The sequence below is a fragment of the Schistocerca piceifrons genome, chromosome 3 (genome assembly GCF_021461385.2).
Source record: "Schistocerca piceifrons isolate TAMUIC-IGC-003096 chromosome 3, iqSchPice1.1, whole genome shotgun sequence".
Lineage (NCBI taxonomy): Eukaryota > Metazoa > Arthropoda > Insecta > Orthoptera > Acrididae > Schistocerca > Schistocerca piceifrons.
This window is the reverse complement of record NC_060140.1, coordinates 385,880,852-385,952,940: the sequence shown is the minus strand read 5'-3', so window position 1 is coordinate 385,952,940 and position 72,089 is coordinate 385,880,852.

The following is a 72,089-nucleotide window of genomic DNA, read 5'->3' as shown; positions in this document are numbered from 1 at the left end:
CCTTCTATCTTTATAGTCTTTTCGAGAAATATACATCGGAGGGAGAAATATGTTGGTTGACATTTCTAGGAACGCTTGCCACCAGTGTCTAGAGTATTCCATGTCGCGTTCGTAGCCATTCTCATCACAACGAAAAGAAGTGCTGCACGTTACGGGGTCGTGTATGTATAAAAGTCGATCGAGAAGTTTCCGTTTGAGGGAGCTGCTGCAGCGTATATGCAACGTAGCGCGACTTCGATGCGGTTGTATTAGGAGCAACACGTAGACAAGGGATTAGTGTGGCATTCGTGTGTTTCAGACGTGCGTACGGTAGATGCGGATACGACAACTATGGCGATGTTGTTACCGAATGCTTCCTAACGGGACCAACGTGCTGTTATTTCCTGGGGTGCTGAAGAAAAAACACCGGTAGACATCATCCATCAGAATGAAGAATGTGTATGTGCAACATGTCTGTCGAAAACAGATGGGTGCTGCGGCTTCATGATAACGCACTCCCCTATATCGCAAATGTCGTAACGCACAAGTTACGCCAATTGAAGTGGAGGCACTCAAGTATCCACCCTATTGTCCTTACCACTCCCCTAGTATTTATCACGATTTCGGTCCTTTAGAAAAGGATTTTAAAGGGTTGACGATTCCTGTATGACAAGGGTGTGCAGCAGGCACTTACCGACTTCTTCATGCGGCAGGACATGGTGTTTTGCCAAACGGTTATCTTAAATCTGGTGCGTCGGTGCGATGAATGCCTCAGTGTCCACGGCAGTTTCGTCTGATTGGCATACCGATTCTGGACTGTACGGCCTTCGAGCGGAAACTTTTTGATCGCCCCTTATAGTTAAATGCCCCACACATGTATACTAATTATTTCTGTCTTGAAACTTGCGGGTAAACCAATGCCTTCGATACATTCTGCTGACATTGAGCAAGATACACTCAGGCTCATATATTAAGAATAACTCCAGAATATGGTGCCACTACACAAAACCGGCGCTAATAGCATAGGCACATAGGGAACACACACGACACAGATCTGTAAGTCCACGGTATTGGTGATAAGTTGAGAGAATCGTCCCGAAACACATGGCTACTAAACGGCACTTTTTCCTGTGCATGTACCCCGACATCAATATGGGATATGATCACCATGCACACGTACTCAGACCGCAGAACGGGTTGGCATACTCTGGATGAGGTGGTCGGGCAGCTGCTGGCGTATAGCCTCCCATTCTTGCACCAGTGCCTGTCGGAGCTCCTGAAGTGTCGTAGGGGTTTGAAGACGTACAGCGATAGGTGAACCGAGAGCATCCCAGACGTGCTCGGTGGGGTTTAGGTCTGGAGAACAGGCAGGGCACTCCATTCGCCTGATATCTTCTGTTTCAAGGTACTTCTCCACGATGGCAGCTCGGTGGGGTCGTGCGTTATCATCTATCAGTAGGAAGGTGGGACCCACTGTACCCTTGAAAAGGCGGACATACTGGCGCAAAATGACGTCCCGACACACCTGACCTGTTACTATTACTCTGTCAAAGACCTGCAGGGGTGTACGTGCACCAATCATAATCCCACCCCACTCCATCAAACCACGACCTCCGTACAGGTCCCTTTCAAAGACATTAAGGAGTTGGTATCTGATTCCTGGTTCACGCCAGATGAAAACCCGGCGAGAGTCACTGTTCAGACTATACCTGGACTCGTCCGTGAACATAACCTGGGATCACTGTTCCAGTGACCATGTACTGTGTTATTGACACCGGGCTTTACTGGCTCTCCTGTGACCAAGGTTAAGTGGAATGCACCTTGCAGGTCTCCGGGCGAATAAACCATGTCTGTTCAGTCGTCTGTAGACTGTTTGTCTGGAGACAACTGTTCCAGTGGCTGCAGTAAGCTCCCGAGCAAGGCTACGTGCAGTATTCCGTGGCCGTCTGCGGCACTGACGGTGAGATATGTCTTCTTGTGGTGTTGTACATTGTGTCCATCCCGTACTGTAGCACCTAGACACGTTTCCTGTCTACTGGAATCGTTGCCATAATACTGCAATCACACTTTGTGGCTCACGGAGGGCCCGTGCTACGAGCTGCTGTGTTTGATCAGCCTCCAGTCGCCCTAGTATTTTCAACACACAGTCACCATTAGCACGTCTGAAAACGTCTGCACACTTACTCGCTGCACCGTACTCTAACATGCACCAACACATCTCTGCGTATGTGGACTGCTGCCAGCGTTACCGTGCGACGACCGCAGGTCAAATGCACCGCATGGTCATACCCCGAGGTGATTTTAACCCGCAAACCGCTCACGAGGGCGTTGTTTCATCATGTATCAGCATTATCCTTAATTTATGAGCATGAGTGTATTATTGCAAACCCAAAAATACAAAACAGATATGATTTGTAAACGGTCACCATGATTTCACTATCATTCATTCCCATAGCGCTACAGTCACGTTTATTACGGAGCTGCACAACTTCTTAATAGAAGACACTGAACATAACGAGAAAACAGCGCGGAATTGGGGTTTATGGGCGACGATGAATTAAAATCTACAACAAAACAAAACACAAAATAAACACAAACCACGAAACTACTAACGTATAGTGCATGAGGGCTTAATTAAAATGCAATAATTTTAGTAGCTGTGTGTCCGGTTACGAAGTCTCGTAACCGGTTGGCCTGAGTGGTATTAGTGCGCAATCTGACTGCATAAAATAACAATAAAGAATGACAAGAAATTTCCATTAACACAATTGATTAATTAAGTCCCCTGCAACTATAAAAGCTACGAAACAACAAAGCACAAGTGTAACTGTTCTGTGTGTGGTAGTGTGATTCAACGTACATGTATCTGGCACGGTTCTTCCAGAATACGACAAGATATTTTAAACACCATTTACAGTGAACTAATTGAAATACCAGAAATACCATAATTACACAAAGAAACCAGAATTACAAGTCTAATACATGAACACGAGCCAGATGCTTTGCTGACTGAACCTGTGACCAAGAGGCATTGTCATTAAAGAAATGTGAAATAATTTTTTTTACCTCAGTATATATTGACGAAAAATACACTGTGATCATTGCAACATCTTCCATCTATACATTACACCAACCGAACAGCATCTACTCTCTCGCCCAACAGAACAACTACACTCGAAATCCTCAGAACTAGTACTGCTCTCGACATCCTCTCAACAAGTACTACCCACAGTAACATCTGAACTACTACTGCCAGTGGAGGCGGCGGAATAATAATCTTTGGCGCAATCTCTGGCGCTGTGACTCAGTGTAGCCACCTTTCAATAGCCGGCCGGTGTGGCCGAGCAGTTCTAGGCGCTTCAGTCTGGAACCGCGCGACCGCTACGGTCGCAGGTTCGAATCCTGCCTCGGGCATGGGTGTGTGTGATGTCCTTAGGTTAGTTAAGTTTAAGTAGTTGTAAGTTCTAGGGGACTGATGACCTCAGATGTTAAGTCCCATAGTGCTCAGATCCATTTGAACCATTTCACTAATGTATACAAACCAAAACAACCACAAAAACATAATACAAAGGTTGGTGTCAAAGACATAAAAAAAAGAACAGAACTGAAGAAAACGAAACTAGTATCGAAAGCCTCACTTCACTTTGCTGAATTCAAAAGCTCAATACCTATATAAAAAGCGAAAAAAGCAACAACACCGCATCAAAGTCATCACTTGAGCTATGTAGCTCAACTGAGTATCCCAATACCAACGCTTCACATATATAACTCAAGCAATTCAGACAGGAAAAAGTCACGAGCAGTAATTACACGTCATATCTCTCAGACGTGAGGTGGTAGACTCTTAGATGGTCCTGGTGATTATTATAAGCTTTGTTTTATCGTTTTGGAACGTGTTGTTCACCACCAACTCAATAAATTCTGGTAATTACTTTGAATTATTAATATTCGTATCCTTAGACTTTACATGAAAGAATTGTCTACATTTGCGACCAAACTTTCTTGCGTATATCGTAAGCGTCGAAGTATCACATTTTCTTATTTCTGTGATATTAATATTATTCCCCACTGGACAGTAATGATTTCATTAATATGTCAAAAGGAAGATATACTGTAAAAAAATTCCAATTTCACCTAAACTGCGATCATTGTGAGCACTCGTTACTAGATCAAACAAAAATAAAGTCTTAGTTTCAACTGAGTAGGAACTTAAGCTTCTATCTTCATGTAGTTAGCCGGCCGGAGTGGACGAGCGGTTAAAGGCGCTACAGTCTGGAACCGCACGACCGCTACGATCGCAGGTTCGAATCCTGCCTCGGGCATGGATGTGTGTGATGTCCTTAGGTTAGTTAGGTTTAAGTAGTTCTAAGTTCTAGGGGACTTATAACCACAGCAGTTGAGTACCATAGTGCTCAGAGCCATTTTCATGTAGTTAAAGTTGTTTGTTTACCCCTTTGAGTCCGAACAATATGAAAACAAATGTAATTTTAAAATTTTCACAGAAGTATATTCTATTGTCGTAATAAGCAACGAACACTAGAAAAAATTGGCAAAAAGTAAACAACCAATTGTCTTACGGAGCTGATTCCATGAACTCATAATGCCTAAAATGTACCGTAGTTCTAAATAACAAGTAAACATGGGCCTAAAATTAAATAAATTTTGCATCAAAATTACATACTGACTGCCCCAGTGGTCTCATTCCGAAACCACTCACAAAAGCAGCAGTGCAAACTGAAATGTACGTTACAATAACTTTAGATATTCTTACTTTCATTGTGAATCATCTCCTCAATATGGCCACTATAAAAACCACCACTTGTCACAAACTCCTCCAATCACATAGCACAATCTCCGCGCCGAGTGTTGGTTTGAATACCGTGACTCCTATAAACTCCACGTTCGTAGAAATACATGAGTGTACCACCAGATGTTTCTGTCTCGCAAGGCGATCGGTGGCTTTATGCTAAAGGCATGGTACTTGAAAAAGTTAATAACAGAAGTTCTGGAGAAGAGCATAGACATATTTGTTGTGAAAAGCTCCAGTTTTAGACGGGAAGTGGAATTTCTTGGGAACATAGTTTGCAGAACTCTAATGGCCAGCGAGTGACAAAACTGCTGTTTGTTGGTGTTGGGATCTTCAGTCTGAAGACTGGTCTGATGTAGCTCACCATATTACTCAATCCTGTGCAAGTCTCTGCATCTCTTAATAATTACTGAAGCCCACATCCATTTCATCGTCCTTACTATACTTGTCTTTTGGCCTCCCTCCGCAATTTTTTACCCACAAACATCCCCCGGTACTAAACTGACGACTCGTTAATGTCTCAGAATATGCATTACCAAACGGTCCCTTCTTTTCGTCGAGTTATGCGAAAAATTTATTTCTCCCAAATTCTGTTAAGTACCCCTCATTAGTTGCGCGATCGGCCCGTCTATTATCTTGCATTCTTTAGTAGCGCCACATTTCGATACATTCTGTCCTTTTCTTGCCGGAAATTCTAATCGACCACGTCTCACTCCCTTTCAAGGCTAAACTCCAGTCATATTTCTTCACAAAAGAATTCCTAAAATTTAAATTTACGTTTGATCTTCACGAATTTCTCTTTTTCAGAAGTCTACATGTCATATCCTCTCTACTTTGGCCATCATCAGCTATTTTACTGCCAAAAAAATAAATAAATAAATAAATAAATAAAACTCATCTACTACTTTGTCTCGTTTCCTAATCTGATTCCTCACCATCACCTGATTTGATTCGACTACACTTGGTTTGCTTTTGTTGATGTTCATCTTACATCCTCCTTTCAAGTCACTGTCCATTCCGTTCAACTGTTCTTCCAAGTCCTTTGCCGTCACTGACAGAATTACAAAGTCATCGGCAAACCTGAAAGCTTTTATTTCTTCTCCCTGAACTTTAATTCCTACTCCAGATATTTCTTTTATTTTCTTTACTGCTTGCTGAATGTACAGGTTGATTAACATCGGGGATAGGCTACAACACTGTCTCACTCCCTTCTAAATCACTGCTTCCCTTTCATGCACCTGGACTCACGTAACTGCCGTATGTTTTCTGTACAAATTGTAAACAGCCTTTGACTCTATGTATTTTAGCGCTGTTACCTTCATAATTTCGAAGAGAGTATTCCGGTCAACAGTGTCAAAGGCTTTTCCTAAGTCCACAAAAAATATAAACGTAGGTTTGTCTTTCTTTAACCTGTCTTCTAAGAAAAGTCGTGGGATGGGAATTGCCTTTCGTATTCCAAAATTTTTCTGGAACCGAACTAATCTTCCACGAGATCGGCTTCTAGCGGTCTTTCCGTTCTTCTGTAAATAATTCGTGTCAGTAATTTGCAAATATGACTTATTGAACTAATATTTCGTTAATATTTACGCCTGTCAGCATCTGCTTTCTTTGGAATTGGAATTATTATATTATTCTTGAAGCCTGGCGATATTTACCCTTTCTGATATATCTTGCACTCCAGGTGGAATAGTTCTGTTACGACTGGCACTCCCAAGGATATTAGTAGTTCTGAGACAATGCCGTCTACTCCAGGAACCTTTTCTCGGCTTAGATCTTTCAGTGGTCTGCCAAATTATTCTCGCAGTATCATATCTCTCGCTTCATCTTCATCTACTTCCTCTTTCTTTTCCGTAATATTGACTTTATTTTCATTTCCATTGAATAACCCCGATCGTATGTTCCTTCCATCTTTCAGCCTTTTAGTTGTTATATATCAAAAAGGGCGAAGACCGAAGCAAACTCCGCATACACACTGAAGCGCCAAAGCAACTGATACAGGCATGCATAATCAAATGCAGAAATATCTATACAGGCAGAATACGGCGCTGCGGTCGACAACGCCCGTATAGGACAACAAGTGTCTGGCGCAGTTGTTAGGTCGGTTATAGGTTCTACAATGACAGATTAACAAGATTTAAGTGAGTTGAACGTGGTGTCATAGTCAGCGCACGAGCGATGGAACACAGCAATTCCGAAGTAGCGATGAAGTGGGGATTTTCCTGTACGACCATTTCACGAGTGTACCTTGAATATCAGCAATCCGGTAAAACATCAAATCTCCGACATCACTGCACCCGGAAAAAGATCCTGCAAGAACAGGATCAACGGCAACTGAAGAGAATCGTTCAACGTGACAGAAGGGCAACCCTTCCGCAGATTGCTGCAGATTTCAGTGCTCGACCATCAGCAAGTGCCAGCGTGAGAATAATTCAACGAAACATTATCAATATGGGGTTTCGGAGCTGAAGGCCCACTGGTGTACTCTTGATGACTCCACGACACAAAGCTTTACGCCTCTTCTTGGCCTGTCAACAGTGACATTGGGCTGCTGATGACTGGAACCATGTTGCCTAGTCGGACGAGTCTCGTTTCAGAATGTATAGAGCGGTTGGACGCGTACGGGTATGGAGACAACCTCGTGAATCCATGAACTCTGCATGTCAAAGGGGACTGTTCAAGCTGATGGAGGCTCTGTGATGGTGTGAGGCGTGTGCAGTTGGAGTGATATGGGACTCCTGATACGTCTACGCACGACTCTGACAGGTGACAAGTACGTAAGTATCATGTCCGATCACTTGCATTCATTCATGTCCATTGTGCATTACAACGGACTTGGGCAATTCCGGCAGGACAACGCGACACCCCACACGTCCTGAATTGCTACAGAGTGGGTCCAGGAACACTCTTCTGAGTTTAAATACTTCCGCTGGCCACCAAACTCCCCAGACATGAACATTATTGAGCACATCTGGGAGGCCTTGCAACGTGCTGTTCAGGAGAGATCTCTTACCCTTCGTGCCCTTACGGATTTATGGACAGCCCTGCAGGATTCATGGTTAGTTACCTCTAGTATTACTTCAGACATTAGTCGAGTCTTAGCCACGTCGTGTTGCGGCACTTCTGCGTGCTCACGGGGATCCTACACCTTATTAGGTAGGTGTACCAGTTCCTTTGGCTTCTCAGTGCATCTCTAGCGTTGCAAAACACACTCCAAGAAAGCTTTGACTGTTCAGTTTATTGTTAGAAGAGTTGACGCTGAGCGGTCGTATATTCGTATTCAACAAATCCTCCATCGTCACGTGTTACTGATCCCTTTGCTGGAAAATCGTAGTTTCATGTGGTCCGGCTGGACTACGGTTATGCAGCGAAAGTCTTTAAACCACACCCAGTCAGTAAGATGAAGACCTCACGTAGAGGGCACTATGATAGTTTTCACTTCGTAACGATCAGTAGTCACAATGGCTATCCAGGCTTAGGCGAATTACACTGCAGTGCTTATAGTAAACGAATCGCGAAAGCTAAGTCTGGATATACATTTAGGGAAGGGTAGGTGTAAGATGACATTCTGCCTCTGCTGATTAGTGAAGGGAAACAATAAGAGAACTTCTGTATGTGTTTTGAGTAATGTCGGAGAAGTAGAAGATAGCAGCTAAATAGGAAAAGATAACTCAGGACTAGAAACGTAGGAAACATATTAGAGATAAGGAGTGGTTCCAAGAAGTGAGCCGCGTTATGCTATGAATGAAACACAACTTTCATCTAAAACTGTAATTAATGAACACAAAGAAAAAACTATTAATGACGACGGAACAAAATAAATTAACCTTCACCTAAAATTCATATCTGTCTTCGGAAATTCTGGAGAGAAAATCGCGCAATATCTATAGATTTTAATACTTAGGCTATGTGGGAGGCAGACACCGGCAAGCTCTAGAACAAAATATGCTGTGATATCTACAGATTGATGTTCTTGGAAAGATTTTGATACACAGGGTGTCCCATTTATCTTGACCACCCTAAATAACTCTTTGTCAAGATGCAAATTACAAAATATTTCAACCAAATGTTCTTTAGCCGTCAGGGGGACATCAGTCAGCATGATTGCCTTCGTTGTTGCTTTGTTTTTCACAAAGATATGAACAGTAGTATGACGTTTTTAAATGGCACCCTGTAATTTTTATTCGGTAATTCATTTCCTCTCCTGAAGACCTATTCCAAAATGTATCACAGTGTACCATTCACTGAACGCAACGTTATTAATTACATAACACAACATTGACTTTGAGCCTGGGATCACAAACTCGTCCACTTGCTGGAGTTGTCAGAGAACAAATGAAAACCAGGTAAAAACATAACACAAAATTGACTTTGACTCTCAGGAGTAGAACATTCAAAGGTGCTCAAAGTGGTGACCCTGGACACCGATACACTGGTGCACCCGTTGAATGAAAGAATTATTTACTGCTTCCAGTGTTGCCTGCTAAAGAGAATTACAAACGAGCACGATACATTCCTGCATGTCGTCTGGAGTTGTTGGAATATCGCAATATACAACGTCTTTAACGCATTCCTAAGGAAGAAAGTCCAGAAGATTTAAATCAGGAAACCTAGCGGGTCAAGTAACTGTACCTCCTCGACCAATGCATCTTGCAAGATACGTTCGGTTCAGAAAACGACGTGCACGCAAGGCATTATGTGCTGGGCATCCATCGTGTTGATACCTCATAAGCATCCAGGTTTAGCGGCACTTCATACAGAAAAGGAGGAAGAATTCGTCTGAGAAAGTTGGCATACGCTGTGCCGTTTAGACTACCATTGATGAAATAAGGGCCAATAATTGTATTAACAAGCATCCCTCACCAGATGTTAACACTCCATTGACGCTGATATTCCACCTGTACAAGCCATCGTGGGTTGTCGCTGGACCAATAATGCATGTTTCTTGTATTTACCTGTCCTTTATTTGAGAGGGAATATTTATCGGTAAATAGAACACTGGAGGAGAAGTTCGAGTTGGCGAGGATTTGCTGCTGTGCCCACTGACAGAACTGTACACGATTCTGGAAATCATTCCCATTCAATTCTCGATGTAGTTGTACATGGTAAGGATGGAACCGGTGACGTGTAAGAATACGATGTACAGTAGTTTTAGGAATCCCAATCTCGTGTGTCAAGCTCTCGTGTGCTCACATGTTGATTCATAGCAACGGAAGCGAGAACAGTAACTTCGACAGCTTCGTCTGTGCGAGTGCTACGGCGATCGCGTTGTCGTGGGCTGAGACTTCGCATTTCCTGAAGCGTCGCAACAAGACGAGAAAGGTGCGTTCTGGCCAGGATATCGCTCTCTGAACAGTTCCACTGCCTGAGTAGCATTTCGCCTACCTTCAACAACAACAATAAAAGAAACGTCATGTCGATGCAGTTTGTAGGAAGGACAGCCTTTGCTGTATGCCTACTCTACACGACAGTATTTAAAAGGCCTAGACTACTGTACTAAATGTACCCGTACATAAGAAAATAGTATTGCAGTTACTGTTCTGCTAACTTACATTCCCCGTAGATGAGTAGCATATCTGCCTTCTTCGCCGTTGGTGTACATTCTACTCACACAACTCTTCAACTGACGATGGTTGAAGGAATGACGGGTGTGATTCAACTTATGTTTACATTTTTCCTCTGTCAACGTCAGCTCGTGGATGTGTTCCATTACCCCTAGTACCTGCACAAAGAGCTGGGAGCGTCAACGTCAATGTTGTGTTATGTAATTAATAACGTTGTGTTTCAGTGAATGGTACACTGTGATACATTTCTGAATAGGTCTGTAGGAGAGGAAATGAATTACCGCATAAAAAATATGGGGTGTCATTTAAAAAAGTCATACTGCTGTTCACATCTTTGTAAAAAAACAAAGCTACAACGAAGGCAGTCATGCTGGTTTATGTCCTCCTGACGGCTAAAGAACATTTCGTTGAAACATTTTGTAATTTGCATCTGGACAAATAGTTATTTAGTGTGGTCAAGATAAATGGGACACCCTGTGTACATGACAATTTTAGATTTTGTTTTGCGAGCTATTGACAACCCGTAATCACGTAATCGTTATCATTTATATTAAGATGGCTACGCAACTATTTCTTAGTCTTAACTTTCGCCATGGAGGCGTACTTATTGTTTTACTGTTAAATGTCGTGAGTGATCATTGCTGCCTTCTGTTTTCATAATAAATAGATGGTAAGGGGCAATAAACTTTAATATATTTAAACGTCCTTTTTGGTGAAATCATGTAGCTACTTTGAGACTGTTTTCATTTTCTTGATATCTATGACGTGTATTGTACGCTTTTCATAGATTAATAATTTATTTTTGTTACTAAATTGATCAAAATGCAATAAAGTTTGGTCCACTTTGACCATTCGTTAAGTTGTATCCACGGTCACAAAACTGGTTCATGTCTTAATGCATGAAGTCAGTTACGACACTAGTTTACACAAGTCTCAAAGTATTTTTCCATGAAAAGTATACAATTCGTTCAAAATTCTTAAACTGATAGTGAGAAGACAATTACATTACAAATTTTTTGTGACAGGAAAATCATTGTGTCGACTTTTTCTATTTTCGACCTTTTTAGACTGTCCACTCAGGACTGTTTATGGTTTTCCGATCGAGCGAGTTCTGAAATGTACAGAAAACTTAAAACTTTAAACATTATTACATTTTAAACGATTGCCATAGACAGGGTAAGTCTAAGAGGGAAAATGTTACACATTTCATTCAATACCCATCAATGAAAGTATAGAAACAATTTCTGTAGGCGAAAGGTTTGATTCTGTACGGAAAAATTCAGAAACGCCACACGACTTGCTGCTGCAAACCTCGAAAAAACAGAGGAACGCACAAGATAATATACATTTTACTGATCATGGCTGATTATGTTAATCTTCTGAACTGACAGCGTTACATTTATTGTTACAATGTGATTCTTCAATCTAGATATACTTTGCAGCAGCAAACCAATGTATATCGATGGGTTGTAGACAAATAGCTACAATGATGTGTTTACTGCCCAGTGGGATCACGATCTGAATTAAAAACATGCATAAACTGTATTAATCATAATGATGTTAAGCAATATACCATTGTTTTCTGAACAATGATTTAAACATTCAGATCTGCTGTTGATTATATTTTAAAAATGAAAAATAGTGTCACATTATAGTTTGATTCAACCATATATTATTTCTAGTTGTACTTTCCACGCATAGTCCTATAAAATGAGAACGGTCAGGCGACTTCCACTACCATAACTGTTCAATTCTGTAAGGCGTGGCATGGCAGTTGATAAAACCAAGGTGGGCTTTAGATGAGTGACAAATTGCTTTCGAAACAAGATACTGGGTATATTATAATTTTTTCTCTCTTTATTTCCTTTTTAAATTTTATGTGTATTCAAAAGAAAGTTTGTACTTGGTATCTGTTTTATGTTTAGTTCTGATGATGGTTCGTAAAAGTCGAAACCGGTAAACTGTTAAGTCCATACCAGGCGATCTAGACAAGTGTGAATGACAAAGTAGTCACTAAAAATAAAGTCGTATGGCGTTGTTGGATAGGAGACGCCGAAGGGCAGTTCCATCCGCCTAACTGGTAAGATTTATCTGTCCTTTCTCGCACAGTGACACCTTTCTTTCGCGAAATGTAAGAGTTGTGTGTTTAAGTGCATCTGATAAGCGTTGGTGATTGTAATGGGGGTGCGTGCGTGTTGTGTATGTCATGTTAGTCTTGGACGATTATGGGAGGAGCTAGAGGGTGAAACGCGGTGCCGGTACATTGTCAGCTCCTCTTGATTAGCACCAAGTAGGCCGTTGAGCTTAACGTGCCCACCCGACGGACGATCATGCAGGAGTGTCACACCCCCTCACTTCGTGAGACACTGCTGTGAGGCTTGGAACGTAATCCAGGATTTTTGGTGCGAAGTCTGGTGATCCTGAACCTTACACCACGGTCTCTCCACCGCACTGCATCAACACAAATGGAAAGCAACCAACAGCACGTGACGTACGCAGGCGGTCACCCATCCTAGCACTTGCCACGTGTGACGTTGCAAAACTTCGCTGATCTGACGACAACCTGTGTATTTAACTGGGCAGGGACGTTGGTCAAAGAAGTTTCTGATGACACATTTATTACTGTCTCCACGTACTCTTCATTATCATATTCCACACCTGTAGCCGAACTACGGCTGCTCCGTTATAAGGAAATATGAAACGTTCGTGCTGACGGTTGTATAAGAAGGCTTGAGAATATCAGCAGCCTCGCTATTTCTAATGAACTGACAACAGATTCCTAATCTGACGACTCCAAAGTTTAGTCTCGGATGAATTTGTTCGGCGACAAGCACTTATGCTTCCCACACAAAGTTCAGGAGGACGTATTGACGAACTGTTACGCTACCGATCTTCCTCAACACCATGAATGAGCCAGCCGCAGGCTTCGGCGCCTGCTCGCTTCCCTACTACGTCCCTGGTTTACCCGCTGCGTCATTCATTAGCCGTAGTGTGTGGCAAGCGCCGACTGACCTCATAGGTCGCATGGACGAGTAATACCAGCTGAGCGGAAGCCGTCAGCTTGTTTACGCCGTATCCCGCAACGGCGCCTTCGGAGAAGTGCTTCTCATAATGGGAAAGTCAGCAAACGACTACTCGTAAGAGAGCTGAGAAACTGCTGTTTTCCTTGTGCAACACTAATGCTGATCACGCCACATTCCTGATCGCTTACTGCAAGTATGTCGTCCCTGTTGATTTCGGTAAGTGTGCGCTGGGCATAAAGCATTCTCACTCAGCAATAACATTCGACACTGCCTTCAAAACTGCGTCTAGTATCTCCATTTTGATAAGCTACTGAAGTTGGGATGAGGAAACGAGAATCTATAACCGTTAGACTCTCTATAATATAACATCATCTCCTACTTAGAAAAGAAAGTCACATTTCAGAAGTGTGCGCTGGGTATAAAGTATTCTCACTCAGCAATAACATTCAACACTGTCTTCAAAACTGCCTCTAGTATCTCCATTTTGATAAACTACTAAAGTTTGGATGAGGAAACGAGAATTTATAACCGTTAGACTCTCAACAATATAAAATCATCTCCTACTTAGAAAAGAAAGTCACATTTCGGCAACTGTGCACTGGGCATAAAGCATTCTCACTTAGCAATAACATTCGACACTGTCTTCAAAACTGCCTCTAGTATCTCCATTTTGATAAACTACTGAAGTTTGGATGAGGAAACGAGAATTTATAACCGTTAGACTCTCAACAATATAACATCATCTCCTACTTAGAAAAGAAAGTCATATTTCGTGAAAAGTTTGTAAGGCTGTTCCAGGAGAGGCTGTGGGGAGAAATAATTTTTAAGAAAAAAAATTGATACGTTGTGCCGGTTTAGAGCAATTCAGCACCGAAGTCAGAGAATCAGGTCACTGCGAGCGCAAATTCGGAACGCCTGCCAAAAGCGTTTGCTTTCCTCAAACCGAACAAACGTAGCTTTTGCTCACCTAGCTTAAATTAATCTTTTCCGAAAAAGGCAAGTTGTAGCTGGTAATGAGAATAACTGAAAGTCGTAACTCAAGCGCCCCATAGACGTCTGTGAGTTACCGCATTCTAACACGTGGAAGAGCTTGAATTTGCGCGCACAATGACCTGATTAGCTAATTTCAATGCTAAATAACTCTGAAACGGCGTAAAATATCGATTTTTTAAAGATAATAGTTTCTCAGCACATCCTCCCATGGAAGATCCTTGAGAGCTTTGCGGTCTGTTTCTCGCCACCTTGTGGAAGTCCTCGGACTACATCAAACCCGAGTTAAAACTCGAACTTTCGAAAATAATCATTGCCGTCAAGAGACGGCCGTCTGGCGGGAGCAAAGTTCGCCTCCTTTATAGTACAGTTGAAGATTGTAATTGGTTGAGTGATGTCGCTAGGTATTCTTTAACTGGCGGAGTGACGTCAACAGAAAGGCGGGATTTGCATGTACAAACGTCCTTTCGCCCACGGGGCCGCGATTGAGGAGCGGACGGAGAACTGAGGTCACCCCTAGCACCACTTATCACCATAAGATTGACATGTTTCTCTTCTTTTTATATCTTTGAAGAAATGCTGATAGCAAATACAGCAGTGTGCGTTGGTTGACAGGCAGCAATGTGAAACGATCCGTCAGCATTTCTTCACATATTGTTATAATCATCAATCTGAGAAATGATCTTTTTATAACTGCACAGTTACTTCCACATTCATCCATATGAACTTCCTTACTGTATTACAGATCTGTTCTCTATCAAAAGTTGATAGAGAACAGATAAACAACTCTGCGTGAAATAACCGCAAAAATCAATGTGGGACATACGACGAACGAATCCCTCAGTGTGGCAAAATTTGGTGTCAATGGGCTATGGCAGCAAACTACTGACGCGAGTGCCTTTGCTAGCAGCACGGTATCTCCTGTGTAGTGACGATAGTGGTTGGACCTGGTAATATGCGTCCCGGTTTCGGTTGGTAAGAGCTGGTGGTAGGGTTCAAATGTGGTGCAGACTCCACGAAGACGTGGACCCAGGTTGCCAACAAGGCACTGTGAAAATTGATGGTGGTTCCATAATGGTGTGGACTGCGTCTACATGGAATGGACTGGTTTCTCTAGTACAACTGAACCGATCAACGATTGGAAATGTTTATGTCCGGCTACGTGTAGACCATTTACAGCCATTCATTGGCTTCATGTTCAAAAACAACGATGTAATTTTTATGGATAACAATGCGCCATGTCACGAGGCCACAATTGTTCACGATTGGATTGAAGAAGACTCTGGACAGTTCATGCAAATGACTTGACCACCCAGATCGCCCGACATGAATCCTTTCGAACATTTATGGTACGTAATTGGGAGGTCAGTTCGTGCACAAAACCCTGCACCGGCAACACTTCCGCAAGTACGGACAGCTATAGAGTCAGCATGGCTAAACATTTCTACGGGGGTCTTCCAACCACTTGTGAGTCTATACCACGTTGAGGTGTTGCACTGCACCGGACAGAAGGAGGTTCAACACAACACCAGGAGGTATCCCATGACTTTCGTCACCTCAGTGAATTTCTCATACATACTCGTATTTCTCCTCTTCAGTGAAATTTTCTTACTGTTGCTAGCCAACTTACTGTATTGTAAAGTTATTTTTATTTTTAATTTTTTTAATTCGGCTTTCATAAGTTCTACATCTACGTAAGTACTCTTTAGTTCGCACTTAAGTGCCTGGGAGAGGGTTTATCGAACTACTTCCAAGCCATTTTTCTACCGTTCCACTGTCGAACAGCGCGGGAAAAACGAACCCTTAAATCTATCCGTGCGAGCTCCGATTTCTCCCTATGTAAATGAGTGTCAAAAAAATATTTTCGCATTCGGAGGAGATCACTGGAGATGGAAATTTCGTGAAAAGATCTCGCCTTAACGAAAAACACCTTTAATCATTACCACCCCGACTCGCGTGCTGTATCCGTGCCGCTCTCTCCCCTATTTAACGATAATACGAAACGAGCTCACCTGCTTTGAACTTTTCGATGTCCGCCGTCAGTCCTATCCAGTCAGGATCCCACGCTGTCCAGCAATACTCTGAGGACGGCCAAGCGTTGTGTCGACAGACTTAACTATTTAGCCAATAATAGGCAGTCTTTGGGTTGTCATCCCCACAACATTATATATGTGACCGTTCCAATTTAAGTTGTTCGTAATTGTAGTCATTATGTGTTTAGTTGGACTGCCACCCTTTAAATTTGTGTGATTTGTCGTGGGACCTAAATTTAACGGATTACCTTAAGTACTCATTTGTGTGACCGTACACTTCCCATTATTTGGATCAATTGCCTCTTTTCGCACCACACAGGCATCTTGTCTAAATCGTTTTGAATAGGTTTAGATCTTCTGATGACTTTGCTAGACGGTTAATGATAGCATCATCTGCAGAAAATCAAAGATGGCTGCTTAGATTGTCTCCTAAATTATTTATATATCTTAAGAACAACTGAGGCCTTATAACACTTCCTTGTAGAACACCAGATATCACTTCTATTTTACTCAATGACTTTCCGTCAATTACTACGAACGGTGACCTTTCTGACACATGACTGAGGCAATACTCCATAGACACGCAATTTGATTAGAAGACGCTTTTGAGGAACTGTGTCAAAAGCTCTTTGGAAATCTAGTAAAATGGAATCAATCTGAGATCACCTGTCAATGGTACTCATTATTTCGCGAGAATAAAGAACTAGATGTGTTTTACAAGAACGATACTTTCTGAATCCATGCTGACTGTGTGTCGAGAGATCGTTTCCTTCGAAGTAGCTGATAATGTTCAAACACCACGTATGTACCAAAATCCTGCTGCAAATCGACGTCAGTGATATAAGTCCAGCCGGCCAGAGTGGCCGAGCGGTTCTAGGCGCTACAGTCTGGAACCGCGCGACCGATACGGTCGCAGGTTCGAATCCTGCCTCGGACATGGCTGTGTGTGGTGTCCTTAGGTTAGTTAGGTTTAAGTAGTTCTAAGTTCTAGGGGACTGATGACCTAAGAAGTTAAGTCCCATAGTGCTCAGAGCCATTTGAACCAATTTTTGATATAAGTCTGCAATTCATCGAGTCACCCCTACTTGCTTTCTTGAACCTAGTGTGGCCTGTGCAATTTTCCACTCGTTAGGTATGGGTCTTTCGTCAAGCCAACGGTGGTAAATGATTGTTAAGTATGGGAATATTGTATCAGCATACTCTGAAAGGAATCTAATTGGTATACAGTCAGAACCGGAGACTTTGACTTTATTAAGTGACAGAAGCGGGTTCGCTACATCTAAATACCTACTTCTAAATTACTCATGTTCGTGGCAGTTCTTGATTAGAATTCTGGAATATTTATTTCGTCTTCTGTGTTGAAAGAATTTCGGAAAACAGTATTTAGTAATTGCGCTTTTGTGACATCGTCATCGGTAAAATTAGATTCCTTATCGCGCGGTGAATGTATTGTTTCTTGCCACTTGTGTGCTTCACATACGACCGGAATCTGTTTGGATTTTCTGCCAGATTTCAAGACAGAATTTCATTGTGGAAACTGTTAAATGCATCTCCCATTAAAATTCTCGTTAAGTTTTGAGATTCCGTAAAACTTCGCCAATATAGGGCATTTTACTTTCTTTTAAATGTGGCATGCTTTTTTTGTTGTTTCTGCAACAGAGTTCTGGCCTGTTTAGTGTGTCAATTCCGTCCCGCATTTGGTATAAATCTCTCCGCTGCTGTCGATACTATTTCTTTGAATGTAAACCACATGCGGTCTATTATTTTGCATGCCCGAATAAGAAAACTCGTGTAGTGCTTTCAGCATTTCATTTCCCATGTCCTTCAACGTCACCTGACTTGATTACGTTACCTTAGCTTACTTTTATTTACGATTATCTTATAACCTGTTTTCAAGATTCTGTCCAGTCCATTCATTCAGTACTCCAAGGACTTTGCCATCTCTAACTGAATTCAAAAGTTATCAGAAGATTTTTATTCTTTTATTATTATTTTTTTATTATTTATTTTTTATTTATTTATTTTTATTATTATTTATTATCATTTTTATTCTTTCCCTCTGAACTTCTGTTCCCTTTCTGAATTTCCCCGTAGTCTTCTTTATTTTTTACTCTACGTAGACAATGAATGACATGGAGAATACGCTACAGATGCGGCTCCTTCCTTAGAATTGCAATCTGGTTTCTGTACAAATTTGTAACTGCTATAAATATGGGTGACTGCCTTTCTTCAACGTATCCCCTAAAATAACTTCGTCAGCAAGTTGTTAGTGGATTGGTAGTGATCCTTCGGCTGTTCCATATCGCAGGAAGCCGAACAGTTCGTCCCGCAGGTCGATTATTCTGTGAATTCTTGTGGGTTCGATTGTCTTCGCCACGACATAGCAGCAACGTTCTCGGTTATGCGACAATATTATGACGGGAAGCAAGTTTCCTTCTACATCATAACATCCATAACGTGGAAAACCAAAGTGAACTGCATGGCAGAGGGTGATTCAGATTATACGTTAGGGTTTCTTCTTGTTACATTCGCCTATGACGATTGGAAAATGACTAAACGCCTCTGTGCTAAATGCCTCTATGTGCGATATAATTTGTTTAATTTTGTCTTGGCGATCCCTGCGGGAGGGGTGCCTGGAGGGTGTACCATACGCCTGATTTCCTCACTTAATAATGATTCTTAAGGCTTTGTAATCAGGTTTCTGCGGCACAGTTACCGCCCCTCTCGAAGCCAACTCAGGTTTGTCAACACGTCCGTGACGGTCTCCCGCGAGTCAGATGAACTTATGACCACTCGTGCTTCCTTTGTTTGGGCACATTCGATATTCCCCTTTACTCTACTGGCCATTAAAATTGCTACACCTAGAAGATGACGTACTACAGACGCGAAATTTAACCGACAGGAAGAAGATGCTGTCATTTGCAAAAGATTAGCTTTTCAGAGCATTCACACAAGGTTGGCGCCGGTGGCAACACCTACAACGTGCTGACATGAGGAAAGTTTCCAGCCGATTTCTCATACACAAACTGCAGTTGACGGACGTTGCCTGGAGATAGGTTGTTGTGATGCCTCGTGTAAGGAGGAGAAATGCCTACCATCACGTTTCCGACTTTGATAAAGGTCGGATTGTAGCCTATCGCGATTGCGGTTTATCGTGTCGCGACATTGCTGCTCGCGTTGGTCGAGATCCAATGACTGTTAGCAGAATATGGAATCGGTGGGTTCTGGAGGGTAATACGGAACGCCGTGCTGGATCCCAACGGCCTCGTATCACTAGCAGTCGACATGACAGGCATCTTACCCGCATGGCTCTAACGGATCGTGCAGCCACGTCTCGGTCCCTGAGTCAACAGATGGGGACGTTTGCAAGACAACAACCATTTACACGAACAGTTCGACGACGTTGCAGCAGCATGGACTATCAGCTCGGAGACCATGGCTGCGATTACCGTTGACGCTGCATCAAAGACAGGAGCGCCTCCGATGGTGTACTCAACGACGAACCTGGGTGCACGAATGGCAAAACGTCATTTTTTCGGATGAATCAAGGTTCTGTTTACAGCATCATGATAGTCGCATCCGTGTTTGGCGACATCGCGGTGAACGCAAATTGGAAGCGTGCATTCGTCATAGCCATACTGGCGTATCACCTGGTGTGATGGTATGGAGTGCCATTGGTTCCACGTCTCGGTCACCTCTTGTTCGCATTGACGGCACTTTCAATAGTGGACGTCACATTTCAGATGTGTTACGACCTGTGGCTCTATCCTTCACTCGATCCCTGCGAAACCCTACATTTCTGCAGGATAATACACGACCGCATGTTGCAGGTCCTGTACGGGTCTTTCTGGACACAATGTTCGACTGCTGCCCTGTCCAGCACATTCTCCAGATCTCTCACCAATTGAAAACGTCTGGTCAATGGTGGCCGAGCAACTGGCTCGTCACAATACGCCAGTCACTACTCTTGATGAACTGTGGTATCGTGTTGAAGCTGCATAGGCAGCTGTACCTGTACACGCCATCGAAGCTCTGTTTGACTGAATGCCCAGGCGTATCAAGGCTGTTACTACAGCACCCAAATTGCGTGTCAGTTCCAGTATAATATATTTGTCCAATGAATACCCGTTTATCATCTGCATTTCTTCTTGGTGTAGCAATTTTAATGGACAGTAGTGTAGTTCAGTATATGTACACATGAACAGTATTCTAGGACTGGTCCACGATTATATTATTAGCAGTTCTTTTTACAGGCTGGTTGGATTCTCCCACGATCATACCGATGAAACAATGTTTGCCACCTGCTTTGCTTGTCATTCCAGTCGACAAATTTTTACACCGAGCTGCAAGGGGTGGACAAAATATGGATCACTTTACAGTAGCTAATACTGTACAGGAAAATCGCTGGCATTCAAAATAGCATGCAGTCGGGTCAAAATGGATAAATACAGGTTTTGTATGATCTTCCAAAGAACCTTACGTCATTCTTCCTGCAAAGTAGTGCCAAGTTCATGTAATGATGATGGAGGTGAATTGCGATCACGCACCCTTCTCTACAAAGTCGGACACTAAGGCTCAGTGATATTTAGATCTGTTGACTTTGATGGTCGGTGGGTATGCGAAAATTCATCCTCGAGCTCACAAAACCAGTCCTGGACCATATGAGCTATGTGTAAAGGGACCCTGTCATCTCGAAACACAGGATTACCATTGGGGAACCAATATTGTCCCATGGGGTGGACCTGACAAGCCAAAATGGTCACAAAATCATTGGCAGTAATGCGAGCTTTCAGAGTAACCAAGGTGCCCATGGAATACTCGACATGGCTGCCAATATCATCACCGAAACCCGCAATGTTTTACTCGTGGAACGTAAACTTTGCCAGAAGTTGGGAACAGTGTGAAACAAGATTCATCCGACCAAATGACTTTCTTCCGATGCTCCACAGTGCAGGTTTTATAGCTTCAGCACCACGTATCCTGTTACAGGCATTTTCATCACTGATGAGCAGTTTTGGAATTCCAGCTTGTCCTCCAATTCCCAGCTTATGGATATCCTTTCGTGTTGGTTGGTGCTGACAGAATAGACCCGTACGACATTCAGATACGCAATGACTTTTACAGTTGTCATCCTCTAATTTTTCGTCACAGTACCCTTCAGTGACCGTCTGTCACAATTACTCAACACATTTTCGTCGGCTTTGTGGTCTAGCGGATGCTGCTGTTCATGACGTTCCAGAGCTTTCGCTGGCTCAGGATTACTGCCAAGACCGTACGGAACTGTAACTGTTCTTGAAAACTGTATAATTAACTCATGTAATTATTTGAAATTTTGCAAAATACTCCACGACCATTAATTAATTTTGAAAAATGAAAATTTTTGTTTCAACATAAATTAAAGAAGCTTTCGCGCTACGTTCATTTATATGTAATGAAGCTGGTTTCTGAGATATCATTTTTGGCAAATAAGCTGCACACAGTGTATTGTCGAAGTATTATCAACATATCTAATTAAAATATCTAAACGTCCATTATTATTCTAATAATTTGATGTACTGAGTTTTGTTTCACATTTGATGTTTTTTGTTTTGTTTTCTAGTTTACCGTTTTACATAGATGTGTTTTAGCTGAAAATAATAAGTAAATTATTATCATGATACAAAATTGCTAGAATAATGATTATCTGTAAATAAATGGTTGAAACATACTTTTTTTACAACATGCGCACAAAACGTATGAGCTTTCTTCATATAACACACACGACGGACAATATAAAAAATCATTCAGCTGGGTTCAACTTCATAGTGGCGCTAGAAGCGCCACTCTTACAGGGTGGCGCACGAAGTGTGTTACCAATTTGTTTTTGAATATAAACTTTATTATCAATACAATCTGAAAGGAACATACACTACAATGAAGAGCCGTCCATGGAGATTTGTTCTAACTCAGCACATGCTCAAAATGTCCACCATTTCGTTTCCTAACTTCCTTCAAACGAACACTGAAGTTAGTGATTACCCTACGGCACATGTCTTCCGCAATTTCACTGCAAGCTTAAAGAATAACTCTTCTGAGCTCCACTAAATCACGTGGATGTTTCGGGAAATTTTTTTCCTTTAGGTTCCCCCAAAGAAAAAAGGCACACGGATTGAGGTCTGGACTATTGGGGGCCCAATTTTATCACTGAAGCGACCTGGAAACCTGAGTGAAATGATTCGCATGTCGAAATGCTCGTGTAAAAACTCCAACACAGTTTTTACAGTATGTGGCTTTGCTCCATCTTGCATGAACCAGTGCGTGTTGAAGGGCAAGGCAGTAGCAAGAAGCTGTGGCATGAAGCTATTGCGAAGCATGCTCAATTAAGGCTCGCTGTTCACAGTTTCTTCAAAGAAAAAGGGTCCAATAAGCTTGTGACTGGAAATTGCTGCCCACGCTGTAATCCTCGGAGCATAATGTTGTCGTTCATGAAGCACTTGTGGGTTTTCAGTGGCCCAAAAGCGTACGTTTTATTTGTTAACCTCACCGTCTAAATGAAAATGCACCTCGTCTGAAAACCAAACCTTGTTGAGAGTTTCTTCCCTATCCTCCGCCCACTGAGCAAACAGTAGTATCTGCTGCTTGTGTTCTTCAGTGAGCTTCTGTGCACAGGTCATCTTGTATGGGTACATATGGAGGTCACTTTTAAGAATGCGTTGAACGGAGCGTCTGGATATTCCCAGTTGCACTGCAGCTTTTCTACACGATTTCCCGGGACTTCTCTGTACAGCAACTCGTAACGCTTCAATATTGTTCTCCGGCGAACAAACAGGCTTAGGACGCGGTCGCTTCGCTTCCAATAAGTGTTCCTTCCTGTGCAAATTTATCGTACAACCTGTGGATGGTCTTCTTGCAATGGACCCATCGTGTGTTAAACTGTTGTCGAACACGCCTCTGAGTCACAACAAGGCTTTTCGTATCATGAAAAAGTAACACAATTGCCGATCGTTGCTGTGTCGTCAGCCTTCCATTGTCAGCTGTTGCTGCTTACTAGTCTCCTAGCCGCACTATCGTGAATTACACGTTATTTCGTAAGTCATTTGTTTTTCCAAGCTCTGCTGGTACTGCTGTAGAGATCCCAGCGGGATATCTAATGTGCGTCGTAAATTGTGAAAGTAACTATTGGTAACACATTTCGTGCGGCACCCTGTATGTGACTGGCGCGAAATTTTAATAGACATCGTCTTCCAGGCGTAGAAACGGACCTACCACCTTTGGTTCATGTCGCGCAACCTCTTGGTGTTGTCATTTTTTTCCGTCGATGTATCTTGGTTTCCAAACTACTCTCTCCAAATCGCCTTTCTGTGTGTGCTTCACCTTGTAATGTCTCTTGCAGCGGTCTCTCCGCGATATTTTCAGAAATATTATAAATTATATAACTCAGTACATATCTCGAAATATCTCTTCTTATCTTACCGATTCCTAAACTTTAATATACGATGATTATCAATGCAAAGTAGTTTCAAGACCTATTATTCCTTGGAGCGTCCATTTACTCCATGGAATAGCTTCTCTGCTATCTATGTTTTCTCTTATGAAAAGAATGAAGGAGATCTTGCCGATTAGCCGTGAGAGAACGAAGATGGATATGTATGTATTGTTGAGCTAGTCGCCATCTTGATGAGATTCTGTATGAGAAGGAATTTAATACATGAACTAAACTAAAGTAAGTGTGTTCGCGTATTATTTGACTGATTATTATTGACAGTGTCTGCTTACTACGCTGTGTTGCACGAGATCAGTGGGGAACGTCTGATTTACACTGGACGAACCTGCCGTTTTGTATGCTCAAGATATCCATTTTATTACTTCCAATAAATAGGCTAACACGGTCTTACCAGCAGATCTCCGGTCTTCCCCATGTGATCACCGAAAGTTAATAATTATTACAAATGTTTTCAGGAGATCGACTGACAATTTTCGTCGCACCGAGACTTCGAAATTGCTTCACTGCCTTATGGAATTTAAGTTAAGCTCAATTTAATCGGGATAGAACAGTACTGAACTGTGTGAATGTGATAAGCCTGCTTTGTGAATTAAAATTCCCTTAATATACGCATGTTTTTTACCATCCTGATCAGTGAAGCTAAATCAGGCCGGTGTGAGAGAGGTTTTTAAATTTTAGATCCCACAAAAATATTAAATTTGTCGACCGTGACAGGACCAATTGCCAGGTATCGCTTCTTAAAGGTGAAACAGGGCAACTCGAAAAGATACGTATAGCTTTATTTTGACTCTTCTTCATACTCGCCAAGTTTCATCAGCATCTGGGAATGATTCCTTGTGAGTCGAGTGCTGGATCTGGAGAAATGGAGCTAGAGGGGAACAATAGTGACGTTCCACTCTTCTAGCGCTTGCGGGAAGGCGGTGCTGGGCTCGGCCTAGGCGGCACGTAGCGGCGTGCGCTGGCCGCGGTGCGTGAGCCACCGGGCACAATGGGCGGGCAGCCGTGGCGCTGCCACCTGGCGACTGGCGTCTGGCGACTGGCGACCCCTTCACCTTGACAAGGACGCCACTTCCGCCGAGCGCTCCAGCTGCGCGCGCGGCCGCGCCGCACCGCATCCACCTTCTCCCGCGCACACCAGCTGCCCAGCTTTTACCTGGACAACACAGCTCTACCCTATGCTCAACAGGCATAGCACACTGAACAGACGGGTGTCGAGGTCCATGTACGTGACACTTATTCGAACCCCGATGACGTATGCAGCCCCTGTCTGGGGATACGCTGCGCCCACACGCCTGCGCCGTCTGCAGATCGTACAAAACAAAGTACTCAAAATCGTAAGCAATGCTCCACGATACACACGCATCGCGGATCTTCACCGGGAATACCGACTTGAGACTCTCACGGTGGTAGCTCACCACAAGACTGTGCAGAAACTCCAGACATTCACAGAACCCGTTCATTCTGAACCTGGGGAACTACGACCACAACCACAGACGGAAACATAACAGACCAAAAAACATACTTGCAAGGACCTAACATCCGTGGCTAAGTACACGCAAACACAACAGTACAGGTTCAAATGGCTCTGAACACTATGGGACTTAACTTCTGAGGTCATCAGTCCCCTAGAACTTAGAACTACTTAAACCTAACTAACCTAAGGACATCACACACACCCATGCTCGGGGCAGGATTCGAACCTGCGACCGAAGCGGTCGCGCGGTTCGAGACTGTAGCGCCTAGAACCCCTCGGCCATACCGGCCGGCCTTATGCTTCTGAAGAAGGGTAGAGTACTCTAGCTGAAACCTGGCTAAAGACCGGTAACTTTTCGCAACTGAGACGGATCTTTAACGTACCACTCCGGCCGGCACGGTACAGGTGAGCCCCTGTTTATCAGCCACCATTACTGCATATCCAGTTGGAATACACTTGCCGAAAAACTGGCACCACGCAGGGAAGCCGTACCATACACTATATGCAGACAAGCGATACACCCCCCCCCCTCCCCCCACACACACAGTGAGATGATCTATGCCCGATCTCCCACTAATATATAACGATCCTGATTATTCCAGGAACGCAGCGGCTGCAGCAAACCGGGATACATCGCCATCGCCTGCCACGGTAATGATGCATGATACCCACACTAACAAACCCAACCTTGCATGAACTATCGCAGCTAGTATGCCACTACCCATCCCACTTTCGCAGAGGTTTTTTTCCCTCGGCACGAGCCTTGCCACTTTTTTCCCTCTGCTCTTCAAATCGCTACACTCATTCGCGTTTCTTCCACAATCCACCACCTGATGGACCGTGTTAATGCGTAGTCTTACCCAGACGCACTAATAACATCACAGCCCAGCATCCTGTGATCCACTTATTAGACAACTAACATGTTGGCGGAGGTGACAGTAAAACTTTTGGTTTGGTCACAACGTTGGTGCGGGCGTGGAGGGGCCCCATCTTTGAAAAAAAAAAAAAAAAAACCGGGTCCACAACTTCCCCAAACCTGCCGTTACCGCGAGTATCCGACCTCTGTAACTGACAGCAGGACTCCAATTTCACGTTGCCAGCACACCAGCAATCCGTATTGCACGAGTGCATCAAGTTAAGTCTGTAAGACAGAAAAACATTAGAATAAGTTTCTTCACAAACGATAAACTGCATCGTTAAGCTGTTCATTGTACAGTGCGCAAAGAACTGGGATTCGGAAGTACTAATACGATATGCTTGACGTTCTCTGATGTTATAGATACAGCAATAAAGAATACCATCGTAGGCACTAGAGTTGAAGAGGAATGGACATCGCTAAACGGTAGAGTCACAGAAGTTGGAAAGAAAAACATTGGTACAAAGAACGCAACTGCGAAGAAATCATGGGTAACAGAAGAAATACTTCAGTTGATTGACAAAAGAAGGAAGTACAAAAATGTTCAGGGAAATTCAGAAATACGGAAATACGAAGCCTGTTCAGAAAGTAAGCTCCGATTGATTGCCAAATTGAAACCACAGTGAACATCAGAAATGTTTTACTTGTAACAATTAGCTACACCTTTCAGCTACTTCTCTACGTAGTCGCCGTTCTGACTTAGACTTTTGTCATAGCGTTGTACCAACTTTTCAATAGCCTCATCATAGAAGGCAGCCGCCAGTGCTTTCCGCCAATTCTCCACGCTGGCCTACACCTCGTTGTCTGTGTCAAAATGTTGTCTTCAAAGACAGCGGTTCATGTGACGAGAGATGAAACTCAGGGGGAGACAATTGCGGACTGTATTGTGGGTAATCTCACATTTCCATTTGAAAACGATGCAGGAGCATCTTCATTGCCCCTGCAGAATGCGGCTGAGAATTGTCTTGAAGAAGAAACAGCACGACAGTTATGCAATGTTAGCTGCATAGCTTCAGGCGAAATTTCTCACCAGGCCCTCATACTTGGCGGCAGACACTATTTTCTAGACATCTTTACGCACTCACTGCGAGCTCAGAAATGAGAAGAGCGACGTGATGCTAACTGGGGTTATACTAGAGACACTACCCAACACATCTTTGCAAAGCTTTATCGGATTTTCATAGTCGTTTCCATTTCGCGACCGATCGGAGCTTACTTTCTGAACGCCCCTCGTACAATTCGCTGAGGAATGAAATAAATAGGAAGTGCAGTGAAACTAAGTCGAAATGGCTGCATGAAAAATGTGAAGAAATCGAAAAAGATATGTTAGAAGGACTGGCTCAGTATATAGCAAAGTCAAAACAACCTTCGGTGAAATTAAAAGGAAGAGTGGTAACATTAAGAGTGCAACGGGAATTGCACTGTTAAATGTAGAGGTGAGAGCGGATAGGTGGAAAGAGCACATTGAAGATTTATCTGATGTGTTAGAAGAAGACACAGGAGTCGATTTAGAAGAGATTGGGGATCCAGTTTTACAATCAGAATCTAAGGAAGCTTTGGAGGATTTAAGAACAAATAAGGCAGAAGGGATTGATAACATTCCATCAGAATTTCTAAAAGCACTGGGGGAGTGGCAACAAAACTACTAATCACGTTGGTGGGTGGAATGTACGAGTCTGCCAACATATCATCTGACTTTCGGAAAAATATCATCCACACAATTCCGAAAACTTCAAGAGCTGATAAGCGCGAGAATTATCGCACTATTAGCGTAACGGCTCATACATCAGAGTCACTTACAAGAATAATGTTCAGAAGAATGGAAAAGAAAACTGAGGATGTGTCAGATGACGATCAGTTTGGCTTTAGGAAAGGTAAAGATACCAGAGAGGTAATTCTGACGTTGGTTGATAAAGGAACCAAGACTAAAAAAAATCAAGACACTTTCATAGGATTTGTCGACATGGAAAAAGCGTTCGACAGTGTAAAACGGTGCAAGATGATCGAAATTCTAAGAAAATTAGGGATAAGCAAGAGGAAGTCCGGTAATGTACAATATATACAAGAGCCAAGAGGGAATAGCAAGAGTGAACGACCAAGAACGAAGTGCTCGGATTGAAAAGAGTGTAATTCAGGAATGCTTTCGCCCCTATAGTTCACTCTGTACTTCGAAGAAGCAATGATGGAAATAAAAGAAGGTTCCAGGAGTGGAATTAAAATTCAAGGTGCAAGGATATCGTGATACGATTCGCTGATGACATTGCTATCCTGACTGAAAGTGAAGAAGAATTACATGATCCGCTGAATGGAATGATCAGTCTAATGAGTACAGAATATGGATTGAGAGTAAAAAGAAGAAAGACGAAAGTAATGAGAAAAAGCAGAAATGAGAACAGCCAGAAACTTAACATCAAGATTGATGGTCAATACGTGGATGAAGTTAAGGGACTCTACTACCTAATCAGCAAAATGGAGCGAGGAGGACATCAAGAGCAGACTAGCACTGGCAAAAAGGGCATTCTCGGCCAAGAGAAGTCTACTAGTATCAAATATAGGTCTTAATTTGAGGAAGAAAATTTTGAGAATGTACGCGTGGAACACAGAACTTTGTGGTAGCGAAACATGGCTGTGGGAAAACCGGGACAGAAGACAGTCAAAGTGTTTGAAATGTGGTGCTACAGAAGAATGTTGAAAACTAGGTGGAATGATAAGGGAAGGAATGAGAAGGTTCTGCGCAAGAATCGGAGAGGAGAGGAAAATGTGTAAAACACTGATAAGGAGAAGGGACAGGATTATAGGACATCTGTTAAGACATCAGGGAATGACTTCCATGGTACTAGATGGAGATGTGGCGGGCAAAAACTGTAAAGGAAGACAGATATTGGAATACATCCAGCAAATAATTAAGGACGTGGGTTGCAAGTGCTATTCTGAGATGAAGAGGTTGGCACAAGAGTTCGTTATGGGATACATCAGATCAGTCAGAAGACTGATGACGAAAAGAAAAGAGTACAGGTACCTCTACCCATCCTCATAAAAAATCAGATACATGCGCATTAAAATGTGTATCTGATCCCGACGGACAGAATCTTAGAGATAAGATTTAAGGAGCACCACAATACATTTTGATCAAACAGTTAAAACAAAACCACAAATTGCTGGAAAGAAACCGTCTGTGCAAAACTCTGAAGGCAACGTATAGATTGTTTGTTCACTGTGCAGACAAAGGCAGTATCATAAATATTATTTTATCTGTGTTGGATCTCGTGTACTCAGCGGCCGTTAATGATAGTTGTTGAATGACAGTAGCAGCCACAAGTACTTTTTAAATGTCTAATTACAGTGCTATAATCGGCTTTGGGGTACCATACCCATCTTCAGGTGGCTAATATTTTACGCAAATGCTCTGATCAACAGTATGTCGTCTACACAAGTATATCTGAATATTTAGTGCCACTTTATAGGTTGTTTAATTTATAAAAACAGGCTGACGTTCTTGCATTTATTTAGACATAAAGTGAAATAGTTGTATGCACTTACATATGGTCCAGTAGATATCGACTTGTTTCTTTGGGCTGTTCACAGAAACCAAACACAACTTACGCCCCTAGCAGTCAGAAGTCTGCACAAAAAATAAAATCTGTTTGTGATATCGGTATAACATTGTATAAATATAAATGTCATGATGAACAAATGTGTTGCTCTCATCCCATCTTCCAATAATGCTATAAACAGCGTGTCCTACAGTCCTTTAATAATAAGTTCAATCTTAGAATGCAAACGTCTTAGAGTGTAAACATTTTTCCGTTATTAACATGTTGCATTTTACACATCCCTCATGTCATTTTTGCTTTGCTTATATCCTTTCTCAGTAGGAAATGATAAGTACCTTTCGCTAATGGATAATATTTGCAGCTGGCAGGAGTGGCAGAGCGGTTCTAGGCGCTACAGTCTGGAACTGCGCGACCGCTACGGTCGCAGGTTCGAATCTTGCCTCGGGCATGGATGTGTGTGATGTTCTTAGGTTAGTTTAAGTAGTTCTATGTTCTAGGGGACTTATGACCTCATCAGTTGAGTCCCATAGTGCTCAGAGCCATTTGAACCATTTTTTTTTAATATTTGCATTATAAACAGAAACATCATGTGTATAGCACACGTGGGACGTTCAGCACTGACATTAAGAACACTGTGAAGTGTGCCTCAATAATAACGTTATAATATATGTGCTATGTGTAATTCATCAACTTAGACATCGATCCGGAAAACCATGTGGACCACAACAAAACAAATCGCTATCTACTGGAACTTACACGAGTACAGCTATTTCACATTATACATAAATAAACGGAAGCACTTTAGTGTGTTTTTATTGGTGAAGCCATTTATAAAATGGCTCTAAATATTCAAATATTCTTGCGCAACCCAGGAGCTGACAACATGATGTTGATCAAAACATCTAGGTAACGGGAAAATATTAGCCATCTGAAGATGAACATGGCAGCCTGAAACCAGTTATGTCGTCGTAATAAAACATTTTAAAAGTATTTGTAGCTGACTGCACCATTCAGCAACTAACTTTATGAATATCCTAGAAGAAATAAAAATATTTACAAATAAGAGCACACCACCACACAGCATTCTGAACGAACCGACTGAACTAGGTAACAGTGCTCTTATTAAAATAAAAAAACTCCAAGTTACTCTGCCAGAGGACACAAAAATTAATTTTTGAAGCCGTATTGACTTAATCGATAATGACTGTTTAAAAAATATGAAAATGTTTTTCGGAATTCATTAGAAGTCACAAATTTCCCTTGATTTGCCTAAACTTTTTAATAAAGCAATTCGTTTCGAGGTGCAAACGTTATCTTCACGCTAAAATTGCAATATTAAAACATTTAACAAAAGTACATATAGAAATTAAAGCTGTTATTTACAGTCTTGACATCTGCTGCGACCATCTTCGTTCATATGAAATGACTGCCTTCTTGTGGTATGTTCAGTTGCGTCATTTGCTATGGTTGCTTGGATTTTGTTAATCACTGTTTATAAACTTGCAAAGGACACTTAAAACACATCACAGTCTCTGTGTAATTCAATAAAAAGCTACACATCTCATCTGGAGACTCTGATGCTAAAGGTACATTTTGGCTTTTTGTACTTACCGTTTTTTGTATCATGGATACTAAAAAAGTTAACTTATAACTGCCGCAAGTAAAATGTTTCCTGTCTAGGTATATCCCGTAGCGGCAAGTTTGCATATAATAAAACACAAAGCCCCAGTATCTTCGTGGTAATTTTTAGACGTTTCTTCAATACTAGTGAAAAACATTTTGGACCTTCTCAAGTGTCCAATGAGCTCAGTAGTTTGACGCTATCATTCGTAGCATTCAAGGATTGATCCCTCAATTTTGATTTTAGGCTTTTACAGTAACTACGTACGCAAGCCTGAGGTCGAACGAAGGAGCACCCAAAGTTTCCAAGAAAATCAGTATAGTAAACATGATATTTGACTATATCTTGCAAGCAGGGGTTGTCATTAATGAACATCCCATGAAGTTTATGTGACATTTAAGGAAACATCGAAATAAATCTTGTGTTCTTCACCACAGTAGGTATCTGTTTCATCAAATTTTACAATTTGGTCATGGACATGCACACAAACGTTGCCAAGAATAGTATTGCCACTCATGTTCTGGCCCTTCATGTCTTTAGCGGTAGTATTTTGAAGTAGTAACTGCTTATCTTTTATGTGAAACACTGTGGATCTTCGTAAGCATATTCTTACAAATGTTCACGTCAATTTTTAAATCAGAACTGGAAGAATGATTTCTTTTAAAAGAGCCTTGGTTAGGCCTGTCACTTTCTTTGCCAAACTCTTGGTCTGGACCTTGTTATCCCCATCTATGATTAATTTCGGTACCTACAATCAAAGTCTGAATATAGGTGTCTTGAGAGACTTTTAGTTTTTCGAAAGAATGAAATTATCTCCGTTTTTCATTTGTGATGTCATGGTCAATGTTTAAATAACTTTTTGCATTGCACTTGGAAGAGAGAACTGTGCACCGTAGCGAGACAGCACTCAGCCTTGGCCACGCGAACAGAGTCACGGCTGGTGTACCGCAGCTCCACCAAGTCACTACCACCGGGAGCGCCGCGAGTCCAGTGACGGCGGGAGTTGGCGTGCGAAACCGGCACACATCGGCAGAACAGGGAACGCTACTGAAGGGAGCCCTGCAGTACCACCGAGCAACCGAACAGGATGGATCAGACCCAACGTCTGAGCAGCGGTGGTGTAGCTGACTGCCGATAACAACGACGTGCTGCCCCAACAGTGGAAGTTGTAAGTGGGCTGCTTCTGTGTTGGCAGCGCTGTGTAGCTCTTTGCATTGGATCTCTGACTGCGCTTTCTTTGTAAGAGACTCTATGGCTTGTTGGATTCGTTGTTGGAAGTTAATTCCCAGTAGTGTTGGGCAGTTGGAAGTTAGTCACCAGTAGTGATGGAAGTACTGTTGGGCAGTTGGTGGTGAACAACCAGTAGTGATGGATGTTAAATGTGAGAAGTTAGCATTGATGTAGGGTAGAGGTCTCAGCTGTTAGCGTAGGCTAACGACCTGGAAGTATCCGACTTAGGAATTGAAAATTACTCGTGATTATATATCTTTGTACTAGATGTCAATGACGATTTAGATTCGTGTCTGAACTGGATGTCACATTATTAAGGTAAAAAAATACATTATTTGGTTTTGTTACAAAATCTTTTTTTTTTGCTAACTACATGCCTATGGGTAGTTAGTGGCTTTAGTAGTTAGAATCTTTTATTTAGGTGCCAGTATTGACTCTCGCTGTATTACAGTAGTTCGCGTAATGAAGATTTTTGTGAGGTAAGTGCTTAATGAAATGTATACGTTATTGTTAAGATTTCTTTTTAGTCAGGGCCATTCTTTTGAATTGTATCTGAAGTCAGGTTGAAATTTTTTTGAGCAGTCAGATTGCGTTGCGCTAGAGTATTGTGGGACAGTGTTGGCATGATAAGAATAAGTAAAGAGAAAGTAGGCTCAGTTCAAAAATGTTCAAATGTGTGTGAAATCTTATGCGATTTAACTGCTAAGGGCATCAGTCCCTAAGCTTACACACTACTTAAATTATCCTAAGGACAAACATACACACATCCGTGCCCGAGGGAGGACTCGAACCTCCGCAGGGACCAGCCGCACAGTACATGACTGCAGTGCCTTAGACAGCTTTTTTCAGTTTTTTTTATTACAGAGGGCAGCTAACCCTCTTTTTTTATTTTTTCATTTTTTATTTTTTCCTTTTTCTATTTTTTTGTTTTTTTGTTTTTCTTCTTTTTTCTTTCTTTATTTCTTTTTCTTTGTTTTTTTTCTTTTTTCCCCTTAGGAAAATGGAACTAAAAAAACTAAGCGCCACCGCCACTTTTCATCCTATAACAAGAAAATCTTATCCACTTCAGGCGTTGGCTCCTGACTAAACCTACCCCAGAGAGCTGCCTATATACCAGGGGAAATATGGGAAATCAAGGTTAGGGCTATCCTTACAAACAAAACAAAATCTTCCTTTTTCCGAATTTGATTTTTATTTTTATTGTATTTATTACTTTTTTGTTTAGTTTTGTTGTGTAATTGATCAGAGGCCTTCTGCGCCCCGCTGGTAATATGTTGAGTCACGTCTTCTCGAAATTGATGTGTTCCGTTCAATTGTTCAGAAATGTTCATTGGTTCAAACAGGAAACCTTCTTCTCTCTTGGCTTAACACATTCCAGCTGCGAGGCGGGTCGTGGAAAGCACTCCCAAGGAAGTTCGAGAAAAATTGTCTGTATTTTGGGTGACGGACAACGACATAATGATGGGTCATTGAGGTATGTCCAAAAATCGAGTACCGAGTCTACAGTTTGTCCAGATAGATAGTGAATGGGATGTCCGCGAATCCAATTCACAGCATTGGTCTTTGTCCGAGGAAAATAGTCACGTTCCGGAAATAATAATGAAAGGGGAGTAGTCCGATCCGGAATGTCCCGCGTTAGAAAAGCCACAATACGACGAATCAAGTGCCAAACCTCCGCGCCGGTCCGCAAACAAAACCGATGTCCGTCATTGTCTGGCACTCCACACGTGGAACATGGAGGTGATTGGGCGAGGTGGATACGATGAAGGCGAAATTGGCTGATTCGCTTAACACTGACAGTGATGTACCAGACAGATTGAACATTCGTGTCAAGGTAACAGGCGAAAACCGCGCGCCATACAGGACGCCAGTCAACCTGGGGGAACTTTTGTTCAATCGGGTTCGGTGGACGACCTAATTGGAGGACATTGTATACTGCCTTTGTCTTGAGTAAAAGCTGTCTTGGTAAGGTGAGGCGTAGATAACTGAGTTCAAGAAAGAAGTATCGTATATAATGGAACTGGGCCGGAACATCCGAGATCATCCAGTGAGACCGGCGAATATGCCGACAGGAGGAGACCAGTGAGGCTCGTTGGGCAACGTGTCCATACCGTCATCTGGGAACTGACAAATAGGGCGCGAGCTCTATCCGGCACGTGAAACAGACCTATCCCACCTCGTTCACGGCGAAGAGTAAGGGTTGCATAGTTAACTTTGAACAACAGCCCAGAGCTGACGAAAGATGCCATCGCTGCCAACATGCGACGTGCCACAGTAAGCGGGAAAGGTAGAATTTGTGCTACATGGGGAACTCGGGATGCGATATATATATATATATATATATATATATATATATATATATATATATATATATATTGACACATCGAGCTCGTTGGAGAATATCTAGTGATCGAAGGCGATGGTCCATAAGACCTGCTCTGATCATTAAAAGGAGGCGTCGGCAATTGATGGTTGCTGAACGCCGGAGATCAGATGAAAAATCTATTCTCAAACAGCGGATGGTATCAACGGTGGTGAGAGGTGTAACGCACTCCACGGGAAGTCCCGTGCCAATGAACATAACTTGTGACTTACTTACGTTTAAAGAGCTACCCGACGCCTCACCATAAGTCGCTACCCACGTCAAAACAGCTCGAACCTCGTCGGCGTGACGTAAACAGATGCCTACATCGTCAGCATAGGCCGTGCAACAGAATCAGTATCGAGCTATGGACAACCATACCAAACGTTGTCTTAGTCCACATAGCAAGGATTCCAGGGAGAAGGCGTACAAATCGCTGACAGATGACAACCTTGACGTACAGATCGACCGATTTTAACGGAGGAGTGAGTCTGCCATTGTACATAATCCTGGATGAGGCACCCCGCAGAAGGCGCATCACTACCGTGATAACGGCGACTGCGAAACCCATGTGGTGGAGAACGGCCGTAAGGAACGAATGGTCAACCCTATCAAAAGCTTAACTAAAATCCAAAGACGCAAGTGCCCCAGAGAGGCGTTGTGCCTGGGTAACGGCGATCATATCCCTGTAGCGGCATAAAGCCGTGCGGATATTATTATCCCCTCCCAAAGGTGCTTGGTCTGGCGACACAACATATCGGGCAACGTTTTTAAGTCGTGCCTGCAAAAGGCGAGTGAAGATTCTCATATCACTATTAAGGAGGGTGATGGGCCGCTAATCACTGATATTGTTGCCACCATGCGGTTTATGTACAGGAATAATAATTCCTTCCATGAAAGCGTCCGGCACAGGTACTTCCGGAGACATCAGTTCCCGACAGATGGAGGTGAAGGTGGACTCTAACAAATCACGGAAGGTGCGATAAAATTCGAGGGGAAGACCGTCGGGACCTGGGGAGCGATTGATGGTTCCTGCCCGGATCGCATCGCGGACTTCATCATCAGTCACCACTGACATCAAGTCAATCACCGCATCTCCTGGGATACCACCGAAGTTGAGCTGTGAGACTTCCTCGATAAACTCAGGGGAATGTGGAATTGCGGCGTAGAGCTGCTGGTAGTGGACGTGAAGCACATTCCCTAATGCAGATTGGGTTACGTAGCGACGCCCTTCTTGGTCTGTAAGGACGTGAATCAATTTTCGGCGTCGATTTTAGCGTTCTTGGATGATATGGTACATCGACGGATGTTCATGAGGCATGCGATCAGCAGTACGATATCGTACTATCGCTCCTTCCAAATGCCTTCGCATGAAATTGGAGAATTGGGCCTTTGCATGGTTCATCCTTGGATGGCGCTCAGGGGAGGCTGGCATCGTGGAGCATTCTCGTAGGATCCAGTAGTAAAAGTCCATAGTGCTCGACCGCTCGGCTAATCCCACGCGGCTAGGCTCAGTACGTTCAGTTTTACTCAGCTATTTCAGAATTAAATAACGTAGAAGCTTCAACTTCCAATTTCATTCTGTAATTTAAGTAGAGACACACTTATTTAAATAAATAAGTTTCAAAGTGTGGCGCTCCCCGTACTGTTTGCTCTAGACCAGTCTGTTCCTGGATCCTCCTGCAAAGTAGGAATTGTGACAGCGTCTTGAGTCACGTGCGAGGCCCACGAGAAAGACAGGCCGCGGCTCGCTCATCTCAGCAGACAAAATGCGTTTTTAATCCTGTTCACTCGCAACTGGGTGTGCACGTACTAACGAGAATAGCACCTTCTGCTGGAGTCTGCTGTTATGAGGTCTTACTGAATACTAGTCGTACGACAAAATTTAAGATCAATTTTCGACATAAATGGTATAATGGCTTGTTTATAGCACTTAGTCTCTTCTGGTTAACAGTTCTCATGTCATACAGGATGTGGCGCCTTATGCAACAGATAATCATTTTGGCATTATTTTAATTTTATTATACCCCAGCACAGCAGTAATAAACTATAAACAGACTTGTGGACTTCCTATCATTGTAGGACTAATAACAGTACGACTCCACAACAGTGGCTTCCAGTAGACAATGCAATTCTCGTTTGTACATACACTTCTAGTCACGAGTTAACAGGTGTAGAAGCGCAGTTTGGCTGCTGAGTTGAGCCAGCTCGGCCTACCGTCGTGAAGTACGCGCCGCGGCCTGTCTTTCCCGTGGGCCTCGGTTATGTGGGTCTCTCGTTATACAACACGTCTCTCATTTCTACAATATTGCAGTGCTTGTATTATTCTGATTACGATGCAAAGTTCCTTTGTACATGCAAGCAAGTCCAAAGGAACTTTGCACCTTAATCAGAATAACACAGGCACTGCAGTATTGTATTCATCTGGCCATACAGGCAAGCGACTATGAAGTATAACGTCTGACCCACACGAGAATATACATAACGGATGTACGAGTACAGGTTGCGCCCACATGGTCGACGGCATATGGAAGTTTTGGTTAAGCCGTGTTGTTGTTGTTGTGGTCTTCAGTCCTGAGACTGGTTTGATGCAGCTCCCCATGCTACTCTATCCTGTGCAAGCTTCTTCATCTCCCAGTACATACTGCAACCTACATCCTTCTGAATCTGCTTAGTGTATTCATCTCTTGGTCTTCCTCTACGATTTTTACCCTCCACGCTGCCCTCCAATGCTAAATTTGTGATCCCTTGATGCCTCAAAAATGTCCTACCAACCAGTCCCTTCTTTTTGTCAATTTGTGCCACAAACTCCTCTTCTCACCAATTCTATTCAATACCTCCTCATTAGTTATGTGATCTACCCATCTAATCCTCAGCATTCTTCTGTAGCACCACATACCAAAAACTTCTATTCTCTTCTTGTCCAAACTATTGATCGTCCACGTTTCGCTTCCATACATGGCTACACTCCATACAAATACTTTCAGAAATGACTTCCTGACACTTAAATCTATACTCGATGTTAACAAATTTCTCTTCTTCAGAAACGCTTTCCTTGCCATTGCCAGTCTACATTTTATATCCTCTCTACTTCGATCATCATCAGTTATTTTTCTCCCCAAATAGCAAAACTCCTTTACTACTTTAAGTGTCTTATTTCCTAATCTAATTCCCTCAGCATCACCCAACTTAATTCGACTACATTCCATTATCCTCGTTTTGCTTTTGTTGATGTTCATCTTATATCCTCCTTTTAAGACACTGTCCATTCCGTTCAACTGCTCTTCCAAGTCCTTTGCTGTCTCTGATAGAATTACAATGTCATCGGCGAACCTCAAATTTTTTATTTCTTCTCCATGAATTTTAATACCTACTCCGAATTTTTCTTTTGTTTCCTTTACTGCTTGCTCAATATACAGATTGAATAACATCGGGGAGAGGCTACAACCCTGTCTCACTCCCTTCCCAACCACTGCTTTCCTTTCGTGCCCCTAGACTCTTATAACTGCCATCTGGTTTCTGTACGAATTGTAATTAGCCTTTCGCTCCCTGTATTTTACCCCTGCCACCGTGAGTCGTGCACAAATAGCCAAATGGCGCTGGCATGGTAGATAACGCAGCATGTTCTCTCAGAGGGCTGGTTGCCCCCTGCAATGAAAAAAAAACTGACTTTAGGAATCAACGCTCAACTTGAACGGATGTCATGTGACGTCCGGCCAGTTCAAACTCAAGGCACAATACCGAACACAATGAAAAAAAAAAAAAAGTTAAGGCGACCGATCGCGATAAGCGGAAATCCGGATTCGAGTAGTCCCGGTCCGACACAAAGTTTCATTGTCGTCATTCCATTCTACAGCTGATGGTTGTCCTTATTCGCAATTGCGGAGTCGTTTAATGTCCCTCATTTCTGGCGCAAATTGCTGTCAACGCCCTCTGATAAACGGCCGCTACCGTCGTTATACGTAGAAACAGCAGAAGTGTTCTTGGTGTGTACTTCGGTTCTTAATCTGTGCAAGGGTATTACTATGCGGCTATCAATCATTTTTGCAATAGATTCCCCTTGATTCTGACTAAGCATTTTGGTCAATTGTGTAGGAGTATTCAGTGAACCATTGGGTTATGTTGTTGCACCTTTTACCAGATGATGTAAGCATACCTAACCAAAGTAAACCGTTCGAATATTTTGGTACCTTCGATCTAGCGTCTACTGCTCTGATTGCTTTTGCAATCAGTGAGTTATGAACCTTGCATATTCTTGTTAATGTTTTTACCATAGTGCTGATTTTGAGTACAGGCTCTAAAACTATTTTGGGAAGCTATTTGGAAACGTTCTGTTATTCCGTTGTAATTCTGAATTGCAACAAAATTCCTTAAGCCTTGTCATATTGTAACACCACAACTCTGTGGACGATCTTACGTTCCCTAAGTGTTTTGCGAAGTTTGCTTTATTAGTTGTGCTGAATATTGTTCTTGTAAATATGTTGTCAAGTTACAAATGGTATTCGTTATTTAAGAAAGAGAATACGCATGGAATGTTAACATTTTGTAAGTAGACACGCTGGCCTAGTCAGGGAAAAACTATTGTCAAAGAGTGTAATAAATTGTAAATGCATTATCGCTGGGCGTGCGAGCTCGCAGAAAAGGAGGAGTTGGGAGTCGCGAGGAGACGATTGGTGTCGCTGGTTGTGTGTATTCGCCGGTGTGGCTATGCAAAAGTGCGGAGGAGAAAAGTCCTTTTCCGAACTGCGAACAGTGAAAACTGAATTCGTTGTTTTGGTAGATGTTTAATATGAGCAAGCTATGGGATTTACTGGGCGCAGTAAAATTGCAGCAAGAGTGTTTCACATAACATCAAGAGTGGGCCCTTGTTATTGGCTGTGGTATGGCAAGAAGATCAAACTCTACCCTATTTACCGGTAAATGAAGCCACTCGACAAATTCTAACGGCATCATGAAGCGAAGTAAGTTCTAGACTTTTTATAACTAGAAGTGATTGACCAGCGTAGTTGGAATCTTGTTGCTTGAAAAACATTGTTTTCGTGCATATTGTCACGTAACTAATTTTCCTAAGTCATTATCCAAGTAGTAGCCATCCTATCCCTTTGAAGGGTCGACAGAAGAGTCCGATCCCACGCGTCGGCTTTGACCCGTGACGTAAAGGTGTTGTCGTGTGTGACGTCATGACGGCGCGGAGTTTGGTTTGTGAATGTGGCGTGTTTGTAGATGTCGTCGTGTTGTGGTTTGTTGTGATCTCTGGTGGTATGTTCAGGGTTTTCGTTTGTGTAGTGTAATGGGTTCAGTTTGCTTTTGCTCATTACCCAGAATTGTTCGAGTGTCGGCTGTGTTTGTAGTGGAATTCGTTTCAGTGAGTTAACGATTTTGTGTGAAGGTTAATTTAGTGTTGTTCGCTGTACATCGTGTGGTAATTTTAGTAAAATTAATCGGTTGTTGTTTCTGTTCAGGAATGGAGATGACGGATAAAATTAACAGTGCGCAGGTCAAGGAAGTGTTCGATCCCATTGTGTGGCTGTGTATGTTGATATTGGTATCGGGAGATGTTTTTGAGCTATATAGGCCAAGGGAAGTGTTTGATCCTAATTTATGGGATCGGAAGCTGCTGTTGAGCTATATAGGTCAAGGGAAGTGTCCGATTGCAGATGATATTGTGTTTAGTGGTATTTGGGGAGTTTTGATGTCGGTTTTTTTCGTCGTTTTGTGTTGTTTTGTATGGGGGTGGGTGTTTAAATTTGTTTATATTTAGTTTGCCCCCACCCAAAAACACCCCATTTCCCGCGCTTGTCCCGTTAGTGTCTTTAGGCTTTTTGTGGAAAGTTTGTGTGTTTGTTTTTCGATGTCTTTTCGTCCTCATAATGTGTACGTACCGACTTTATATGCACCATATTGGAATCGTGGTTTATGGTCGTTTCCGCCATATTTGTGACGTCATGGGTCAAAGCAGACGGGCCGGATCGGACGCTTCCGTGTTTCCAATTCAAACAATCTTTCTGCTTGCTACAGTTACGACAGTCAGTATTTCGGTGAGTAACGTAACAAAAAGTTTCTGTCCACAGCCAGTAAACAATATTACTTTAATTGATCTTTGAAAATTAATAAGAGATGTTGTATGTGTTTGCTATTTGATTATTATCTGACTACTGTGACATGTGTGATGTCAAGTACTTGAAAGTGTGCGTTAGGTACTGTTCCTACGTCATGACGCCAATAACTATTCTCATGTAAGAAAAATATACGTGAATTCCTAAGGAACCAAACTGCTGAGGTCATCGGTCCTTAGACTTACACACTACTTAAACTAACTTATGCTAAGAACAACACACACACCCATTCTCGAGGGAGGAGTCGAACCTTCGGCGGGTAGGGCCGCGCAATCCGTGACACGGCGCCTCTAACCACGCGGCTTACGTAAGACTGCTTACGAGTATAAAGTTCAGTTTCACTTTAATTATTCTTGTTTCGGTGAGGAACTGGCGACAGTTGGTTATTTCATCAGTGACATACTTTGAAAACCTTTCTTCCAAATTTTCCACTGACTACTGTTAATTAAAAACCTAGTTTATGTAATCAAAAATGTATAAAGTTAACCGAACTTTGTTTCTAATCACCATTGCTAAAATACTGAGTAGTGGCGATTCGGTAATAACTTCATCTACTTCTCTTGGTTTTGCATTATTCTTCGGAGTAGATACCTTTTCCCCACACATTAGGGACTTTAGGTACACGGTCATATAGAAAAGCCTAATTAGCCGGATAGGTAGGAGGGTTATAATATTTATGGTTTTTTTGTCACGGTGTTGCTTGGCTGAGACTGTGGGCACGATTTTTCAAAGCAAACTTTCATATGTTCCTTCTCACTGTTGTAGTAAGGTCGTATTTTGTGCTCTGGCCGGAGTGCATTCAGTTCGTTCTTGAATCTTTTGTGTATTTTTAAACTGTTGTTGCTGTATTTTTAAACTGGGTTGCTTCAGAGAAGTTTTATTGGTATTTGTTTTGATGTTGTGGTTAGTATCTCTTGGGTCTGTCACCCGGTTTTGGATTTTAATTTTGCCTTGTTTGAGAGGGCGTTAGTCTATTATTGAATATTTTTGTTATTCATCCACTTGCTGTTGGTTTAAAAGCACTGCTGTCATAAGTTTTTTATGATTGGTTGAAGTATAAAATCTGTTATGTTGTTAAATAAAACGTTTAAAATAATTATCACTCACAGCTCAACCCAGTCGTACCACTTTCTGTTACGTCACATTCTTGTAGAAGGGCGTATTTGTGGGTGTGATTAGTTGTGAATGATAGAATTAGTTTACAGAATATTGTTGGTATACATTCTTTGGTTTCTTTGGTGTGGCAAACAATACTCTGCTTGGCGATCTGTTTCAGTGCGGCCACAAGCAGGGTGACCTGGGTGATAAGCTACTCAAGGATCAACTCAAGTATGAACTTAATATCAGGAGCGCGGATACCGCGGGAAATGCAAATAAAATGGCGAAACATCTTCGGGAGGTGCTCGACTACCTGGTGTTCTGCAGCTGACAGAAGTGAGTGCGGCCGTCTCCCATATTCAGTAAGCATTGCCCGAGCTAGTTTCAGTAAGAGGGGTGCTAGAAGTCAACGAACTACGACGTTATCAGCTTGGCAGAACTCTGTCGCGAATGTAACATTATAGGAACTGACTCAAGAATTAGCGAAATACCAAAGAAGTAGAAAAATTTAAGCAATCTATCAGCTCGTTACATAACCAAGTGGAGTGTTTGCACGATCGCTCGCAAGTGCTATTGAGTAACATTTTGAAAGATAGAAAACACGGTGTGGCATCTGGATACGTTGATTGTATCTCTGTATCTTTCATGGAGCTGCCTAATTTCTTAAAAGGTTTATTGTATGAAAGTGGGTGCTAGCTAGTAAAAGTAGCAAGGATATTGAACAGACTACACAGTTCCTTATCGAATTACGGGAATAAATGATTTTAAATTTTATCCGTTGTTGATGCCATTGGCTTCTGGTTATTTAGAACAAGCGGTACAGGAAGCTATGAAGAGAACTGATCTGTAGCAGATATTCCTCCGGTAGAATTTGTCAAGAGTTAGTAGCTAAATTATATCTTGAGGTACAGCAGTCGCACGAACCACTAGAATATTGTGTTAGTAGAATTAAAAGGTACGCTCGTTGCATGTGCCTTTCCATTTATGAGAAGGAAATTGTGATAACATACTGGAAGGTATGTGTCCAACAGGGAGGATGCGAATGATGTTCAGTACCCGACCAAGCAGTTTTATACAACTGGAGTAGCTTATATCGTAGATTGACGCCGTGAGTGAAGCTAGAAGGAAACGTTTGGCTGAGAATAACGTAGGGTTGGTACGGGAGAAGGATCGGAAATCTTAGATTAGAATAAGATGTTATAGCTTACAAATGTAACCGCCCATGTTACTTGGCCAGGAAATGTCCTGACAAGGACCAAGGAACCAATGGATGACGCCAGAGAAACCAGGCTCCGCGACCAGTGTGATGGAGTTATAGAATGAGGCACCCTCTTCTCGGGTTGCTTTTGGGTGTGCAGGGACTGAGAACCTGTAAGCGCACTGCTCGATACAGAGACTTCTTTAACATTGATTAATCAGGAATTTTACAATGGGCGTAAGGATATTTGTAACTTTACGTGTGTATCCGGGAAAGAAGAGAGATGTAAGGTGGCTAATTACACTGAAATGTTTTTGTTGGAGCATCAGGGGGTGAGGTTATGCATTGATAAATTTAAATGGCCATTTAAGGTCAAGGTTGTGGAGAGACTATCCGCACCAATTATACTGAGCGCGGATTTTATGCGCCATTTTGGGTTACTCCCTAATTAATATGACAACAAATTTTCCTTTGATTTTGAGCCTCACACCTTTATTGAATTTTATAAACATATTGCACAATTACGTGTGCATGCATCAGTTAGTAATAGTCATGATATAACTGTACCTGATTACAAACTGTATCAATTGAGGCCTGCCCCTGCGGGACTGGGGGTTAGAACAAGTCCAAGATATCCCAAGGTATCCCCGCCTGACGTAAGAGGCGACTAAAACAAGTCTCACACTTTTCGGCCCTATAAGTTCAGGTCCCATTTTGCGGTTTGTCCTGCCACTTTCCAAATTCTACAGAAGTGCGGGCCATATGGGGAAGGACGCCTTACGTCGGGCATGAGTTATCCATAGTACCCTTAGATTCGATTTCCTAAACCTCTTGTCTTGGATTTGCATCTCCACATGCAATTCAACTATTTGGGCGAGGACACATTCCAGGGTATGTCATCTTCTTACGTTGTCTCCTGTCCTCTTTCGCCCCCATGACAGTATTGGATTTCTCTGCGCCCAATATCCAGCACGGTAGCCAGTCCGTTGTGGTGGGGCCGTCATGTACCCATTTAGTGGTAGCCCCCTGACAACACAGGAATCACACTGCTGATGCCTGAGCTGGATGTATGTCAAGGAGTAGGTGCCTGTCTTCCTGGGGCATCAGGACCCCTGGCAACGGCCATCATGCCAGGTGGCCTTTGCTGTGGCTGGGTGGCGCCCATGGGGTGAACCCCTGATTGGAGTGGGTGGCATCAGAGCGGATGGCCCGCAATGAAGCGGACTAAGTCATCTCTTCCTGGTGACCGTACGGCGCAAGCAGTCTCTAAGAAGGGCAAGATCGAGTACAATGCTGACAGATATGACCCTAAATCGTTTCCCTCCCTCGCTACACCATGGGAGGAATGTAGGACTACAGAAAGAAGAGAGCCATATTCACCTCGGTATTTAGTCCGTAGCAGAATGGATGGGGACTCGTTTCTACCTATGAAGCCTCAATTTTTTGTTGAACATCTTGAGATAAGTTTGGGGAAGTGATATCGCTGTCCAAGATGAGAAGTGGTGCAGTCTTGATTCATACAGCATCCCCAGCCCAATCCTGGGCATTACTCGCTTGTGACCATCATTCTCCATCAAAGCCTCAACATGGTCCAGGGAATTATTTTCCATTGCGACCTCCTCTTCCAGTCTGACGACGAGCTCTGCGCCAGTCTAGAACGGCGGGGTGTTCATTTCATCTGGCACGTCTACAGGGGATTCAAAGACAACAGGGTTGCTACTGGTGCCTTCATCTTGACCTTTGGGGGTGATTCATTGCCTGAAAAGGTGAAGGTGATGGTTTACCATTGTGACATTAAACCATACGTCCCTCATCCTATGTGGTGCTTTAAGTGCTGGAAATTAGGACACATGTCTTCCTGCTGCACTTCCAACGCCACATATCGAGACTGCAGACGTCCACTGCATCCATATACTCCATGTGCGCCTCCTCCCAATTGTATCAACTGCAGAGAACAGCACTCCCCCTGCTCGCCAGACTGCACAATACTCCAAAAGCAGCAGAAAATCATGGAGTACAAGACCCTGGACTGGTTGACTTACCAAGAGGTTAAACGTAAATTTGAATGATTACACCCCATTCAGTTGACATCCACATATGCTGCAGCTACATTACCATCGCCATCACAAGTACCAGTCGTACCACACTGTGCCATGGACAGTGGGCCCGCCAGGCCTCCAGAATACAATCACCCCCATGGTGGTAGGTGGAAAATCTCCTTCCGTTGCTCCCAATGTACATACTTTGGGAGAAGCTCCCCCCCCCCCCCCCCAAACGCAAGGGAAAGAGGTCCCCTCCCGCCAGCCAGAGAAGCAACAGCTTCCTCTAGCTCCTCTCTTGTGGAAGGGTCCCTTGGGACCTCTCTCCCAAGGTCTCCACTAATGCCACAGCAGACACTTGCCAGCGGCTAAAGGAGACAAAAACAGCTGGACGAAGAGCTTGTCTTCCTCCATGCCTGAAACTATTTCAGAGAAGTCCTCCCAGCAAGCCCCTAAGGAGAAGCGAGATGGCAAGCAAACAAAGATGTTTGCTAAGAAAAAGGACCCTTCGGTAGCCCCAACACCACTCCCTACCAATTCTGCACCTGTGGATGAGATGGAGATCTCAGCTTCCCCTAAGGACCTGGATATCACTGGTGCCTCATCCACAATAGGAATGGATACAAATACTCAGTTGGTGGCAGCAGGTGACCCTGAGGCGTCAGCTGCCTCCTTGCATGCTTCACGCGTTCCCAGCCTCACGATAACGCCTTCCTCCAGTGGAATTGCTGCGGTTTTTTCTACTACCTGGCTGAGCTACTGCAACTGTTTAACTTTACACCTGTTTCTGCATTGCCCTACAGGAAACCTGGTTCCTGAGAATGTGGACTCCTGCCCTTCAAACCCCTCTTGAAGCGGTGACTGTCAGGATAAGGACGACACAGGAAATAAACGTCTGCAACGTTTATCTTCCTGCAGATGGTGCAGTGCAGATGAACGTATGGGCTGCACTGATTTATCAACTCCCTAAACCTTTCCCACTTTTGGGAGATTTTAAAGCCCACAACCGCTTGTGTGGTGGCACTGTGCTTACTGGCCGAGGTAGAGATGTCGAAATTTTACTGTCTCAACTCGAGCTCTGTCTCTTAAATACTAGGGCCCCCACACATTTCAGTGTGGCTCATGACACTTACTCGGCCATTGATTTATCCCTCTGCATTTCAAGACTTCTCCCATCTGTCCACTGGAGAGACCAAGAGGACTTGTGTGTAGTGACCAGTTTCCCATCTTCTTGTCACTCCCCCAGCACCACTCCCACGGACCAAGATGGGCTTTAAACAATGCAGAGTGGGAAGCTTTCACCTCTGCTGTCACCGTTGAATCTCTCCCACATGGTACCATAGATTTGGTATTTGAGCAGATCACTAGAACGATCGGTTCTGCAGTGGAAAACACGATCCCTTGTCCTTCAGGGTGCCCCGGCGAAAGTCAGTACCTTGGTGGTCACCGGAAATCGCTGAGGCCATAAAAGAGCGTCAGCGAGCTCTACAGCGATACAAGCAGCATCCTTCCCTAGAGCACCTAATAGCCTTTAAACGGCTCCGTGCCCGCATTCGCCAGCTTATAAAAAGACGGAAACAGGAGTGTTGGGAGAGGTACGTCTCGACTATAGGGTGCCATACGTCACCTTGCCAAGTCTGGACAAAGATCAGACGTGTTTGTGGCTACCAGACCCTGACAGGTGTTATTGCCATTAACATCAATGGCGTGTTATCTACCGACGCAAACTCAATTGCCGAGCACTTTACTGAGCACTATGCTCGAGCCTCCGCGCCAGAGAATTATCGCCCAGCATTTCACACCCTCAAACAGCAGATGGAACAGAAAGACCTCTTAGTCACTGAACGTCAGAGTAAACCCTATAATGTTCCATTTACAGAGTGGGAGCACTTCAGCGTCCTTGCGCATTGCACAGACATAGCTCCTGGGCCAGATCGAATCCATAGTCAGATAATCAAACATCTCTCGTCCGACTACAAGCGATATCCCCTCGTCATCTTCAGCCGGATCTGGTGCGATGGCGTCTTTCCATCGCAATGGCGGGATATCACCATTATTCCAGTGCTCAAACCCGGTAAAGACCCGCTTGATATGGATAGCTATTGGCCCATCAGCCTCACCAACGTTCTTCGTAAGCTGTTAGAATGTATGGTAAGTAGGCGGTTGTGTTGGGTCCTGGAGTCGTGTGGCGTGCTGGCTCCATGCCAGGGTGGTTTCCGCCAGGGTCGCTCTTCCATTGATAATCTAGTTTCCCTCGAGTCTGCCATCCAAACAGCCTCTTCCAGACGCCAACACCTGGTTGCCGTCTTTTTTTGATTTACGTAAAGCTTACAACATGACCTGCCGACATCATATCCTTGCAACATTAAATGAGTGGGGTCTCCGGTGCCCGCTCCAAATTTTTATTAAAAATTTCCTGTCGCTCCATACTTTTCGTGTCCAAGTTGGTGCCTCCCCATAGTTCCCCCCATATTTAGGAGAATGGGCTCCCGCAGGGCTCAGTATTGAGTGTATCTCTGTTTTTAGTGGCCATTAACGGTCTACCAGCAGCTGTCTGGCCGTCGATCTCACCTTCTTTGTATGCAGACGACTTCTGCATTTCGTACTGCTCCTCCGGGATTGGTGTTCCCGAGCGGCGCCTACGTGGAGCCACCCACAAGGCGCATTCATGGGCTCTAGCCCACTGCTTCCAGTTTTCAGCCGCGAAGTCGTGTGTCATGCACTTCCGTCAGCGTCGCACCGTTCATCCGGAACCAGAACTTTACCTTAATGACGATCCATTCACTGTGGGGGAGACATATCGATTCTTAGGACTCATATTCGACGCTCGATTGACTTGGCTACCTCACCTTCGTCAGCTTAAGCGGAAGCGCTGACAGCACCTCGTTGTCCTCTGCTGCCTGAGCAACACCAACTGGGGTGCAGATCCCTCTACGCTGCTGCTGCTCTGTAGAGCCCTTGTACAATCACGCCTCGACTTTGGGAGTATAGTTTATGGTTGGACGGCGCGCTCAGCGTTGCATTTACTCGACCCAGTGCACCACTCTGGCGTTCGATTGGCAACAGGAGCTTTTAGGACGATTCCGGCGACCAGCATCCTGGTGGTGGCCGAAGTCCCTATATTGAAGGTTAGGCGTGCACGACTGCTCGCCAGTTACGTTGCACACATTCGTAGTTCTCCAGGGCATCCGAATTACCGTCTCCTTTTCCCATCCACGGCGGTTCATCTCGCGCATTGGAGGCACAGGTCAGGGCTTACGATCGCGGTTCGAATGCGATCTCTTCTACCTGAAGTGGAGTCCTTGCCTTTACCACCTATACTCGAGGTCCATTCATGTACACCTTCATGTTGTACACCTAGGACGAAGCTTCGCCTTTACCTTTCACATGGTCCTAAGGACTCAGTTAACACTGCAGCTCTCCGCTGTCACTTCCTCTCAATTCTTGACATGTACCGGGACTATGAAGTGGTTTACACTGACGGTTAGATGGCTGACTGTCACGTTGGCTTCGCGTATATTCATGGAGGATATATTGAACAGCACTCCTGGACAGATGGCTGCAATGTTTTCACTGTAGAGTTGGCGGCCATTTTTCGTGCTCTTGAGCGCATACGCTCATGCCCTGGCGACTCATTTCTTCTTTGTATTGACTCCTTGAGGAGCCTACAAGCTATTGACCAGTGCTACCCTCGCCATCCTTTGCTAGCGACCATCCAGGAGTCCATGTATGCCCTGGAACGGTCCAGTCGTTCTGTGGTGTTTGTGTGGACCGCAGGGCACGTCGGAATCCTAGGAAATGAACTTGCCGACAGGCTGGTCAAACAGGCTACACGGAAACCTCTTCTGGGGATTGGCATTCCCGTAACTACTCTGCCATCATTATTATGCCTTAAGGTTTTTCACTTTGGGAGACGGAATGACATAATCTCAGTACGCACAACAAACTCCGTGCCCTTAAGGAGACTACGGCTGTGTGGAACACCTCCAAGCGGGCCTCTCACAGGGCCTCTGTTGTTCTCTGCTGGTTCTGCATTGGCCATACGTGGCTAACACATGGCTACCTCCATCGTCGCGATGACCCAACTAGATGTCACTGTGGCTCACATTTGACTGTCGTCCACATCTTGCTGGACTGCTCACTTTTAGCGGCTCTGCGACGGACTTTTAACCTTCCCAGCACCCTACCTTCGGTGTTGGGGGAGAATGTCTCAACAGCAGATTTAGTTTTACGTTTAATTCGTGGGCATTTAGCCTTCTCTCTGAGGTCGCCACCCTCCCTCCATTTTAACTCTGTGCACTTTCTTTGCATTTGTTTCTCTCGGTGGTCATCTTTTCCGTGCATGTGTTCATCTCGCCCTGCCTTTTTGGGGTGGACATTTTAATGTGTTGCAGAGTGGCTGGCCCATCCACCTTTATTATTCTGATCAGCCAGCGCAGACCATCTGCTCGATGGTGTTAATACCTTCTTCTACTTTTCTTTGTAGTGTATGTGTCTCCCTTTTTTGTTCGTTCCATTCGTTTTCTTTTTAGGTGTGGTATTGGGCGTTTTTGTATCTTGAGCCTTGCTTGCGTCAGGAAAAAGGGACTGATGACCCTGTAGTTAGGTCCCTTTATACCCCAAACCAACCGATTGAGCCCTGAACAACGGGAACAGTTGGATTAGTCGGGTGAAGAATATAACGTTAAGGCTGGTGAAGTGCAGGCAGTATAAAACAGAACTAGGTGATATATTTCCAGTTAGACACCCTCTATATTGTGTATCACGCCGCAGACGAAGCAAGAAGCAACTGAAGACCGCTGTAGGTGAAATGCTCAGGGTAGGAGTAATTAGACCATCTAAGTCTCCATATTCGTCTCCCATTTTTCCTGTTCTGAAACCTCAGGGCAGTTGCACTTAATAATGATATGGTCTTACCGTCTATTTCGTTACCGATGTTCTTCGTGGTTTCAAAAGGCTAAGGTGTTCACCACTTAACCAGGCTTATTTCCAACTTCCGTATCGGAAGAGTCAGAGCCAGTAACTGCATTTGTACTGACCGGAACCTGTTGGAGCACAGACTTGTTTCCTTTGTACTCGAAACCGGAGCAGCAGTATTGCCCCATATTTTAGATGTATTTGCCCTGATTTCTGTTTCAGTTGCATTTATCACTACTTGGATGATTTGGTTATTGTTAGTCGAGATTTCCAGAAGCACTTGGCCCATGTTCGGGAAGTCCTTAACCTTTTGCATGAAGCCAGTTTTACTGTCATACCATCTAAGGCTATATTAGTACAGCTAGAGATATACTTCCTGGGATATATAGTTTCTTCAGTGGGCGTTAGTATTGGCCAGAGTCGAACGGAAGCGATTTGCACCTGCCCACCATCTAGGTACTTGAAGGCAATTGCCCACTCCGCAGGGGTGGCGATATTTTTCCAAAGGTTCACCCCAAATTTTTCTCAGTTAGAAACCCAATTTAATGAGCCAAGGAAAAAACGAAAAAAGTTTGAGTGGGGTCACTACCAGCAGGCGTCGATTGAACTTTTAAAAACGGCTCTGGCAAGCGTACCCGTGCTGGCAATGCCCGATTACAAAATGAAGTTTATTGCCCAGACAGTCACATCAGTTGAAAGGGTACAGTACCGCCCGACATTGAAAATAGGTACAACATACTTCATCATTCTTGTCTGAACAACATATTTTTTCTAATAATAACTCAATTTCAATTAATACAGCGAAGCCGGATACCAGTGTGGGAAAGAATGACAATTTATTTATTTAATTGATCACATGTGCACTCTCACAAAATAAATCCCTACATCCAGTTTGGTGAGATCTGTGAAATGAATAAATGTATAGTCGTCTGCTAACCGCAGATAGTGAATGTGAATATATGATCATCTTTGAGACGATCCTTTGGCCACCTTTGGTGGAACCAAAGAGATGAAACTTACCGGAGCTTTGAGCGCCTGAAATGTGGCTGACCAATATGGTAGCATGGTCTTCCCCCACCTCGACAGAGGTGCGAGAGGACCTGAAGAACGGCCATGTTTCAGCACTCTGCCGCTGGATCTTGTGCTGTTAAGACCTGTCTTGGGTGTGCTCCGTAAAGACAAAAGAGTGGAGACATGGTATGCATGTGGAATATTTAAGAGTAGTTTGAAATAATAATTTCTCTATTTCAGGAAGTTTTGTGGGGAGAATTAAATGTCAGGCAGGTAATATTAATGGGATTGTAGTAATCTCCGGAAGTGACCAACGGTCACAATGAAACCACGTGTAGCAATAAGTTGAAATACTTCCGTGTGCTTAAGTTAAGCTGAATTACTAGCGTGTGTACAATTAGTTGAAATATTTAAGAAATAGCGTGTGTACCATAAGTTGAAATATTTAAGAAATGGCGTGTGCAGAACTTGAAATTAGAGACGAGTACTTCCACGTGGTGAGTACTGTGTGAGTCTCAATCTGTGTATGAGACAAAGGATAAAGAGAAGTACTCGTCCACGGTATCAGTTGAGGACTCGCGTTTGTGATGAATATGTTCTTAATATTACTTTGCGTGATATGATTCCGTGTGACGCTAGATTCAAACTCTGAGAGAGAAGCAAGGTGAGTCGGCCGTCTATCCAGCAACGCCACTTGGCTTGCATTGCACAGGAAGACGTGCATATAGCTCCAGAGTTCATAGTAGGAAAGTAGAATTACGAAGTGGGGCAGTGTCGTGTGAAACTGGGATAAATGCTACTTGAAGTGGGAAAGCTGAAAGTGATAGTGTTGTGACTATTTATTGTACTGTATTCCATGTTGTAGTGTGGTGTATGTCATGTAATTTGGGTATGTGTGGTTTGCATGGGAGAGTAGCAAGGTAGTTTCAAAAGATTAGTGGGTTATGCTTGTTTCTTCGGTACGGCTCGGTCTGGAGGAAAGTTTCGTGATGATGATTGTGAGAGTCGAAGTGTGAGGTATAATAAAAGATCCACCATCCTATCCAGAAAGTGCACTGTAGCGTTAAATAATTACGAGACCATAAGGTAGAGAATCACCAATGTAAAGCCATGCCCACTGGGCGGAATTTCTCATGTGTTATTGTTGTAGGTTACAGCATTTGTGTGTTTAGGTTATAGAATTTATCGGAATAAATAAGATGGTGAAAAGAAAAAGATTGGTGGACTTTTCCTTCGAATTGTATGTTGTCATGATATCCAGAATTTGTGTGTGCGCCACTCATATTCAGTGCGATGGCCAGGTGTTGATAAAAGCCGTTAAATAAAAAAAGAAAATGTGGTATTGCCAGTGCGTAGTGAACAGTCAGAGTTCCGCAAATTACTGATAGTCAGATGTGCGTTTCCGTTGCGTATTATTCATACAGGAGGTTGATTAGTGACTTAATTGTGAGTACGAGAGTTCATGTTACTCGATGAATAAGAATGAATCCACTCGCTTGGCAGACCACTCATCTTGCAGGCCTGTCTGCTTGATGCCACAGTATGAGCAAGGCACGTGGGTGCCTCTCACAGTGTATGGGGTGGCCGCAGTTTTGCTTCAGGAACATCCCAATGGGCGGGGGCTGGTGGCTTAAGCTTCTTAGTCCTTCCCTCACTGGACGCTAAGTGCTCGGTGTGCAAACTTGAGCCTTGGCCGTTTTATTTGCCTTATAGAAGTTTAAAATGAATTTAGAGCACCGGGCCCTTCAGCTAGAAAATAATAACCAAGCCCCTAGATGGATACTCTTATGGCCAAGGCAGATAGTGTGTGTAGGCAAATGGGCGGTGAAGATATTCGCTTTTTATTTCAGGGTTAAATATAGCCTATTCGAGAGATGGGAAATATCATCGCGGATGGTCTGAGCAGCATGTTCGGTGAAGACACCTAGGGAGATAATCACAAGGCAAAAGAGGTGCTGGTAACTGGCATCGAATCAGGTACAATGGTGTGCCATAGTTTGACAAGACTTCCTTTTCTTTTTAAGAACGTTGCAGTACCCGTGTTGGTTCCTGCTGAAGAGCATTCGAGGAAGGGGAAGACAGGCAAACCTTACGCTTAATGGGGAATGTAAGGCCTGGGGACATGGAGATAAAATTGTTTTACCACTGAAACTGGTGTTATGCTTGTTTAAATATTGTCATGGAATATCTCTAGAGAGGCATTCAGGTAATATTAAAACCAGAATAAAGACCTGCGGGAATTTTATTTAGAAAGGCATGGACAAGCAGATCCAGTCCTACAAGACTTGTTGCCTAAGTAGACCAACGTGGTTTACTGTCTTCCGACGCCGTTCAGGCTCTGACGCACATGGTGTATGTTGACTGCGTTGGTCTGTTTCCTAGATCAAAAGAGGGGAATCGATTTGTGCTCCTGTGCATTGACTTCAGTGCGCGCTTATGCTGGCTGCTCTGAAGAGCGATGTTAATACACCTACGAGTATCAAATGATTGAAGGATATTTTTGGAACGCTTGGAGCCTGTAGGACTCTAGTGTCGGATAATACTAGCGCTCTTACATCTGTGACATATAGGAACTTCTGCTTCGTGAAGGGAATAGCGAATACTACTATAGCATCTTATTACCCGAACCCCTCACTCGCGGAGCTTGTTAACCGAAATTAACGAGCAGCCCTCATCGCTTTTCATCACGACGATCACACTAATAGAATACGTTTTTGTGTTGGTTAAGCTATGCGTTTAACACCACTGTCCATGAAGTGCATCCTGGCCAGTCTCACGTTTTGGTTCAAGCCTATTTCAGTCCTCTCTAGTCTGTGGACCTTGAACGATTAATTGCCGGAGAAGGTTGACACTGTGCATATGAGAGACATGACATGCGTAAACGGGCAAGGAAAACTCTATGCGTTAATGTTGAAAGACTTGCTCAGCACAATGAAGTGGGGCGACAGCCCACGTCATTTAAGTCAGGGGATCAGATTTTTGTTAAAAAATTTGGTGCGGTAAGTAACAGAACTGATAAGGTCATGGGCAAGCTTTTGCAACATTTCTAGGGTACGATCCAAATACAGTTCATCACATTGGTTACCTTACTGGTAAGGGACCCGAACAACAGACGTAGATATAGAGGCCATATCTCCCAGATTAAGCTATATCTGAGAGAGAGTGTTCCTTAATGTTACTAGGATGGAACTAGTCTTATTTTTGTGCTTTTACTCTTGTCAACATGTTTTGCTATGATCTTGATTGTTTAATGGTACTGCTTGGTTAAATTCGTAATCTTTAATGTGGTAATTTGTCAATTTTCAGTAATGAAAAGGTTGAGTAAACTGGGCCTTAGGGCAGCCTTAATTTTAGTAAATGGCGCGTAAGAAATTTTCGATCCGCATCCCTATGCTTGTGCCATGACAAGACGTCATTCAGCCGCGGCAGTTTGAAAAGTGGCGCGAGCGGACTTGCGGTTGCAGCGGTGCGACTCCATGAGGCCCTGGACAGGGGCGTGGTGAGAACCTTGTTGTCGCTCGCCATCCGGCCCGACAACCACGAGTGAAGGTCTGGGGTTGCATAGCTTTTCGTAGCAGGATCCCTTTGGTTACCGCGCTGCTGCTACGGTCGCAGGTTCGAATCCTGCCTCGGGCATGGATGTGTTTGATGTCCTTAGGTTAGTTAGGTTTAAGTAGTTCTAAGTTCTAGGGGACTGATGACCTCAGATGTCAAGTCCCATAGTGCTCAGAGCCATTTTTTTTAACCCTATGGTTGTCAGCACCCCTACAGCACAGCGGTTCGTCGACGATATCCTACACTCTGTTTTGTTGTGACGAGAGTTTCTGCTGCTTATCTTCGTGTTTGCCAAACCTCACCCAGGCCACTAAGGTCGCCAGATATCTCCCCAGTTGGGAATTTTTGAAGCATTATGGACGGGGCCGTCCAATTAACACGGAATTTTGACGATCTAAAGCCCTAATTGGACAGAATTTGGCACAGTATACCTCAGGAACACACCCAGCCACCATATCAAGTATACGCTAAGTTTGCGTAAGGACCAGAGGTTAACCAACGTGTTAGTGACTTGCTCAATTTGAAGCTCCTTTTCTTTTTTATGTAAATCATCAGTTCTTTTCTGAAACCATAATTATTTGTTTTTCTGTACATGCACATCACATCTATCGATTTACGTCCCATTCGGATAATTCCTTCGTTATGCGTCGCTTTTGTTTCATATCCTGGAGTGTATTTTCCAATGGCATCTTCCCGCGGGATAACTACCCTTGTCACAGGGCCAGAATCGTGTTCCATTGATTTGAGGAACATGATAGTGAAGACCACTATCGGGCGGCAACTCTGCGCCTACAAACCGCTGGCCCGTAGTTCGGGGGGGGGGGGGGGGGGAATCTCGTCAGTTGTTCGTAGACGTCTGATGCCACGTAGCTCCGGAACCCTACCGGGGACTTGTCGAACCCATACCACGCAGAATAAATACTGTATTGTGTCCCAAAGATGGACCAACACGCTATTAAGCAGATATTCCCAATATTTTGGTTCATTTGCTTACATATTACCATATTTACAAATTCTACAGTAAAAGAAATAACATTTCGATCCAACATCGCTAATCCATAAATTTACATCAGTGATATATAATCAGTCAACAGCTTCAGATACAGATTTCGCAATGTCACTCCATTTTACGGGGTATTTTATCGCACGGTCTTCCCGGGCAGTTCATGCCGTGGAAGTTGTATAGCGGAGTCTTCGTAGCCGTTGAAAAGGCCTTACAAAACAGATAGTGACGGCTACCTTTTGGTAGTTTAAGTAAATTAGTTGTTGTCAAATAATGTTTATGATAACCGGAAACGGCCTCAAAAACACAAAAAAGGTGATTTCGACTGTCAGTATCTACTACATAAATCTAAAATTGCTGAAGTTTCAACCTGTTGTCACAGTTTCTTTCCCATAGTCTCTCACAGAATGAGATCATATGACCAGACTTACCGTAAGGCCGGGATTAGCACTAACAGTCCTAGTTCTCTAGTACTGTCGAGAGCAACGTGCTGTGTTGCAAAAATGTCCGGTGTTTCAGAATTTTATGACCAGCGACGTCTGTTTAAATTTTTTGTTTGCAACGTTACACCTAAATGTTCGACATCACGTTTATACACGATCTCTTTCGGTCGTTCCCGTCTCAGCCGAACGTGGAACAAGCTCTGACTTCGATGAGGAGTCATGGTTACCGGCTGCCCCACAAATTTAATTTTCACTTAGTCATTTAGCAACAAATGGGGACGACGTGTTTAAGATGTTTTCGTGTGTGAAGTAACTTATCTACACGTTTTTGATTATTTTATCTTTATTCCATTTTCTTCTCATCGTTTGACAATGGGCAAAAGAAATCATATGTTTAATGTTAACCTGCAACAGGAATAAAATGTTTGAAACTGTGCAATGGCAGTAAAAATGAATGGGATTATTGCACATTATGTACAGGAGAATTTTTTGTTGCACATAAAGAGTGATACAGAATACCACGTGAAGACAGCTAAACCTAAGGGTGCCTTTAACGCTACTGTTTCGCCAAGCGTAAGTAGTCTTTTTTAAAGCTAAAGATGGGAATAACAGTGATTGCAGTGGGCTGCTAAAGGGACTGCATTTTCATACCACACTACTAGACACGAGTACTATTTCTGAAGAAAGTTTTGTCTAGTGAAAAATACAACTGAATAAATAAGCTGATATAACTAATTTCAAAAATAGGCCCTGGGTCGGACTCAAAAAGTTTGATAAACCTAAATGTGACTGTTCATGATGATTCGTCCGTTGGATAGGTACTTTTGGCAACGCGTCTCATGTCGTGTCTAGCTGTATCACTCGGAATCATCTTCCTGTCACTTTGCTATTTTCGTCAGAATCAACGTCGCAAACACGACGCTGCGCGCTTACATACAGTAACTTATTTGATTAGCTCTGACACGCAGCTCACAAAAAAAGAACACAAGTCAAAGTATTGCACCAGGCAACGAACCACAATGAAAACACAGATGCGTTATACAGGTTGCGAAAGTATATGCTAGCAGAAGACAAAACGTTCTAGTTAACGTGAGTCCGCAAACGAACCGTTTCGTCACTGTGGTTAAGAGCCACCCCTGACATCAGTATGAAATATACTCTTAGTAAAAAATTATTTGAAATGTAAACCTGTCGATTACTATGACGAGGAATGAAATTTAAAACAGGGAATTGGAGCAAACTCTGACGATCAGTAACCTAACGCCACCACACCCGCCGCTCCTTTCTGACCAACTACTAGCGGTAAAAATTTCTTCCGTCAACACGATTCCAACCGGATGCCTCCGAGTAAAACGCCACAGTAGAGAAAGCCGTGCGATAGCTGCATCGGATACCGAGGTAGGTATCGGTGTTAGCGTTCTACTACCAGCAGACCCTTCTATTCAACTCATTGATAGTGCATGAGAAAGACTATTTGTTTTACGCACCCGCGTAAACCACAAACTTTAAAATCGTGGACATTACGCGTTATGTATATCCGTGGTTGTAATACATTCCGTACGATTCTTTGAAGTTGAAGAAAAATCCTCTTTGTGTTGTTTAATATTGTCCTTGCTTTAGAACTGGAGTATCTGTGAATATATTTATAGCAGTTTCGGTCTGTCTAAACAAATCCGTGACGAATTGCTCACGTCTTCTTTGAGTCACCTGAAACTCTTCTTCTAATTGCTAATTCCGTTTGCTAAGGAAACTTGACAGAGGAATAACAGTCCAGACAGCGACGGACGTAGGTTTTGTAAGAAGACTTCTTTGTAGATACGCTACATTTCCTTAGAAGTCACCCAGAGAATTTTATAGCCTGGCATCTGTTTTTCTGACAACTGTTATGTGTGTGGCACATCCATCTTAAGTCGTTGTGGACGTAAACATTTAAATATTTTAATTGTTCAGTTGATTCTCGCAGCATTTACACGCGACACGAAATGGTGGACGAGGACAGAATATATATAACCTATCGTCGATATAAAGCTCATTAGAGATCGGAGATGTGCGGGATTTTAGGAACTAAGCAAGTCTTTGGGGCCAATTCCAGGAACTAGGCTAAACAGGGTAGCTACTTCAACTTGACGTCTGTGACTATGGTGAACCACTTGGAAAGCTAATTGTTGGAGCGCTGGAATCAAAATGGGGAAGCCTCTGGAAGACGTGATCGGATTCCTGCGTGGGGTCTAATCATTCTTGAAAAATTTACCGTTTCAATCTCACTGTCGCTAATCTTCCAGAATGTTTGTAATGGTCAGTGAGTAACTTTGCACCGGCCATTACGTTAGCGTGACGTCCTTTCGTCGGCTCTCTGACGCGTCTCTTATTAACAACACACATTTAGGTCGATGTCAGTCGACACATTCTCATGGAGAATGATGACTAGTGTTGAGAAACGAATGCACCACACAGGTACTGCTGACCATTGAATCTGAGTGTGAAGATACAGCGGACATTGATAAGCAACGTTCACGCTACGCAATCATGGTGCTCAATACTTCCCTGTTCTCGTGAAACCGTGATTAAGGCAACACTAACGGCATTACGGTGCACCAAGCGAGGAGACTGGATCAGACATACGGTTTGTTCCGTAGATCCACAGTTAGAAAATCCTCAAAGGCGTAAAACAGCTCGCAAAACAAGAATATACAGCACATATTTCCAAAAAAGATATATGATAATGTCCCTTCCCGAGGTTCTAAGAACAATTGTCCCCATCGGTCAAAAAATTATAAGCATGTTTTCATTCAAGAAGTTATTACGTAATCCACACCTATAAACTTTCAATTATTTATATATAGTAATTCTTTTACGTGATCATAGCAGTTCAGTAGAACGCTGTTCTAAAATTTCTTGTCCATAATACTTCTCTTTTCGACTTTTAAATTAATTTCATCATTCTAGCAAATGCATGTTTTACTGTGTCCACACATCCTATACAGCGTTTGTAATTCAACATCTTTACTACTCTGACATCTTTGAAACTATTGTGTTACTGAAGTGAAACTTCGACGCGTTTGGAAATGTTTAGCGTTTGAGCTAACATAAAACATAAATTTGAGGTATTCATGCACTTTTCAGGGAATTAAACAGTACTTAAACAATGCACGTGTAAAATTTGTTTATTTATGGATGCATAAGACGAATACAGGAGGAGTTCATTGCACAGAAACGTCCACCACGAAAGACTTCGCTCAATTTCATGTTTCATTAACTTAAAAATCATTTTATGGACGTTTCTCTGAAGGTCGAAACCAAAAAATCTCTGGTAAAATCTTTGTTTTTCGTTTTAACGAAACACACTGGTAACAAATTCAAAACGCGGCCCCGGTAGGAAAGCAAAAAAGCTGTAATAGCCATAGCTTTGTAGTAAATTCGAAATGGTCTGAGTTAAAGTTTTCGAACCATACTTGCGACTGGTTGCTGCTTACGTTATAACTGTACTACAGCCACGTTTTTCAACCTGTAAACTTTTAACACGATGGCGAACAACAACAAACTTGTCACAAAACATTCAAATCTACAATACAGTGAAGTACATAATGTAACTCTTAGGTTATTATAACCACACTTCGTGAAACACTACCTATTTACATTGATTACATTACTGCACTGATGACATGCAGAAGAGAGATTTTACTTAACACTCACGTTATTTGATATTATTAACAACACATACATCATTAGGTTCTATTGGGAAACTCATCAGCTATGCAGAAGGAGCTGGCCACCAATAAATCCTTCAGGCACCTCTTAAACTGAAACTTATTAATAGTGGAAGTACATGTGGTAATTAGCAAATTATTGAGAATGTGTTTTTCCGAGTAATGGATGCCTTTCTGGATCAAATACGATGACTTTAAATCCTTAAGAATATTGTTTTTCTGTTATTGGTAATTTCACAGGTCACTTGCACACAATGTATATTGAGGGGCGATTGTTACGATGCGGGATATCGATTTTGTTTAAACTGTTGGCTACAACAATGATGAGCACGCGACTCTCATGGCGCCAGAAAACCGTTTTGTTTTCAGCGTTGACAACAACAAAGACAAAAATGGTTCAAATGGCTCTGAGCACTTGCGACTTAACTTCTGAGGTCATCAGTCGCCTAGAACTTAGAACTAATTAAACCTAACTAACCTAAGGACTTCACACACATCTATGCCCGAGGCAGGATTCGAACCTGCGACCATAGCGGTCGTTCGGCTCCAGACCGTAGCGCCTAGAACCGCACGGCCACTCCGGCCGGCCAAAGACAAAAGATGCACTAAAAATTTTGATAGCAGTTTAACTTATTTTACTCGTTACCCACCTCTTTATCACCGACAGTTCCGCGTTTTGTATACGCAGTCGGAAGCAATCCTATTTTGCCGTAGCAGGGGTACAGTCTAGCTATATCTTTCACCAAGTTTGACAGGTGTTTCCCGATGAGAGTCCATGCAATTCTTAAAATCGTGATCCGGCACTACATTAAGCCTGAACCACTTTCCACCACTTTAACTCCCGCATCGACTTCGCTTCCCTCATCTGCAGAGCACTGATGACAAGGCTCGCTGTAGCAAGATATTCTGTTGCAACACTGTGAACAAAAGCAATAAATAATCGATATTCACCACCATGACTGTCACACGCGATATATGTCGTTTCCAAGTGATCTTGGAAATTATCATATTATTGATTGCATAAACTGAACTGCTAGTTTGGGGAAGATATGTTATATGACGACAAATTTAATGAAGTAATAAATATATTGGGAATCAGTAGTTAGTATTCCTAGTTCCTTGAACAGGCTTTTACAGGATGTTAATAAGTTCACTTCACAAATAATTCGGATTACAAGCTTTTGGACTCGTAAAACTTTAGCTTAGCTAAGTGAGTTTTTTAGAAAAATGATCGTATATGACATCATGGAATGAAAGTAAGTAAAGCATACTAGCTATTTATTTTTGTCTCGCCTATATCTGACAACATGTGCATGGCAAATAACGATTTGTTAAGATGTTTCTGCGCCAAGAGCCTTGCCGCAGTGCTAACACCGGTTCCCGCCAGATCACCGAAGTTAAGCGCTGTCGGGCTGGGCTAGCGCTTGGACGGGTGACCATCCGGTCTGCCGAGCGCTGTTGGCAAGCGGGCTGCACTCAGCCCTAGTGAGGAAAACTGAGGAGCTACGTGGCTGAGAAGTAGCGGCTCCGGTCTCGTAAACTGACATACGGCCGGGAGAGCGGTGTGCTGTCCTCATGCCCCTCCATATCCGCACCCAGTGACGCCTGTGGGCTGAGGATGACACGGTGGCTGGTCGGTACCGTTGGGTCTTCCAAGGCCTGTTTGGACGGAGAGGTGAGGAAGATGTTTCAGCAGTTCTGTGGTATGCTCTTTCAAACTAAATTTATCAAGTTGTAATCCAAAGAATTTAACACTGTCAACCTCTTGGACCTGCTTGTCGTCATATTTTAGATGTGTGCCGAAAGGAAAACTCTTTCAAGTTCTCAGCTACATACGACATGTCTTTCTAAAATTAAGTTACAAAGAATAATCTAGAATCCATTTATTAACGTCCTTGAAACTTTTATAAACCTATCTTTTTAAAACTATATTTGATTTGCTTTTTGTTGCAGTTTAATATCTGCCAACAAAACTATCTTGGCATCTTTCAGTGAAACCTGTTTATGTCAAGGTTTGTATCATTTGCCAGCAAAACAATCTTCACATTTGTCAATGTTACTTCTGGTGAAAAGTCACGAATATATGCAAGAAGAAGTACAGGCCCTAAGATAGAACCTCGTGGTACATCTTATCTAATTAGTTCCGAGTTGTATATTGCCTAATAGCTTAATGACGGTAGCTTCCGTCTCTCTCGATCAGTGGCCGCACCACTCGAACCTTCATCCCTGACTTCCCAAAAAATTCCTTCCATCTCTGCGGCTCCCAACCTCTCACAAACATCATAGGCGGAGAGGCTGAATCTATACCATTGCTCACGGGAGACGGGTGACACAAAAATTTGAAAACATCATGGGAAAGAAAGCAAACTTCCCCGCTTCTGTGTCCACCATTCACAGTTTCCTTTACGAAGCTGGTACCAGGCTGAAACAGTGTTATCCCCTATTGGTCGGTTCTTCGGCGTGTTGTGAAAGGCAAACACGATGCTATCTCATTCGCTGAATCCATATTTTGAAACGTAAACTCGGAGGCGCCGTCCCGACACTATTATTGGTGCCAGGGCGTTGATCTCTAAGACGCAAGCACCAAGAACCGTGGTTACTGTACCACTTATTTCACACAGGTAGCCGGGCTGACACCAACTGCCACCCGTCGGTCCAGCTCTCCAACAAACAAGAGGCGTTAGTTTGGGGCATTCAGACAGATGTCGAAGTTAGGCCACCCAAGGAGCACGTGGGTGAAGCGGTAAGATCCACCAATGTCCTTCTCTGACGCTGCAATAGGATCCTTAGCCCGCCCGCATCGTGACCGCCAACCGGACTTAATTTTTATTTTTATTTTACACGTCTAGTTCCTTAGGACCAAATTGAGGAATAAATCTCCAATGTCATCGAACGTATCAGTACATGAAATTACAACACAAAACTAAAAATGGATAAAATAACATGTTTATTAACCCAAAAAACATAAGCTTATGTAAACGCAGTCAATAATATAACACAGAAGTCAGCTTAATTTTTCAAGGAAATCGTCGACAGAATAGAAGTGACCCAAGGGCAAACTGTTCAGTTTCGATTTGAAAGGTCGTGGATTACTCCTAAAATTTTTGAATTCTTGTGGTAGCTTGTTGAAAATGGGTGCAGCAGTATGCTGCACACCTTTCTGAAATAGAGTCAAGGAAGTGTGATCCAAATGCAGGTTGTGTTTCTGACTATTATTAAATGAGTGAAAGCTCATAATTCTTGGGAATAAGCTGATATTGTTAACAAGAAACGACAGTAAAGAAAATATATATATATGTATATTCAGAGGTTAAGGTCAGAACATTCAGACTAATGTACAGTGTCGACAAGAGGTTCGCGAACTTACACCACTTATTGCCCAAACCGCCCGCTTCTAAGCCAAACGTATCCTTTGAGAATGGAAGGATCTACTCCAAAATATAATATCATGTCATAAGCGAATGAAAATAAGCAAAGTAGACTACTTTTCGTGTCGAACTATCACTTAGTTCAAATACTGTTCGAACATTAAAAATGGCGCATTAAGTATTTGAACAAGATCCTGAATGTGGGCTTTCCACGACAGTTTACAATCTATCTGAACACCTATAAATTTGAACTGTTCAGTTTCACTAATCATATGCCCATTCTGTGAAGTTAAAACATCGGGTTTTGTTGAATTGTGTGTCAGAAACTGTAAAATCCTAGTCTTACTGTGATTTAGCATTAGTTTATTTTCTACAAGCCATGAACTTATGTCTTCAACTGCACTATTTGCCACAGAGCCAATGTTGAGCAAAAAATCCTTTACTACCAAGCTAGCGTCATCAGCAAACAAGCAGTAAATTTAGCAAACACTGATGGTATAGAAATAGGTCTAAAATTGTCTGCATTATCCTTTTCCCCCTTGTTATAAAGCGGCCTTACTACTGAGTACTATAATCGTTCAGCTAACTGACCATTCATAAAGGAAAAATTACAAATATGGCGAAGTACAGGGCTAACATGTGCAGCAAAGTACTTTAATATTGCGCTACGCACTCCATCCTATCCATGAGAGCCCTTGGTCTTCAGTAATTTAACTACTGACTCAATCTCCCCCTTGTCAATATCACAGAAGAGTATTTCAGACGTTAATCTCGGAAAGGAATTTTCCAACAGAGTTATATGATTCTCTGAAGAAACTAAGTTTTTATTTAATTCATCAGCAATGTTCATAAAATGAATGTTAAACACTGTCCATATACCTAACTTATCAGTAACAGAAATACAAAATTGTTAAGGCTTTCGTGGCCACTTGTTGACAAACTGCCTACTGGCGCACCAACGTCCGAGGGCTTCTCCGCGGTCATTTCCGCAACGGAAATGACCGCGGAGAAGTCCTCGGACGTTGGCGCGCCAGGTACATATAGTCTGCGGCCGCGAGCTCGGCTCCAGTTCACCACTGGCAATGGAGGGTGAAGCTTTGACAATGCCAGCCACTCGTGCTGGCGAAATGTCAGAAAAATCATTAGATGAACGTCGGCCGAAGAACCCGAGACAGAAGCCAGTAGGCAGTTTGTCAGTAACAGAAATATTTTTACTACTAACTTTGTATCGTCGACCTTGTGCTGCTCACCAGAAACTTCCTTGACAGCTGAACATGTGGTTTTAATTTTATCCTGTGAATTAGCTTTAATACTCTAACACACAATCCACAGACCAGCAACTAAAAATGGGAAAACATGCTGATCGTAAAAATGAATCGATATCGAGTAGCGATTTGTGACGGTCGTCTCACCTCACTCCAGGGTTCTTCCCAAAAACAAATGAAAGAAAAAAGACTCCCACATGGTGGCCCCGTTCGTCATTTGTGCTCGGTATCCCAGAAAATTTGCCAGTTGCTCCAGTCAGTGAATCTATAAAATGATCTTCCAGAGGTTTCCTTTATGATAAGGGGAATGGCAAAAACATAGTATTTCCAGATTGGTACTTAATTGCTAGACATAATTTGAGGATGTATTGCGTGTAGCTTCTACGTTAGTAAAAGTTTCGTACTCACGGGAGGAATTTGTGTTCCTGAAAGGAGAACTGAAACTAAAAGAAATTACTTTAGCTTGCTACATGGCAGGCCCGTTTGGTTCCTTACTAAAATAATATCAAATATTTCCTATTGTGGCATGTATATGAGACAAAAAGTATTTATGAGAAACTGACATGTCAACAACTTTTGTTTTTCTTAACTATCGTGTTGCTCAAAACGAAGAATAGCGATATTTCTTTCTGATAAGGCCTGGGTGTAGGGTACGCTTGATTAATTGAATTAATAAAGTAACTGCACCTAATACCAAATAGAAACTACGTACAGGGTGGCAATCATTGAACTATATAAAAAAAGATTTAAATTAGTTACAAACTACGGCGTGCACACACTTTATTCAACATGTAAATGTCACTACAGATATTCAGATTTAGATTATGACACGTTCGATAAGCCTGCCATCATTGGCGATGATGTGGTGCAGACGAATAGCGAAATTCTTCACGTGCCCCTGAAGTGTCGGAACATCGATGCTGTCGACGACCTCCTCAGTGGCTGTTTTCAGCTCAGCAATGGTTTTGGTTTGTTTCTGTACACCTTGTCTTTAATACCGTGCTATCAAGGAATATCGCACCGATTATTCCGTGATTGGACATTGCACACCACACAGTCACCCGTTAGCGTGAAGAGACTTCTCGATTGCGGAATGCTAATTCTCAGTCCCCCAAACGCCCCAGTTTTGCTTATTGAAGCACCCACCCAAAAGAGAGTAGGCTTCGTTGCTAATCCAAACCATATGCCATCAAAATTCCTCTCAAGCCCCGTGGCCAGCCGCGCAGTTTGAACGTCCTAACGCAAACCGTTGAAAAGTTATGACAGTTTAATTTCATATAGTTCAATAAATGTCATACTGTATGAAAAAAAAAGAAAAGAAGCCGGCCGTTGTGGCCGAGAGGTTCTAGGTGCTTCAGTCCGGAACCGAGCTGCTGTTACGGTCGCAGGTTCGAATCCTGCATGGATGTGGGTGATGTCTTTAGGTTAGGTAGGTTTAAGTAATTGTAAGTCCAGGGGACTGATGACCTCAGATGTTAAGTCCCATAGTGCAAAGAGCCATTTAGAAAACAAAAAAAAGAAAACTTAATAGTAAGATACTGTATTCAATAAAATGAAGATTGCTGATGTTTCTTTCAATTAAGACGGGGTGCAGGATAGTCTCGGTTAACAGACGTCATGAAATAATAGTGCATATGTTCGAGCAGAACCTGTGTATGAGACTTCAGGAGATTCAGAAAGAACAGACGTGTCAACTACTTTCGTTTTTCTTAAAGCAAACTTAACAACAAACATCTGTTTTTAAAACGATGATTACTAGAGACTGACATCGCAACATAGAAAAACTTGCGTTGCCTCTGTTCATTGACGACGGGTAGTAAGTTTCCCGCCGAGAAATGGCTCAGGTAAATGAGGTTGTCAGGCACAGAGCTGCACCCTCACCGTGGCGGCCACCTCAGTGATGATTGGTTCGCTGACTTCGGGTCAGCGGGACGCCTGCGTGGCCCGCCTTTTTTCAGTGCCGCCACTCGTCCGCCGATACCAGGTGTGTCACCTTGGTTGAGCAGCGCGTCACAGCGTGCCGAGCCTCAATGCGCTCACACGCCCTCTAGGTGGCGTTGGCAAAGCCTTACTGTAACAGCTGAAAGCTTCGACGAATTTTGTGCCCGTGCAATCTGTTTAACGCAGCACAAGCTTACGTTATGCTGAAGTATTAATTGTGCACCCTTGGTAACTTCGCATTACTTCAACTTTGAATTAACACAAAACAAACAAAGTGAGCCATCATTAACCCCATTCTTAACATTTTACACATTTTTCCCTCCAAAAGGTCTTAACGCTAACAATTAGCACGATGTATCACTGCACGTCAATCTACTCGTATGTGCTGGTTCAATGTGTTCACGTGGCGAGTTAGGTCCAGAGGATACCTGCGGTCTTGGCACAGAGGACATTAATCCTGGCGCCGATTGGGCACATCCTTGTTGACACCGACTGGAGTAAGTGACGCGTTTCGCATTAGCGCTATCTACCTTCTGAGCTGCTAACAAATTGCGTGCTGCGCAACTTGGGTTGCCTGATTAATTGCATTGTTGCAAGGGTCTTGAACTCGTTTTCTTCGCGTTTACAAGCTGCACAGATTAGGAAAGCTTTGGCGTTTCTCGAGCAGTCTTCCACGTAAATGAGGTACTTTCCCGCAGTGATAGCGGGACATTCTTGATTAAATTGAGCTTACAGAGAGCTTTGTGTTTCAGTATTTTATATGACTTGGTGCTCTTTAAATTGGAGCAGATTCTCGGTCAGTTTTACGAGACTTTATGTTCATTTTCTTGGAAACTTATTCTCTGTCATTTTAATGTATGTGACGAGATTTTAGAGTAAGCAAATGATTTGTTGAACCACACTCGATTCGAATCTGAGAACCAAACTACTGTCCTACAAGTGTCCATCTAAACTGTAACCAATTTTTCTAGGTTTCTCATTTGTCTCCTCATTGCGCTGATGTTCCGTTGCAACACAGTGGCCAAAAACTCTGATTATTCAGCTTATACGCAGACATTATACGGCATTGTTTAACTGATGCGTAACGGCCTTTGCACTCGCTCGTCTACCGTATATTGATACTAGCGTAAGTAAAGTAGGATGCCATACTACATGCAACAGACAGAAGCAAACGATGCTTATACACACATAAAAAAAAGTATTGCATACCCCTGTTTCCAGAACTCCTGAAGATAGACGTTGACTGTGGATATTTTATCACAGACCCAGTCCCTTTGACTGTTCAGAGATTTCACTAAACCCGCCCAAAGATGTAAACAACCATGCATGAGCAGCGTCTATTGGACAGAGGGCATCCGACAGCCGATTAGTTCCAGTCGTTCCACCAGGAAAGAGGTACCCAATTCCTATTGTCTGTAGTTCAACCATGCCTAGACGGCCAATACCGCGGTTCGATCGCGTCCGCATAGTTACTTTGTGCCAGGAAGGGCTCTCAATGAGGGAAGAGTTCAGGCGTCTCGGAGTGAACCAAAGCGGTGTTGTTCGGACATGGAGGAGATACAGAGAGACAGGAAAAGTCGATGAAATGCCTCGCTCAGGCCGCCCAAGGGCTACCACGGCAGTGGATGACCACTACCAATGGAATATGACCACTACCAAAGGAACCCTGACAGCAACGCCACCATGTTGAATAATGTTTTTCGCGCAGCCACAGGACGTCGTGATACGACTCAAACTGTGCGCAATACGCTACATGATGCGCAACTTCACTCCCGACGTCCATGGCGAAGCCCTCCTTTGCAACCGCGACACCATGCAATGCGGTACAGATGGGGGCAAAAACATGCCGAATGGACCGCTCAGTCCGCAGCTCGTGGTCGTGCGGTAGCGTTCTCGCTTCCCGCGCCCGGGTTCTCGGGTTCGATTCCCGGCGGGGTCAGGGATTTTCGCTGCCTCGTGATGCCTGGGTGTTGTGTGATGTCCTTAGGTTAGTTAGGTTTAAGTAGTTCTAAGTTCTAGGGGACTGATGACCATAGATGTTAAGTCCCATAGTGCTCAGAGCCATTTGGATCGCTCAGGATTGGCATCACATTCTATTCTCCGATGAGTGTCGCATATGCCTTCAACCAGACAATCGTCGGAGACGTGTTTGGAGGCAACCCGGTCAGGCTGAACGCCTTAGACAAACTGTCCAGCGAGTGCAGCAAGGTGATGCTTCCCTGCTGTTTTGGGGTGGCATTATGTGTGGCCGACGTACGACGTTGGTGGTCATGCAAGGTGCCGTAACGGTTGTACGATACGTGAATGCCATCCTCCGACCGATAGTGCAACCATATCGGCAGCCTATTGGCGAGGCATTCGTTTTCATGGACGAAAATTCGCGTCCCCATCGTGCACATCTTGTGAATGACTTCCTCCAGGATAACGACATCGCTCGACTAGAGTGGCCAGCATGTTCTCTAGACATGAACCCTACCGAGCATGCGGGAGTAGACCGAAAAAGGCTGTTTATGGACGACGTGCCCCAGCAACCACCCTGAGGAATCTACGTCGAATCGCCGTTGAGGAGTGGGGCAATCTGAACGAACAGTGCCTTGATGAACTTGGGGATAGTATGCCAAGATAAATACAGGCACGAATCAATGCAAGAGGAAGTGATATTGGGTATTGAGGTACCGGTGTGTACAGCAATCTTGACCTCCACCTCTGAAGGTCTTGGTGTATGGTGGTACAACATGCAATGTGTGGTTTTCATGAGCAATAAAAAGGGCGTGAATGGTGTTTATGTTGATCTCTATTCCAATTTTCTGCACAGGTTACGGAACTCTCGGAAACGAGGTGATGCAAAACTTTTTTTGATGTGTGTATTTCAGTACTCTTCATCCAATACAACACCAGTATTCATTTCTAAATAAGGTATGAAGAATCTGTATGCTATCCATAGAAACTGGTATAGCACCGCTAATGGTATATTTTGGAGGACGAGAAGAATATAAATTTTGATTAATGTTATTTCTTTTAAGAGAAGAAGTCTGAGGTAAGACTGCAGCAAACGTAGCTAGTTTGTCGGAATAATTACTGTCAGCTAACTTCGTTCACTCGCTCAGAGCCGACAGAAAGGCCAGTCCCCCTCCCTGAGTTATGCATTAACATATCAACTGATTAAGCTGTTTCGTTTTTACAGAAATTCTTTGTTAACATTGTACCCTTTTCAAAAAAATGTTCGTTTTGTTAAGCATAGTACTTGTGACTCTTCAGACTTTCCCGGTGGATATGTTGTAAATAGTCTTCACGGGTTTGCCGCCGGGTGACGTGTAAATTCCACAATATTTCCTCGGAGCAATTGTCCGAAATCTTCAGATGGTTGAACTGTGCTGGTGGCTTGGTACGACTGACTGTATCCTCACGCCGACCCCTCTGTATATAGAACATGTGCGAAAGGAATGCGCAGGCGTGGAAATCACGCATGCGCAATAATTTGCAGATAGATGGCGCCATACTCAAACGCCCTCTGCCGAAAATCGCGGCCCTCCTGCGCGTTGCTGTGCGCTATGTTTACTAACAGTGCGTCCACGCGTTACTCACTAAAAACCATAGGACAACAGGGATGCGGGATTTCAACTGAGCACAGCCTGGAACCTTGCGTTGGTTGCTATTAAATTATGACGAGAAAATCAAGATTTTTCGATAACAGGATCGTCATAACATTGGTCTAATATGTTCTACTCGTATCTGCACAACAGCGCCAATGGTGACAGTATGCGCTGAGTGTATTGGCCAGGAAAAAAAACTTGTTTATTCACTGTCGGTGCTTGCTGTTGACAACAGTAATATCCGCTTCACTCTTCGCCCTCACTCTTGCATTCAGCATTGCCCGACTCTAGCTTAGTTACTGTTTTGCTCTCTGTGATACCTGTACATTAACGCTGGTACACAGCAGATGGATTAGTTATTTCTGGATACGATTCATGTAGACGAAACAACATTTGTTCTGAAGAAACATGACTCGGCTCCCCTCCCTCGTAACTGCAAAGGCGAATCAATTCTCGAAACCCCGGAATATTCTCCATCTCTACAGATTCTTCAGTCACAATCGGGCAATGAAAGATATTCAGTAACGGCAAGTAAAAATGTGTGCCGGGCCGGGACACAAAGCCGGATTTCCCGCTTTACGCAAGTGCTTGCGTAAAATGCTTCAAACTCCATCTGTCTGGAGCTTCATCTTGCATAAAAATTACCCATTTCTTGTTGTTCTTAACCGTTTGCTACCATGTCACAACATTTTCAAATTTGTTACTATTCACCGATAAGGGGTGCTAACCTCATCGACATGGGCGTGTCTGGAGAAATTTTGTGCACTTGGACGGGCGAGGACTCGGCAAGCACCATTGATTCACAAGACGCAGAATGTAACAGTATACATCCGGTCAGCTGCATATTAAACTGGAAACGATGTAGCAGGTTGGGCTGGTCAAAGACAGTGCAAGGGGGTCTTTCAGTCTCTAATTTTATCTTAAGATTGCGAGAATGCTCCGTATGTGTTCAAGAACTGACAATGAGGGACATACTGCACAGTCATGTATCTATATTCACAATGATACTCGCAAAGTAGAGAAGCGGCAGTTTAGCTATGATACTGAAATTGGTAAACATTCTATCGCATCATTGGTCGGTGTTGAAATTACTGTAAAATTGCTAAAATTTTTCACACTATCAACTGTGATGCTTATTATTACAGCACGTCGACAGTCTCTTTTCCATCCCATCCATCCACTGGCATGCTGTTGGCTACAGCATAATGTTTGACTGACACCGCTTGTTTGAGTTGAAGAAAGAGTTTTGGTGGAAGGGCAACACCTTCTGGGGATGGCTAGCACCAAGACAGTGATCGCGTACGTGATTGCATTACGAGGAATCAGTCAAAATGGAACGCAGAGCCGTCAGCCATTCTAACACTGTAGCAGGTGAGTTTAAATGTGGAGGTTGTCAGTCACCTTCGGACTGCAGTTTGGAAACTCTCCACAATGCAGCCAAACTCTTCCAGTTTCCTTATGTTGTATCTGTCTTTCATTTAAAATCATCCAATGTGTGTGGTGTGTTATGGTAGCAGCAGTAACAACATGATTTACACCATGCGACATCTAGTTCTCTGCAAGAGGTAATGGATCAGAACGTGTTAATAACAGTTTAGAACCTGACACAGACCTTGAAGTCGTGGTGGAAAAACAAAATGTATAGCAGTGTACAAAGCGTGTTACAGCAGAAAAAACAATGTTTCAAACAACAGAACAGGCTCTCAGGGAGCATATCTTGTGACTTACAGTATAGTCTGTGGAATACTATCATCCTCCTACAGTTCAGGTGATGAAACTTTAAATTAGTCTGTGCAATTGAT